Consider the following 72,089-nt stretch of genomic DNA (forward strand, 5'->3'; position numbering starts at 1 on the left):
GAGGTTAGGAACAGGAAGGTGTCAATAACTTTACTGGGTGTTTTTTATAGGCCGCTCAATAGTAACAGGGATATCAAGGAGCAGATAGGGAAACAGATCCTGGAAAGGTGTAATAATAACAGAGTTGTCGTGATGGGAGATTTTATTTTCCCAAATATCGATAGGCATCCCCCTAGAGCAAGGGGTTTAGATGGGTGGAGTTTGTTAGGTGTGTTCAGGAAGGTTCCTTGACACAACATGTAGATAAGCCTACAAGAGGGGAGACTGTACTTGCTTTGGTATTGGGAAATGAACCTGGTCAGGCATCAGATCTCTCAGTGGGAGAGCATTTTGGAGATAGTGATCACAATTCTATCTCCTTTACAATAGTGTTGGAGAGAGATAGGAACAGACAAGTCAGAAAAGCATTTAATTGGAGTAAGGGGAATTATGAGGCTATCAGTCAGGAAATTAGAAGTTTAAATTGGAAACAGCTGTCCTCAGGGAAAAGTACGGAAGAAATGTGGCAAATGTTCAGGGGATATTTGTGTAGAGTTCTGCATAGGTACGCTCCAATGAGACAGGGAAGTTATGGTAGTGTACAGGAACTGTGGTGTACAAAGGCTGTAATAAATCTAGTCAAGAAGAAAAGAAAAGCTTACAAAAGATTCTGAGAGCTAGGTAATGTTAGACATCTAGAAGATTATAAGGCTAACAGGAAGGAGCTTAAGAAGGAAATTAGGAGAGCCAGAAGGGGCCAAGAGAATGCCTTGGCGGGCAGAATTAAAGAAAACCCCAAGGCATTCTACAAGTATGTGAAGAGCAAGAGGATAAGACATGTAAGAATAGGACCTATCAAGTGTGACAGTGTGAAAGTGTATGGAACCAGAGGAAATAGCAGAGGTACTTAATGAATACTTTACTTCAGTATTCACTATGGAAAAGGATCTTGGTGATTGTAGTGATGACTTGCAGCAGACTGAAATGCTTGAACATGTAGATATTAAGAAAGAGGATGTGCTAGAGCTTTTGGAAAGCATCAAGTTGGATAAGTCACCAGGACCGGATGAGATGTACCCCAGGCTACTGTGGGAGGCAAGGGAGGAGATTGCTGAGCCTCTGGCGATGATCTTTGCATCACCAGTGGAGACGGGAGAGGTTCCAGAGGATTGGAGGGTTACAGATGTTGTTCCTTTATTCAAGAAAGGGAGTAGAGATAGCCCAGGAAATTATAGACCAGTGAGTCTTACTTCAGTGGTCGGTAAGTTGATGGAGAAGATCCTGAGAGGCAGGATTTATGAACATTTGGAAAGGTATAATATGATTAGGAATAGTCAGCATGGCTTTGTCAAGGGCAGGTCGTGCCTTACGGGCCTGATTGAATTTTTTGAGGATGTGACTAAACAAATGCATTTATGAAGGAAGAGCAGTAGATTAGTGTATATGGATTTCAGCAAGGCATTTGATAAGGTAACCCATGCAAAGCTTATTGAGAAAGTAAGGAGGCATGGGATCCAAGGGGACATTGCTTTGTGGATCTAGAACTGGCTTGTCCACAGAAGGCAAAGAGTGGTTGTAGATGGGTCATATTCTGCATGGAGGTGGGTCACCAGTGGTGTGCCTCAGGGATCTGTTCTGGGACCCTTACTCTTCGTGATTTTTATAAATGACCTGGATGAGAAAGTGATCGGATGGGTTAGTAAGTTTGCTGATGACACATAGGTTGAAGGTGTTGTGGATAGTGTGGAGGGCTGTCAAAGGTTACAGTGGGACATTGATAGGATGCAAAATTGGGCTGGGAAGTGGCAGATAGAGTTCAACCCAGGTAAGTGTGAAATGGTTCATTTTGGTAGGTTAAATATGATGGCAGAATATAGTATTAATGGTAAGACTCTTGGCAGTGTGGAGGATCAGAGGGATCTTGGGGTCCGAGTCCATAGGACGCTCAAAGCAGCAGTGTAGGCTGACTCTGTGGCTAAGAAGGCGTATGGTGTATTGGCCTTCATCAATCGTGGAATTGGATTTTGGAACCTAGAGGTAATGTTGCTGCTATATAGGACCCTGGTCAGACCACACTTGGAGTACTGTGCTCAGTTCTGGTCACCTCACTACAGGAAGGATGTGGAAACCATAGAAAGGGTGCAGGGGAGATTTACAAGGATGTTTCCTGGATTGGGGAGTGTGCCTCATGAGAATAGGTTGAGTGAACTCGGCCTTTTCTCTTTGGAGCGACAGAGGATGAGAGGTGACCTGATAGAGGTGTATAAGATGATGAGAGGCATTGGTCATGTGGATAGTCAGAGGCTTTTTCCCAGGGCTGAAATGGTTGCCACAAGAAGACACAGGTTTAAGGTGCTGGGGAGTAGGTTCAGTGGAGATGTCGGGGGTGAGTTTTTTAACTCAGAGAGTGGTGAGTGCATGGAATAGGTTGCCGGCAACTGTGGTGGAGGTGGATACGATAGGGTCTTTTAAAAGACTTTTGGATAGGTACATGGAGCTTAGAAAAATAGAGGGCTAGATGTAAGCCTAGTAATTTTAAGGTAGGGACATATTCAGCACATCTTTGTGAGACAAAGGGCCTGTATTGTGCTGTAGGTTTTCTATGTTTCTATGTTTCTGGCTTTTGCATCTTCTACTTGAGAGGAGAGAAGGAAGAATTTCCAGCATATGTGGGGTTTTTGATTACGTTTGCTGATTTACTGAGGCAGCAAGAGATATAGCCAGAGTCCATGGAGGGGAGAACGGTTTCTCTGATGAGCTGAGTTCTGTCTACAACTTTCTTTTGTTTAGAGTTCCTTGTGTTTTCCTCGAGTGACTCTGTCTTTGTAATGCAGTCTCCTGGTGCTATCTACATAAACATTTAAAACTTATTTTGATAGGCTTGAGGATTCTGTGTTACTTGTATTATTTAAGCGGACGTGTGATTAGTGCTAATCGTGCGGTCCTAGTATTGAGAATGTTATGTCTTGCAGTGTCACTCGCCATGCCACTGATGTTCCATTGGAATTATTATGAATAAACTTTGGTTACTGTCTCTACATTAGAATCTGTCTCTCCTCCACACCTGGTTTCCGACATTGCCAGCTCACATTGTGACACCATGATGCTTCCTGATAGGATGTTTTCTAAGGGCCATCAATAAAAATTGATGAGTGTCAAAGGGAACATGCTGAACTTCTTTAGACTCCTGATGAAGTTGAGGCAATTACATCTACACGGTTGAACCAAGGCAGGTTATTGGTAATACTCACTCCTAGGAATTTGGAGCTTACAACCATAAACCTCAGCACCATCGATGTAATCAGGAGCATGTGCACTACCACACTTTCTGAAGTCAATAACCAGCTCCTTTGCTTTGCTGACGTTAAGTCAATGGTTGTCGACATAATCCTATGTCTCTAGGCACTCTCTCTCCTTCCTGTACTCAGACTCATTATAGGAGGAGGAGAAGATGGCGGTGTGGCGCAGCGCACACGGCCATTCCGGAATGATATCTGTATTTATTAAGTAAGGTACCGTGCACAATTCTGATTTGATGGAGACAGACGTGACAGCGCGGAGGAACGTCTGGAGAAATTTCTGAAATGCCCGCTTCGCTGCTGCTGCTACTGTGTGATCTGGAATCTCAGGAGGAGTAGGCCTCTGAGTCCTCGGCTTTGCTTGTTTTGGAGGCCGGGGCGAGGCCGAAGGCACTCGTCAGAGGATGGCACTCAGGAGGCTGTATCAGAGGGGCTGGTCGGAGGCTCGAAGTTTTCAGAACGACTCAGTCGGCTGTGGTCGGGTGCTTCCAATACATTGGCAGTTGTCAGTTGTCGGTGCCTGGAGGTTTATGGCAGGGAGTTTCTCCCTTTTTGCCGCCTGCTATTGGGAACTATAGGAGTCGATCGGGACTTGAGACTGTTTTTTACCGTGTCCATGGTCTGTTCTTTATCAAATTATGGTATTGTTTTGCACTGCTGTAACTATATGTTATAATTATGTGGTTTTGTCACTGTTAGTCTTTGATTTGTCCTGTTTTTGTGTGATATCACTCTGGAGGAACATTGTATCATTTCTTAAAGCATGCATGCATTTCTAAATGACAATAAACAAGGACAGAATGTCCTCATAATCTAATCTTATCTAATTTAAGATACAGCCCACTCCAGTGACAGTACTGGAAAAAACGCTGACTTAAGTTCATTCATGCATGCATGGACCTAGCTCTCTGTCATGGAGGCACTGAAGACCTAATAACCTGATTGCAAAGAGAAACTGATGAATTCAGCCCTTTGATTTTGCAACCATTCTATCTCCCTCAACATCAGTGTAAACGGAATACTTGGTATTTATCACATTCCTGTTTGTGGGAACTTGCTGTGCACAATATGACACATTGCTCACATTACAATAGTGCATCAAATGTATATCATTAAATTTAACGAGGACCCAAATAAGAAAAAATACAAGTTTATCTTCTGCAAATCAAAAAGCTATGGATTCCTAAATAAAAATAGAGAACACTCAATAGATCAAGCAGCATCTGTAGTTTCTAGGGAATGTCAGGGAAGAAATTACTAAAGTATTTGGCCATAATTTCCCAAACATCTGTTGAATGAGAACTGGAAAATTGCAGATGTTACACTGTTGGTCTGAAAAAAGTACAAGTATAAACCCAGTTACAGACCAATTAGTCTAACTTTGGTCCAGTGGGAAATTTCAGAAAAATAATCAGAGACAGAATTAGTAGTTACATGGATAAGTGTAGATTATTTAGAAAACACCAACATGAATTGTGAAAGGCAGATTGTATTCAACAAATTTGTTTAAGTTTTTTTTAAATAACAGGCTGTCAATGGGTTTAATGTGGGCATCCAAAAGGTATTTGATTTTCTTATTGATATCAATAGCTAGGCAACAAATAAGACTGCAGTCCCATGGCTATGCAAAAGGAAACACAGCAGTTTTTTTGGATCAGAAGAAAGAGTATAGAGTTCCTCAGGGGTCAGTACTAGGAGCATCATTTTTCCCAATGTAGTGGAATGATTTGGAATTAGGTGTAGAGAGTGTAATTTACAAACTTATGCTGAAACAAAACTTGGAGAAATAGTGAACTGTGAAAGTGACAGTAATAATCTCCAATGAGACATAGAGTAATAAATTTCAAAGAGAGAGAGATACCAAAAGTTTCTTCAATACATAATGTATAAAAGAGAGGTGACAGTGGATATTGGACGACTGGAAAATGATGCTGGAGAGTTAGTAATGGGTGACGAGGAAATGGCAGATGAGATGAATAAGTATTTTGCATCAGTTTTCACTGTAGAAGATACTACCAGTATGGTGGAAGTTCCACGTGTCAGTGGTCATGAAGTGTGTAAAGTTGCTGTAACCCTCAGGTTTGGGTGGTGGCATTAGTCCAGCGGAAGACAGTCAAACAGTCAGCCCACCAAACTTGTTCAATTCGGTTCCCACCCCCCAGAAATTCTAGTTTAAACTCTCCCCAGCAGCCGTGGCAAAACTTCCTGCCAGGATACTGGTCCCCCTCAGATTCAAGTGCAAGTCACATCTGCCCCAGAATGAAACAGAAATCTGAATCCCTGCCCCCTGCTCCAATCCCTCAGCCACGCATTTATCCTCCACCTCATTCTATTCCTATACTCACTGTCACGTGGCACAGGCAGTCATCCCAAGATTACTACCTTTGAGGTCCTGCTTCTCAATTTCTTTCCTAACTCCCTGTCATCTGTTTTCAGGATCTCCTCCCTTTTCCTACCTATGTCGCTGGTACCAATGTGTGCCACGACCTCCGGCTGTTCTCCTTCGCACTTCAAGATATCGTGGATGCGATCAGGAACATCCCGGACCCTGGCACCTGGGAGGCAAACTACCATCCATGTTTCTTTCCTGCGTCCACAGAATCACCTATCTGACCCCCTAACTATAGAGTTCCCTATCACAGCTGCCATCCTCTTCCTTTCCCTACACTTCTGAGCCACAGGGCCAGACTCTGTGCCAGAGGCATGACCACTGTTGCTTCCCCCAGGAAGGCCATCCCCCCAAACAGTACTCAAGCAGGAATACATATTGTTAAGGGGGACAGCCACTGGTGTACTATCTAGTACCTGCTTCTTGCCCTTCCCTCTCCTGACTGTTACCCACTTCTCTGTCTCCTGTGGTCCCGGGGTTACCACCTGCCTATAGCTCCTCTCTATCACCTCCTCACTCTCCCTGACCAGATGATGATTGGTCAAATCTTATCCTTACTATGAGTGGGAGTTGAGAGAAATGTGGGAAGTGCAGCAACCAGATGAGAGCCCTGTGAGCAATAACAGTTGGAAAACCACAGCTAATGGTGAAGGAAAGCATCTTAGAAACATTGGTGTGGAAGGCATCACCATCAAAACAGGTCTGACATCACCAAGGGGAATGGGGTTGTCATCAAGACATCTGTAAGAGCTTGTAGGCTTGTAATAGAAATTATTATTATTAAGAATAATAACTGATTTATAGAGCACTTTTCATACAAACAATGTAGTCCAAAGTACTTTACAATGGAATAAAGTGCAAACATAAAAATTAAAGACAAAATGATATTAGTTAAAAGCAAGACTAAATAAATAGGCATTTAAAAGCGCCAAATGATTCTGCATCCTTTATATTTTTAGGAATTGATTTCCAAAGTTTAGGGGCATAGTTTAAAAAAAAAGGTTGACCTGCCAATTTTCTTTTGAGGAAGATCATTTAGATTTAAGGAAGTAGTGGAGAAGACCGGAGTGTTTGAGCTGGATTATAAAATAAAAGTGATCCTGTGATGCACTCCTGTCCCAGACCATTGACAGTTTTAAAAACATGTTACAGAACTTTAAAATCAATCCTGAAAGATACAGGAAGCCAGTGCAGAGTAGTTAGGATGGGCGCAATATGTTCCCTCATCCTGGTTTTAGTTAAAAGTCTAGCAGCAGTGTTTTGAATGTGTTGAAATTTGTCAATAGATTGCTTTGGAAGGCCAGTAAAAGGTGCATTGTGGGTAATCTAGTCTATTCAATATATTGACTCCCAATGTCTTACTGAAATAGGGAATTTGAGAAAAGGAAGAAAGAAGTCAGGAATTAGCAGCATGGAACTAAGAACAAAGATGAAATTGGCAGCAAAAGTTTTGATAATTTTACATTCTTTGCACAACAGTACCAACACTTGTTTTATTTAATCTTTCTGAGCTTCTACATACATTCCCTTTGTTCTCTCCCTCACACTCCCTACCCCAGCTTACCTTCTCTGAAGCTAAAATGTCATATTGTCGTAAGCAATGTTACTTTGTTTTCAATTTGACGTTCACACAAAGTTAATTGGTGTTTCTTTTCAAAATATATTTTCCCAGCTCTAATATGGAGATGACTGAAAATTGGCATGCCCTGGCCATCTCTCTGCTACTAGAGAAATGTAATCTGTTAGCCAACACCAACAGGAGCTCCACAATTACTTTAAGAGGGAAGATTTCCTTTAAGAACATGATCAGGCAGGAATAGAAGTCGCCCATCCCACTGTTTGTCCAGTGTATGTACCGGATGAAATTTTGTTCCAGTATTTCATGGACATGTGCCAGAGGCTGATGTCAGAATGCTTGGCATGGAAGTTACCTTCATTCTTCTATTCCTCCACTGTTTCCATAGATCAGTTAGTATGAAATAGATCTGCTAAGACTTGTTCATTGTGGCTGCCTCACCACCAAGCACTTTATTGTGTTATGCACATAATATCCTGTGAAAACTATACTCTCCAACAAGACACAGCAGAAGCAGTCATAATAAATGAAATCACCTCCTATTCCCATGATACAAAATGAACAGGGTGGTCTCTCCATTAGATTCAAAGGTATCTAGCTCCTGTATGTTTCTCCATTTCAGATCTATTCCACTGCTTTAGCAACCATTTTGTTTTTGCAAAGAATTAGGTTTCGCATGTTATAAATGAATGAACTATACACACAATAGTAGTCTCAGGCTAAAGCCTCGGTCTGTTGTAGGCACCTTTAACTGTCTATACAACTGAAGACCATCAAGTCAACCGTACATTTAAAAGAACCCTACAATAATTTCATTTAATTATCCTGCAATTTCCATCAAGTCTCTACAGATTCTACTATACATCTAGACACAGGGGGAACCTACATATGTTTGGAATGTGTGAGGGGTACCAGAGCATCCTGAGGAAAGTCATGTGGTCAAGCAGAGAGCATGCAAACTCCACACAGAGAGCCCAAAGATAATGATTGAATCCAATTCACTGGAGCTGCATGGGCACAGGTGTACCAACTGCACCACTGCTCACGTTCCCTTTGCTTTCGGCAGTTCCTTGGGATTGAGGATAACCCCTAGTCCACTTTCATGGGTTCTAAAGTTCAAAGTTCAAAGTTTAAAAGTGAGTTTTATTATCAACATACATATATGAATCAGAATCAGGTTTATTATCACCAGCGTGTGTCGTGAAATTTGTTAACTTAGCAGCAGCAGTACATTGCAATATATGATAATAAAGAAAGAAAAATATAAATAAGTAAATCAATTACAGTAAGTATGTATATGCATATTAAGTAGTTAGATTAGAAATACTGCAAAACAGAAATAATATATATAAAAAAAGTGAGGTAATGTTTATGGGTTCAATGACCATTAGGAATCAGATGGCAGAAGGGAAGAAGCTGTTCCTGAATCACTGAGTGTGTGCCTTCAGGCTTCTGTAACAATGAGAAGAGGGCATGTCCTGGGTGTTGGGGGTCCTTAATGATGGATGTTGCTTTCTGAGGTATCACTCCTTGAAGATGTCTTGGACACTACAAAGGCTAGTACCCAAGATGGAGCTGACTAATTTTAAAACTCTCTGTATCTTCTTTCAATCCTGTGCAGTGGCAAACCTTCGCCCACCCCCCCCCCATGCTCTCCACCAAACATCTATAGACATTTTTGAGTGTTTTAGGTGACAAACCAAATATCTTCAAACTCCTAATTAACTATAGCTGCTGTCTTGATTTCTTTATAGCTGCATCGATACTTTGGGACCAGGTTAGATCCTTAGAGATCTTGCACCCAGGATCTTGAAATTGCTCACTCTGTCCATCTCTAATCCCTCTTTGAGGATTGGTTCGTGTTCCCTTGTTTTACCCTTCCTGAAGTCCTCAGTCAGCTCTTTCATCTTGCTGACACTGAGTGCCAGGTTGTTTCTGTGACACCACGCAACTAGCTGGTATATCTTGCCTCTGTATGCCCTCTCATCTCCATCTGAGATTCTAAAAACAATGGTTGTAACATCAGCAAATTTATTTATGGCATTTGAGCTATACCCTACCAGACAGCCATGGGTATAGAGAGAATAGAGCACACACCCCTGAGGTGAACCAGTGCTGATTGTCAATGAAGAGGAGACATTGTCACCAATACATACAGATTGTGATCTTCTGGTTAGGAAGTCAAGGAACCAATGTCAGAGGGAGGTACAGAGGCCCAGATTCTGTAGCTTATCAATCAGGACCATGGGAATGACGGTGTTAAATGCTGAGCTATAGTCAACAAACAGCAACCTGAAATAGGTGTTTGTATTGTCCAGGTGGTCTAAGGCCATGTGAAGAGACATTGAGATTGCATCTGCCATAGACCTGCTGTGGTGATAGACAAATTACAGTGGGCCCAGGTCCTTGCTGAGGTAAGCGTTCATTCTACCCAATGGCAATCTCTTAAAGTATTACATCACTATAGATGTGAGTGCTAATGGGCGATTGTCATTAAGGCAGCTCACACTACTCTTCATAGGCACTGGTATAATTGTTGCCCTTTTGAAGTGGGTGGGAACTTCCAACCATACCAGTGAGAGGTTGATAATGGCCTTGAATACTCCCACCACGTGGTTGGCACAAGTTTCCAGAACCTTACCAGGTACTCCATCGGGGCTTGTCACCATGCAAGGGTTCACCCTTCTTAAAGATAGCCTAACATTGGCCTCTGAGACAGAGATCACAGGATCACCAGGTGCAGCAGGGCTCTTCACAGCTGTAGTTATATCCTCCCTTTCAAAGTGGGTATAGAAGACATTGAGTTCATCTGGTAGTGAAGCGTTGCTGCCATTCATGCTATCGGGTTTCGCTTTGTAGGAAGTAATATCCAGCAAAACCAGCCTGAGTTGAGGTGCATCCGGTGTCACCTCCAGCCTCAGTTGGGATTGTTTCTTTGCTCTTGAAATAGCCTTCCACAAGTCATAGCTGATTTACTTCGATAGACCTGGGTCACCAGACTTAAATCCCGCAGATCTAGCCCTCAGTAGACAATGAACCTCCTGGTTCATCCACGGTTTTGGTTTGTGAATGTACAGCAAGTCTCTTTTTAGGCACACAGGTTTTAATGAAGTCAGGAAAAGCTGCAGCACACATCCAGATTCAAAGATGAATCGATGCTTCCCTTGTCCATACCTTCTTGGTCCTCACTACTGGTGCTGCAGTCTTCAGCCTCTGCCTATACTCAGGGAGTAGAAGTGCAGTCAAGCGATCAGACATTCTGAAGTGAGGGCGTGGAATAGCACAGTGAGCATTCTTGATAGTGGTGTAGCAGTGGTCCTGTGTGTTGTTTCCTCTGGTAGTACAAATGATTTGTTGATGTTAATTATTTAGTGACTTTATCAAGCTGGCCTGGTTTAAAGCCCCCAAAATGATGGTGAAGGCGTCAGGGTGTGCTGTTTCATGCATGTTGATCCCATTGCTCAGATAATCCAGAGCCTGTTTGACATTGGCCTGAAGTTGATTGTGCACTACTGCCAAAATGATTGCAGAAATCTCCAGTGGCAGGTAAAATAAACGACACTTAATTGCGAGATATTCCAGGTCTGGTGAGTAGAATTGGAACAACACTGATACATTTGTGCACCACGAGGAATTGACCATGAGGCATACACCTCCACCTCTGCTTTTGAGAGACTCGACAGTCCTATCCTGATAGTGTATAGTGAACCCATCAATCTGAATTGCTGCGTCCAGTACAGCAGGGGTTAACCAAGACTCCATGAAACAATGGACGTAAGCGGCCCAAATGTCCCTCTGATACAGCACCCTAGCTCTGAGATTTTCGATTTTATTTACTAGAGACTGTATGTTTCCGTGCAAGATAATCAGTATTGGGAGTCAAAATCTCCATTTTCTTAAGTGCACCTGTATCCCTGACTGCAGCCATGTTTCCTACGAGGAATTTGGCAGGAAGTACGGCCACAATTGGTATTGTTTCCATCAGTTTTAAGCAGTGATAGTTTATTCATCTGCATCAAAATATATTTATTAACTGTACAGACCATGGAAGCCGTTGTGATTCTCAGCTGTATAAGGCTGAAATGGGAATATTTAATTGCATCCATCAACCTGTGCTATATGAGATCACCATCTTCAAGGCACTCCGGAAGTGAAGTATACGTCACCATATACAACCCTGAAATTCATTTTCTTGTGGGAATACTCAGCAAATCTATTGAATAGTAACTATAACAGTATAAATGAAAGATTAACGAGAGTGCAGAAGACAATGAACTGTGCAAATGAAAATATAAATAAATAACAATAAATAATGAGAACATAAGATCATGAGATAAAGAGCCCTTTGTGAGATCATCGGTTGTGGGAACATTTCAATGATGGGGCAAGTGAATTTGAGTGTAGTTACCCCTTTAATTCAAGGGCCTGATAGCTGATGGGTAGTAGCTGTCCATGAACCTACCAGTGCGAGTTCTGAAGTGAGGTCTAAGGTGCTTGATAAGGCCAACACATTCCCTGCAACCTGATGGGGTAGAGGATAGTTGTTATGGCTGGCCAATGGATTCTTTGGGATGTTGTTCTGAGCACTCATGGCCTCCACATGCTTGAGGCTCATTGTGCTCAGCACCTTGCCAAATACTACTCCTCCATTTTGTTAGCAATTCTGAAGCATTGGTGTGGATGTCACCTTATTTTCAAGGAAACATTGGGAAATTCCTTAAGGCAGTTATCCTCCCAGAAATTTCTTGCCCTCATATAGTTTGGATCAGTGTAGGAAGAAGAACACACATGTTCTCATGTGGCCAAGAGCTGGGCTGGTGGTGGGAAAACATTGGTGAATTCCTTCAACAGTGTTTATTTGCACTGAAAGCTAAATCCATGGATGCTGAAACTATTCCATGTTTTCCCAGGTTTTGTAATAGTTCTTGATTATTGGCTCTGTGTTATGTACTGTGGGCAGGTTGATAAATAATCTTCGTGTTCCAGATATTTATGATAGGGCCCATCCTCTTATACTCTTCAATACTATAATCAATGAATGAAGGGATCGATCCCAATTCCTCTGTCTGCTGTATAATGACATGCAAGTCATGATTCCTACCAGTGAATCCAATATAGACCTAATCCCAGTGCAGAATTGTTCAAGCATATCTGTTCTATCACACTAACCCTCTCGTCAATTCTCCTCACTCTAATAATACACTTCACCCCCAAAAAGTTCCCTGCAAGGGTAATGTAAAGACATTGGATGAATGGCATACTCTCCAGACTACGTTGTACATTTCTGGTCACCTATCTACAGGAAAGATATCAATAAGCTTGAACGAGTGCAGAGAAATTTTACAATAACGTTGCTGGGACTTGAGGATCTCAGTTATAGGGACAGGTTGAATAGGTCAGTATATTATTCCCTGGAGCACAAGAGAATGAGGGGAGAACATCAAAAGATATAGTAAATCATGAAAATATTTAAGGGGAATTAGAGGAGAAACTTCTTCACTCAGAGAGTGGTGCAAGTGTGGAATGAGCTGCCAGTGGAAGTGGTAGATGTGGCTTTGATTGCATTAGTTAAGAGAAGTTTGGATAGATATGTGGATGGGGTGGATTGGCAGGGATGTAGTCTGAGTGCAGGTAGACAGGACTAGATCGATGACCAGGCTGGCATGGACTAGGTGGCCATAGGGCTTGTTTCTGTGCTGTAATACTCCATGACTGACACTATGACCATCTCAGTTCAGAACCAAGGTCACTCCATTCTTGGTCATCAGGTTACAATAAGCACATGACTTCGACACTCGAGGCTATGATCTAAATCATCACTGAATCGTACGAGAGAGCAAGTCCTGCTGCAATTATTAAATATAAACTTCTGCTAAGCAAATAGTTCTGTCTTTGTGGAACACTTTCAAACATTGCCTGTGTAGCCACGGGTTTCTACAAGTAGATTACATTGTGCCTCTTCATCTAATTTAGGCAAACTAACATCTCAGGTGAAAAAAATTCCTATAAGAGGTTAAAATTCCATATAATACTGTATTGCAGGACAAAGTTAATATTTCATCAGACTCCAGTTAAATTACTGGTTAAGTTAATAGTTTTGCTTTTGCTGAATAAAACTTTCTGGCAACCAGGACCCTTACTCAACAGAAAAGATATCAAGTATGTTTAAACAATGTTCCTCTGTAGTAGGGGGTCTGTACAAGTGCCAGTTTGGTGTCAAAATTCTGTCCTTAGTCATGATAAATATTTATTTAAGATAATTTTACAGTAACTTTTACATATATTTTCATTTGTAACAACTTTCTAACTGGTGGAACAGGAACGGTTGAAGAGTTGGTTGTTTGTATTATGGTACCTGTAACATTGTCTGTGATGGGCCCATTAGCTTTGAAGTACCTTCTGAGAATACTTGAATATTCTTAACAAACGAAATACTAAAAATACTGGCTCAGCCTAGCAGTGAATGAAAGTGTCATCACTGCTGCCAGGAAATAAGGCATTAATCTGTGTTGTGTATAGAGGTGAAAGCTGCCTATGTAGAAAATAGACTCCCTTTAATTTTGATGCAACTCTAAGTTAAGAAGGGATACCCATAAAACTATTTACAGTCTGTGGCATGCAGCACCCTCTGAATGGTCTGCAGTCATAATTAGGTAGCTGCTCATTTTACTGCAGCTCTTTAATAAGAGAACTTAGACTGTAGAATGGAGACACATGAAACCATGGATGCTTTAATCTGGAGCAACACACAAAACTCTGGAGAAATTCAGTGGGTCAAGCAGCATCTATAAAGGGAAGTGGACAGTTGATGTTGCTGACTGCCATTCAGACACTGTGTCAATCTGAAATGTCAACTGTCCACTTTCCTCTAAAAATGCTGCCTGACCTGCCAAGTTCCATAAAATGCAGACTGTTGTTTTGAATAGCAAGTATCATGCTCCTCACTTATGGAACAGGGGATATCAAACTGGAAGAAGTTCATGGTTATGATGACAGTGAATTCCACTGATTATGGTTCTCTCTCTCCTCTGGAATCTAGCTGGAATTTGTTGCATTGCACCTGCTTACTGATGCACTATCATTCCCTGCTGAGGCTTGGGTAGAAAAATTACTTCCTGACCATGTTGGAAACACTTCTACTCACCCTTTGACCACTTCCAGCAGCTTGTCCTACTGCAAGTGTCTTCCATTTGTTCTTTCTATTATGCTGCACTCCAAGGCAAGCATCTAATAATTCTTCAATGTTTGTCATGTCTTTCAGAAGCTTTAGGTCTATATATAGTTCACTAGCACCTGGCACATCACTCTTCCTGCAGACTTTATGTTAAAAAAACACCCAAGCTTAATTAAACAACAGGAATTCTGCAGATGCTGGAAATTCCAGCAACACACATCAAAGTTGCTGGTGAACACAGCAGGCCAGGCAGCATCTCTAGGAAGAGGTACAGTCGAAGTTTCAGGCCGAGACCCTTCGTCAGGACTAACTGAAGGAAGAGTTAGTAAGAGATTTGAAAGTGGGAGGGGGAGGGGGAGATCCAAAATGATAGGAGAAGACAGGAGGGGTAGGGATGGAGCCAAGAGCTGGACAGGTGATTGGCAAAGGGGATATGAGAGGATCATGGGACAGGAGACCCGGGGAGAAAGACAAGGTGGGGTGGGAATCCCAGAGGATGGGCAAGTGGTATAGTCAGAGGGACAGAGGGAGAAAAAGGAGAGAGATAGAAAGAATGTGTTTATATAAATAAATAACGAATGGGGTACGAGGGAGGGGTGGGGCATTAGCGGAAGTTTCAGAAGTCAATGTTCATGCCATCAGGTTGGAGGCTACCCAGACAGAATATAAGGTGTTGTTCCTCCAACCTGACTGTGGCTTCATCTTTACAGTAGAGGAGGCCGTGGACAGACATGTCAGAATGGGAATGGGATGTGGAATTAAAATGTGTGGCCACTGGGAGATCCTGCTTTCTCTGGCGGATAGAGCGTACGTGTTCAACAAAGCGGTCTCCCAGTCTGTGTCGGGTCTTGCCAATATATAGAAGGCCACATCGTGAGCACCGACGCAGTATATCACCCCAGCCGACTCACAGGTGAAGTGTCGCCTCACCTGGAAGGACTGTCTGGGGCCCTGAATGGTGGTAAGGGAGGAAGTGTAAGGGCATGTGTAGCACTTGTTCCGCTTACAAGGATAAGAGCCAGGAGGGAGATCAGTGGGGAGGGATGGGGGGGGGGGGGAAGTTGCCTCCAACTTTCACCCTTCCCTCAAGTTTACCTGGTCCATTTCCGACACCTCCCTCCCCTTTCTAGATCTTTCTGTCTCTATCTCTGGAGACAGCTTATCCACTGATGTCTACTATAAGCCTACTGACTCTAACAGCTATCTGGACTATTCCTCTTCTCACCCTGTCCCTTGCAAAAATGCCATCCCCTTCTCGCAATTCCTCCATCTTCGCTGCATCTGCTCTCAGGATGAGGCTTTTCATTCCAGGACGAGGGAGATGTCTTCCTTTTTTAAAGAAAGGGGCTTCCCTTCCTCCACCATCATCTCTGCTCTCAAACGCATCTCCCCCATTTCACACACATCTGCTTTCACTCCATCCTCCCGCCACACCACTAGGAATAGGGTTCCCCTGGTCCTCACCTACCACCCGACCAGCCTCCGGGTCCAACATATTATTCTCCGTAACTTCCGCCACCTCCAACGGGATCCCACCACTAAGCACATCTTTTCCTCCCCCCCCCGCCCCGCTTTCTGCAGGGATTTGCTCCCTACACGACTCCCTTGTCCATTCATCCCCCCAATCCTTCCCCACTGATCTCCTTCCCGGCACTTATCCTTGTAAGCGGAACAAGTGCTACACATGCCCTTACACTTCCTCCCTTACCACCATTCAGGGCCCCAGACAGTCCTTCCAGATGAGGTGACACTTCACCTGTGAGTCGGCTGGGGTAATATACTGCGTCCGATGCTCCCGATGTGGTCTTCTATATATTGGCGAGACCCGACGCAGACTGGGAGACCGCTTTGCTGAACACCTACGCTCTGTCCGCCAGAGAAAGCAGGATCTCCCAGTGACCACACATTTTAATTCCACATCCCATTCCCATTCTGACATGTCTATCCACGGCCTCCTCTACTGTAAAGATGAAGCCACACTCAGGCTGGAGGAACAACACCTTATATTCCGTCTCGGTAGCCTCCAACCTGATGGCATGAACATTGACTTCTGAAACTTCCGCTAATGCCCCACCCCTCCCTCGTACCCCATCCGTTATTTATTAATATAAACACATTCTTTCTATCTCTCTCCTTTTTCTCCCTCTGTCCCTCTGACTATACTCCTTGCCCATCCTCTGGGTTTCCCCCCTCCTTGTCTTTCTCCCTGGGCCTCCTGTCCCATGATCCTCTCATATCTCCTTTGCCTATCACCTGTCCAGCTCTTGGCTCCATCCCTCCCCCTCCTGTCTTCTCCTATCATTTTGGATCTCCCCCTCCCCCTCCACTTTCAAATCCCTTACTCACTCTTCCTTCAGTTAGTCCTGACGAAGGGTCTCGGCCTGAAACGTCGACTGTACCTCTTCCTAGAGATGCTGCCTGGCCTGCTGCGTTCACCAGCAACTTTGATGTGTGTTGCAAGCTTAACTTAAGTGAAGTAACAGCCAGTATGAGTCAATCAGCAACTAACATGTAAATGGTTAAAACTCCCTTTAGTGCAGGTGCTGGAACAGACACAGTGCGACACATGGCTTTGTTTTCTGAAGCTTGATCCACTGTATATGCTTAATGCATGGTGTTGATTGGAAGTGCCGGTGTCACATCAGTATTGTACCCTGCATGATGTTATTTACCTGCTATGCACACTTACAATCACTATTAATGCTGCACACGCCAACACCCTTCCTAATATAGCAGTCAGCAGCAAACACTTTATGAATGGATTCATGTACAATCTGGCGCCTTTTGGGAACCCATTCAGAGTCCCCATCCATCAGACAAGGAGTGCTACAATGTTGAATTTTATGACTCTAAATTTCTAACTCATTAGATGATCTCTGATCAATGGACTACACACTCTCTCATTAATCTGCAACACTTGCCTTTCTCTAGCCCTTTCTTTCAATGTATTCTCAATGGAGTCAGCAACAATGAGTTTAAATTTTATATTAAAGCGATTAATATTAATATTAGATTACATAGGAAACATGATGATAGGACTTAAGTATACTTCACAGGGCAAATATCTGAGCATTAGGCCCCAAACTCAATGCAATATTATCATTGTGTGTCCTTTTCAGCTGTTAATTTAAAAGAGTTTCTGAGAATAAAAAATACTCATGACATTGTGTTTATGAATCAGATTGAAAGGAAGATTTGATTAATAAGGATTGGTTTTGCATACAGTACAATATTTTAAGTGGCATCAATACATTTATTATGCTAACTGTGGTATGTCAACAGAAGGAGGAAACAATCTAATACTTTGATGAATTATTTATAACTTGCATAATTATGATTTAATTATTTAAATAGTTATGGTAATATTTTTATATTTTATTACCTTGCCTATATTTCAATGAATATATTAGAAGGGAAGAGTAATCACATATTGTATATTATTGTTTAAAATAAATGCAGGAATTAAAATACCATTAAATAAATTTATCATTAGTCGTGAGGAAACCTCCAGTCTCTAGTGAGGAACATTTCTCCTTTGATAGTTTCAAAATGCCACAATTTGCTTTCCTCTTTTATCTTTTTATTAACTTTTGCTGCAATAACAAATTCTCAACCCACTTTCTCACTTATCCTTTCAAGTTCACCTCCTGCTAGCTGTTCCCTTCATCTCAATCACTTTCCCAACCTTCAACTCCAATAGCAGATGAAGTAGAGCTTGTAATCTCTCATCAATGAAAATGATGACCTTGTGATTCCTCTCACTCTCCTACTAAACCTAGCATCTCTTTCATGGCTAATTTCCCTGTGTGCCTTCTCCTGAAGCACCCTGAACATTCACTTAAACCTGTATTTCTGACATACAGATACGGTCCTAATGAGAGCAAATGGCATTAGAGAACAAGGGCAAAACGTTTGGTTGGATGTGGTGTGCCAAAGAGCCTGATTTTGTGCTCTAAATCTCAATGATTTTCTGACTCTAAGACTATTACTCATTGAATTATCAGAAGTCTAACCCTTGTCTCCCGGTAATTTTTGCAGCTTTTCATCTGTTCAACTATGCTCCAATCTTTGAGCTATCCAAATCAGAATTAGGTTTAATATCACTGTCATATGTCATGAAATTTGTTGTTTTCAGTAGCAGTACAACTATATAAGTTACAATAATAAATATTTATGAAAAACTACAAAACTTTATATTAATTAGGTAGTGCAAAAAGAGAGCAAAAAAATCAGTTAGGTAGTGTCCATGGGTTAATTGTCCATTCAGAAATCTGTGAGCAGAGAGGAGGATGCTGTTCCTGAAGTGTTATGTGTGTGTCTTCAGGCTCTTGTACCTGCTCCTTGATGGTAGCAATGAGAAGAGGGCACATCCTGGGTGATGGGGGTCCTTACTGATGGATATCGCCTTCTTGACGCATCGCTTTTGAAGGTGTCCTCAATGGGGAGGAGACTAGTGCCCATGATGGATCTGGCTGTGTTCACAACATTCTGCAGCTTTTTCTGATCTTGCGTAATGGCTTCACCATATTAAAGCAATTGCTATCTCTCACCATGGCCAGCAACACTGCACACTTTACTCACCCACCATCTGCCAATTACCACCTGATATAGTTTCTGCTCTGTTCCCTTAAGTCTAAGGAAAGCCAACCTATAAGCATATACAGGACACCTGGTCTTGCCCCTCGTTGTCAAATCTGGTAGTATGAGCAAGCCCTGCTTTTTTTGTCAAAACTTCTCACTTTTCTAGAATCATGTAGAATGCAAAGATAATGATAATATTTATGGAGCTGTCTGGTTGATAGATGGATGAAAGTGCAAAACAGAGAGCAAAGAAAGGGATGTATTAAAACTGAAATGCAGATCAGAGCTGTTGCTGAAACCTCAGTTTCAAAGGACAATGATTGAAATGCCCACTGGGTCAGACAGTGTCTGTGGAAAGAGAAAACCTGAATTAATATTGCATATGGATAGCCTTAGAGCTGATGCTGTTCTGTTCTGACACAAATAGGAAAAATGAGTAACCTGAAATTATTGAATTACAAGCAACACACATAAAAGTTGCTGGTGAACGTATACTATAAGGTTGGTAGCAGTGGATGGGAGATCCCCTGAGCGGATAAAGTGGTGATGGTGTGGGAGACAATGGCCTGGTGCTCCTTAGTGGGGTCACGATCGAGGGGTAAATAAGAGGAGGTATCAGCGAGCTGTCACTGTGCCTCGGCAAGGTAGAGGTCAGTATGCCAGACTACAACAGCACCCCCCTTATCGGCGGGTTTTATAGTAAGGTTAGGATTGTTGCGGAGGGAGTGGAGAGCAGAGCGTTCGGAAGGAGTGAGGTTGGAATTGCAACAAGGTGCGGTGAAGTCAAGACGATTGATGTCCCGTCGGCAGTTAGCGATAAAGAGATCCAGAGCAGGCAGAAGACCAGAGCGGGGTGTCCATGAAGAAGAAGAGGGTTGAAGACGGGAGAAGGGGTCATCGGTGGGGGTGGAAGAGTCCTTGCCGAAGAAGTAGGCTCGGAGACGGAGACGGCAGAAGAAAAGTTCTGCATCATGGCGAACACGGAACTCGCTGAGGTGTGGGCGAAGGGGGACAAAGGTGAGGCCCTTACTGAGGACAGAGCGTTCTGCCTCCGACAGTTGAAGGTCGGAGGGGATGGTAAAGACCCGGCACGGATGAGAGCTGGGATCAGAGGGGGGAGGGGGGAGGCTGGGGGTGTCAATGGAGAGGGGAGGGTTGGGGTGAGAGGAAGATGGAGCCTCTGAGGGCCCAGGAGCTGACGGTGGGATCTGAGGGAGACGGGGTTGCAGAGTTGTGGTGGGGGAAGGGGAGACGGGAGTCACAGTAGCAGCACATAAACTTTTATGTGTGTTGCTTGAATTTCCAGCATCTGCAGAATTCCTGTTGTTTATTGAATTACATATTGAGTTCCCAAGGATACAACATACCCAGAAAGATAAGGTGCTATTCCGCAAGGTTACGTTGACCTGCATTGGAGCAGTGTAGGAGGTCACAAACAGATAGTTTAGAATGGGTTTGAGTGACAAACCTAATACTAGCTTCTAGAAGCCTTGCACACCTTCAGATAATAACACGTTCTAACTCTTCAAGGTATCAGTCTCCTCTGGTTCTGAACTCCCAGATATTCATGAATTTCATTGTTTCGTTATTACCTGATCTTCAGCTGCACCGTCCTAACCTTCTTATCTCTATACTCTCTATCTCTATCTTCAAGGAAGTCAAGATGTTCTCTCCCCAAATTTCTAATGGCTTGGAGCAGACAGGAATTAAAGAACCCAAATACGAGGAGTGACTGATAAGTTTGTGGCCTAAGGTAGAAGGAGTCAATTTTTTAAAACCTAGCACATTTATTTTTCAACATAGTCCCCTCCTACATTTACACACTTAGTCCAGCGGTAGTGGAGCATACGGATCTTGGACCTCCAGAAAGTGCCCACAGCAGGGGTGATTGATAAGTTCGTGGCCTAAGGTAGAAGGAGATAAGTTATACAGCTCTCCTTACATGCACATGCAGTTCATCCCTTTGAGCGATTATGCAGAAAGTTTGGTTAGTAACTCATCTCCTTCTACCTTGGGCCTCGAACTTGGATCAATCACCCCTGATGAGTTATTAACTGATGCGTTATTAACCTTAAACATTCTGCATAATCACTCAAAGAGTTGAATGCATGTTCATGTAAGGAGAGCTGTATAACTCATCTCCTTCTACCTTAGGCCACAAACTTATCAATCACCCCTGCTGTGAGGTCCAAGGTCTGTATGCTCTATGATCGCTAAACTAAGTGTGTAATTGTAGTAGGGGACTATGTTGAAAAATAAATGTGCTAGGCTTTCTAAAATTGACTCCTTCTATCTTAGGCCACAAACTTATCAATCACCCCTCATATCTCCATTTTATCACCTTAACTGCTTTGTATAAATCATTGCCACATTACAAACACACAGTGTCAACTTATTTACCTTTTCATCAAATGGAAGCCAGCTAAACAAATCAACCAAAGTAGAATGAAAGGCTGAAATTAACTTCTTCGCCCGGGCAATGAATTTACTTTTATTTCATTTGAGTCTACAGTTGATGCAGAAAACCACAGTGGTTTATTAATTAACTCATTTTATATTAATTGCCTTAATATAGAATTCTTCATTGTCTTTCCTCCTTTGTGACTGGTGTTTTCTTCAAGGAATTCTGGATGTCTTCAAAATCAGGGAAAAACAAGCATGTAAAGCTGGAGATAACGGGAATGGAAGCACAATGGACTTGAACCTTGTGAAGTTCAATCATCTGAAAGGTACACATAATTACAGTGCATCAGAAGAAAATAGTTACTATGCAATTTTCAAATATCTTTATTGATCACAAGGTCAAATATGTCAGATTTTGACCTAAGCTAATTTCAGACATGCCACTCTACAGGGAAGAAAAAACATTATGATTCTTATAAACTGTGGCCTGTGGATCTCCATGATCTGATCACAGTGCAAGGAAATTTACTTTGTCTATAGAACCTCTGCTGGAACTATCACAGACTGAAGTGATGCAGCTATTTTGTTAACTTAGGTGATGGAGCCGGGGTGAGAGAATTATCTACTCCTTGACACCAGGGTAAGCTACCTTATTTAAAAAAATATTGAAATGTTTATAATTGGTACCATGGGGGCTGCTGAAGATTCACAATGAAGCAAGGCCAATATCTGCCCAGCTTATTGGTAACCCATTTTCATTGGCTTCTTTGCATTGAATACAGAAGGGGAACCAGTTTTTGAATCGATTTAGAGCTAAACTGGCTGATTTTGCAGGTCACTTGTAGATGAAATGCATGCAACTTGTGCTTTTTTAAATTAGCCCTAAGAAGGCAATTTAATGCAGTAGGTTTTAGTAAGTAATGTGATCTCGGGGATACCATGCCCTGCATTTCAGTTCATTTCACATGACTCCCATTCTATTTGATTTACTTTTGATAGGCAAAAACACACTACATCAACAAAGTTTGTAGTTTTAGTGCTGTTTATTTTTTGGAAACAAAAGCATAAAACTGAAAATAAAGATGCACAGCACGGTTTTTGCACTTTTATTAAAAGTGCAGAGATCCTGATCTCCCTCTTGTGACCTGCTCATCCAAAAAAAATCATGATTGGTACAATTTTAAAACAACTGTAATCTCTCATTCAATACTGGATTGCTCAAAAATGTAGTCACTGTGGCAAACATCAAAAGGAAAGTTGCAGGCTAAATGCATCTCATGTGAATTCTGATATTCATGGTATTGGGAAAAAAAAGGTATGTATGAAAGAAGAATAATGTTTTTTTTTCCATACTTACTGTCCAGATGGAGTTTTAGCAGCATCAAACATTTTCTTTCTGCCTTCCATTCCAGACATTGCTTCCACATTCTTACGCCAATCACTGACTCCAACTGGACGTTCCTAGGAGTGAGATACCACACCTGTTAACAGCAATCTCTTAATTCTGAAGTTAACCTGTGAAAGGAATTTTTAACTTTCCTGTTTCACACAACCTTTCAGGATTAAAATCTTCAAAATATGGCCACAAAAGAGAAACAGGTGAATTGATTGTGGGGAGCAAGGACATGGCAGACCAATTGAATAATTACTTTGGTTCTGTCTTCACTAAGGAGGACATAAATAATTTTCCAGAAATAGTAGGGGACAGAGGGTCCAGTGAGATGGAGGAACTGAGTGAAATAGATGTTAGTAGGGAAGTGGTGTTGGGTAAATTGAAGGGATTAAAGGCAGATAAATCCCCAGGGCCAGATGGTCTGCATCCCAGAGTGCTTAAGGAAGTAGCCCAAGAAATAGTGGATGCATTAGTGATAATTTTTCAAAACTCGTTAGATTCTGGACTAGTTCCTGAGGATTGGAGGGTGGCTAATGTAACCTTACTTTTTAAAAAAGGAGGAAGAGAGAAACCGGGGAATTATAGACCGGTTAGCCTAACGTCGGTGGTGGGGAAACTGCTGGACTCAGTTATCAAAGATGTGATAACAGCACATTTGGAAAGCGGTGAAATCATTGGACAAAGTCAGCATGGATTTGTGAAAGGAAAATCATGTCTGACGAATCTCATAGAATTTTTTGAGGATGTAACTAGTAGGGTGGATAGGGGAGAACCAGTGGATGTGGTATATTTGGATTTTCAAAAGGCTTTTGACAAGGTCCCACACAGGAGATTAGTGTGCAAACTTAAAGCACATGGTATTGGGGGTAAGGTATTGATGTGGATAGAGAATTGGTTAGCAGACAGGAAGCAAAGAGTGGGAATAAACGGGACCTTTTCAGAATGGCAGGCAGTGACGAGTGGGGTACCGCAAGGCTCAGTGCTGGGACCCCAGTTGTTTACAATATATATTAATGACTTGGATGAGGGAATTAAATGCAGCATCTCCCAAGTTTGCGGATGACATGAAGCTGGGCGGCAGTGTTAGCTGTGAGGAATATGCTAAGAGGATGCAGGGTGACTTGGATAGGTTGGGTGAGTGGGCAAATTCATGGCAGATGCAATTTAATGTGGATAAATGTGAAGTTATCCACTTTGGAGGCAAAAATAGGAAAACAGATTATTATCTGAATGGTGGCCGATTAGGAAAAGGGGAGGTGCAACGAGACCTGGGTGTCATTATACACCAGTCATTGAAAGTGGGCATGCAGGTACAGCAGGCGGTGAAAAAGGCGAATGGTATGCTGGCATTTATAGCGAGAGGATTCGAGTACAGGAGCAGGGAGGTACTACTGCAGTTGTACAAGGCCTTGGTGAGACCACACCTGGAGTATTGTGTGCAGTTTTGTTCCCCTAATCTGAGGAAAGACATCCTTGCCATAGAGGGAGTACAAAGAAGGTTCACCAGATTGATTCTTGGGATGGCAGGACTTTCATATGAAGAAAGACTGGATGAACTGGGCTTGTACTCGTTGGAATTTAGAAGATTGAGGGGGGATCTGATTGAAACGTATAAAATCCTAAAGGGATTGGACAGGCTAGATGCAGGAAGATTGTTCCCGATGTTGGGGAAGTCCAGAACGAGGGGTCACAGTTTGAGGATAAAGGGGAAGCCTTTTAGGACTGAGATTAGGAAAAACTTCTTCACACAGAGAGTGGTGAATCTGTGGAATTCTCTGCCACAGGAAACAGTTGAGGCCAGTTCATGGGCTATATTTAAGAGGGAGTCAGATATGGCCCTAGTGGCTACGGGGATCAGGGGGTATGGAGGGAAGGCTGGTGCAGGGTTCTGAGTTGGATGATCAGCCATGATGATAATAAATGGCGGTGCAGGCTCAAAGGGCCGAATGGCCTACTCCTGCACCTATTTTCTATGTTTCTATAAAACCTGCAATTGTATAACACCTTTCACCAACTCAGGTCATCCAATAGCACTTTTCATCAAATGAAATGATTCTGAAGTTTGGTCCCTTGAAGGGTAAATACATTGAACTTTTTTCTAATACAGTATAGGTGAGCTCTCAGATTCATTTATATTATAAGCTGCATTTTTACTACGTTCTTAAGTTTACAGTTGCACAAAAATTAATGAACTGATTTAGTGGTATTTTACCTATACTACAATAGTATTAGTGTGATATTATGTAAACAATTATATTGATATCTTGGTTCCTTAAGGTTGTTAAAGCCGGGGGAGGTAATGGGGACAAATTCCCACTATTAATGCTCCCAATGGTGTGTGCCTCAAATAGCCTCTGACAACCAAGTCCAACTCCTGGTCTTCACTATGGCTTAGCTACTAAAGCCTGGTGGAATCATTTCTATTGACAGGCGAAGGGACAAAGGCAGGTTATTGGTGCCTTAAAACCCGTTGCATCAGGCAGATGTGGTTCATCAGCCATGGTTGGCAGCTCAGCTAAGAGAAGGAAAACTCTGATCTCAAACCTCCATTCCTTGCACTCATATGGAAGGCTTCAGGAGTAAACCCCGAGGGAAAAATTCAGACCTGGAGTCCCTAAGGCAGTCCTACATTGAGTTCAATGCTGACTGGCAACTCCTGCGATGCTGCTGGTACCAAACTGTACTGGTCTCTGCCGTTCCTCTGACTTCATCAGATGTGTAGCTGTTGCTACATGGGCAACAGCTTGCTCTTCGATGTCGTACTGCCCAGGTTTGCGTATCTAGACAGCTAGGACGCAATATCCGGTCAACTCTGACTGATGGGGGCCTCAGTTCAGCACGTTGATATTTCTTTGTTTGTCACATGTAATTATTTATTTTGTCAAATGTATCTCTAATATTTACCAGTGTACCAAAATCTACATTTAACTATAAAGGATTTGAATTTAAGTCCTGGTATTGACTCTTTAAGATTCCCCTTGTAAATGTTTTACTCAGATTGGAGCAGGGTATTGATAACAGTTATCAGTGGACAGCGTTCAGTCATAGGGAGTAATGAAAGGATAGATAAGTTACAGGTTCAATAAGCTGCTAAACTTTTTTTAAGTGGTCATACAACTTCCTGCACTGAATGGACAGAGGCAATTTTCTCTGATGATTGTTTGCTCTCATACCTTTTCTGAATCTTCCTTTTTGACCGACTTCAGGTTGGCTCTGAGGTCCATGGATACCTTGTGCTTGGACCCCAGCAAGGCCCTCAACATAGCATCAGCAGAGACACGGACCCGGCGAAGGGCAGGCCGCTTAAACTTCCCTCTGAGATCGAGAACTTTCAGAGTCAGGTCCTGAATCTTAACATTTAGAGAGATAAGTGGGACAGTTAAGCCAGTCAAAAATGCATGCTTCATGAGTCATTATCCTGGCTGGTCACAAAATAGTGATGCCACTCAGAGAATCAGGCAGCAATGATGGAGGGAAATGAGGAGACGACGTTTTGAGTTGAGACCCTTTTTCACAGATTCCTTCCAGTTTTCTGTTTGCTGCTCCATATTCCAGCATTTGCAGTCTATTGTGCCTTCATAACAAAAACCAGCATTGCCCCATGTCTGTACTTCTTGCTGCCTCAGAGAGGCAGCCTACATAATCAGAAACCACTCCCACCCTGAACGTTCTCTCTTCTCCCCCATTCCATTGCATAGAAGATAACACGCAACACCGGGCATTTGGCCAAGTGGTTAAGGCATTTGTCTAGTGATTTGAAGGTCACTAGTTCGAGCCTCAGCTGTGGCAGCGTGTTTGTGTCCTTGAGCAAGGCACTTAATCACACATTGCTCTAGTCTGTGCGAGGAGTGGCGCCCCACACAGACTTCCAATCTGCGCCTTGTAAGCCATGAAAATGCCCGATGCAGGCCTCTCATGGTCTGAGTTGAAGTTCCCCACCGGGCTCAAGGAAGGTTTCTGTCCTGCTGTTATAAGATCCTTCAGTGGATCTCTTGTACGTTAAAGCTGAATTGTTAAACTCACAATCTAACTCATTGTGACCTGTGCACCTTAGTATCTACCTGCACTGCACTTTCTCTGTAACTGTAATTATAATGCTAAACTCACATCCTGTTATAGCTTTTTCCTTGCAAAATCTCAAAAGGGAAATAATTTTTATGAATGGCTTGCAAGATTAAATTGTTCACTGTAGTTTGATACATGGAACAATAATAAACCAATAGCAATACTTGGCAATTATAACAAGAACGACAATAAAGCTTGTTATCCACCAAGACGTAAGTTTGACTAACTGGATTGACGGACTCATTAGTTATCCAGAGAGATTACTGAAAATAATCAGCGAGTTGTTTTGTTATGTCTCCCCTCTTGCTGTGAAAGGGGACACCGAATTTTTCCCTCTATTGGGGAAGAGAGAGAGACTGCATGGCATGTGAAATTGGCAGGTGAATGATTAATTATTGTTGTTCTGCAGATTATGGTCTTTATCAGGGTCCTTGCTATTGCATGCTTGACGGGTGGAGGGTGCTTATGCATCTTTGTGGAAGTGGGTGGGGGTGAGAAAGGGTTGTTGCTTTGCTGCTGCTTGTGCGTGGGGGTGAATGGGGAGACTTTGGGCTTTTATTTTAACAGTCATTAACCAACACTTTAACTGTCACTCATTCTTTGGGGCACTCTTCTGTTTTTGTGGATGTCTGCAAAGGAAAAGAATTTTCAGGATGTATATTGTATAAATTTCTCTGCTAGATATTAAAATGGAACTATTGAACTATTGATCTACTGAAAACAGAAGATCTGCTGGTGGAGCTCAACAGATCAAGCGGGATCTGAAAAGAATAAAGAGAAATATTGCACTTTGCACTTGTATCCAGTTGATAATGTGAATTAACTGGGTTAGAAGATGCGAGTAGCATCATAAGTCCATTTATTTCCTGTAGTATTTAAGAGATTTCACATTTTATCATTAGTGGTGTACATATTCTGATCTTTATTTCACACACAGTTGCCTTTATGCAGCCCTTGGGTGAGAATCTGAATGAATTCTTTGGACTGCAGCAGGGTTTAATTACTTACACCAGGGAGCTCTTCAGACTGGTTCAACAAGCTTCTCTGGAAATTGCAACTACAGATCCATCAATCACCAGACACTGTGCTCAAAAAGCCACATTAATCTTTTATCATCTATTCTATGTACATATCATACTCTCCTAAATGAGCATCTAAATATTCAATAATTATTTTCTGCAATATGAAGTGCAAAAAAATAAGCATATATGAATTGGAGTTTAAAAGACCGGGAAAGAGCTATAGAAAAGTACAGCACAGAAACAGGTCCTTCAGCTCATCTCATCCATGCCGAACCACTGAGCTGCCTACTCCCATCAATCTGCACCTGACCGTAACCCTCCATACCTCTATCCATGTACCTATCGAAACTTCTCTTAAACATTGAAATCGAGCTTGCATGCACAGCTTGCACTGGCAGCTCATTCCACACTCTCACAACCCTCTGAGTGAAGGAGTTTCCTCTCATGTTCCTCTTAAACTTTTCACCTTTCACCCTTAACCCATGACCTCCGGTTGTAGTCCCACCCAACCTGCACGAAAAAAGCCTGCTTGTATTTACCCTGTACATACCTCTCATAATTTGGTATACCTCTTTCAAGTTTCCCTGCAGTGTTCTACATTCCAAGGAATTAGATCCTAACCTTTTCAATCTTTCCTTATAAAATGTAGGTCCTCCAGTCCTGGCAACACCCTTGCAAATTTTCTCTGTACTCTTTCAATCTTATTGATATCTTTCCAGTAGGTGGGTGACTAAATCTGCACACAGTATTCCAAATTAGGCCTCACCAACATCTTCTCAACTTCAAAATTGCATCCCATCTCCTGTATTCAGTAGTTAGATTTATGAAGGCCTAAAGTTTTCTTTACAACCCTATCAACCTGTGCCACCACTTTTAATGAATTATGGACCTGTATTCCTAGATCCCTTTGTTCTACAGCACTCCTCAGTGCGCTACCATTCACCATGCAAGACCTACCCTAGTTTCTCCTACAGAAGCACAACACCTTACACTTGTCTGCATTAAATTCCATCTGCCATTTTTCAGCCTATTTTTCCAGCTGGTCCAGATCACGCTGTAAGCTTAGATAGTCTTCCTCACTGTTCACTACATCTGCAATATTAGTATCATCCACATACTTGCTGATCCAGGTAACCACATTATCAGCCAGATCATTGAAATAGTTGACCAACAACAAAGGATCCAGCACTGATCTTTGTGGCACTCTACTAGTCATGGGCTCCAGTCAGAGAGGCAACTCTCTGGCTTCCATTCTCTGGCTTCTCCCACAAAGCCAACGTCTAATCCAATTTACTACTTCATTTTGAATGTCAAGCAACTGAAACTTCCTGACCAATTTCCCATGCAGAACCTTGCTAAAGACCATGTTGACCACATCGACTGCCTTGCCTTCATCAACTTTCCTAGTAACATCCACAAAAAACTCTATAAGATTGGTTAGAAATTACCTACAACACACATACCTATCATCAGTCCCTGTCTATCCAAATAATTATATATCCAGTCTCCTAGAATACCTTCTAATAACTTTCCCACCACTGATGTCAGACTCACCAGCCTATTATTTCCTAGTTTATCTTTAGAGCCCTTCTTAAACAGCGGAAAAACAATCCTCTGGTATCTCACTTGTTGCTAAAGATGATTTAAATGTCTCTGCTAGGATCCTAGCAATTTTTGCACTTGCCTCCCTCAGGGTCAGAGGGATCACCTTGTCAGGCCCTGAGGAATTGTCCACCCTAATTTGCCTGAAGGCAGAACACCTCCTCCTCCGTAATTTGTGTAGGATCCATGACCTTGCGGCTGCTTTGCCTCACTTCTCCAGACTCTGTGTCTATCACCTGAATAAATACAGCTGGAAAATATCCATTTAAGATCTTCCCCCTCTCTTTTGGATCCACACAGAGATTGCCATTCTGATCTTTCAGAGGATGAATTCCGTTCCTTGCAATCCTTTTGCTCTTAGCACATCTTTAGAATTCCTTAGGATTCTTCTTCATCTTGTCTGATAGGACAATCTCATGCTTTTGTTTAGACTTCCTGATTTCTTTCTTAAGTGTTCTCTTGCATTTATTAGAATTCATAAGTACCTAATTTGTTCCTACCTGTCTATACCTGCCATACACCTCTTTTTTTCTTAACTAGGGCCTCACTATTTCTTGAAAACCAAGGTTCCCTAAGCCTAAACAACAGGAATTCTGCAGATGCTGGAAATTCAAGCAACACACATCAAAGTTGCTGGTGAACGCAGCAGGCCAGGCAGCATCTATAGGAAGAGGCGCAGTCGACGTTTCAGGCCGAGACCCTTCGTCAGGACTAACTGAAGGAAGAGTGAGTAAGGGATTTGAAAACTGGAGGGGGAGGGGGAGATGCAAAATGATAGGAGAAGACAGGAGGGGGAGGGATGGAGCCGAGAGCTGGACAGGTGATAGGCAGAAGGGGATACGAGAGGATCATGGGACAGGAGGTCCGGGAAGAAAGACGAGGGGGGGGGGTGACCCAGAGGATGGGCAAGAGGTATATTCAGAGGGACAGAGGGAGAAAAAGGAGAGTGAGAGAAAGAATGTGTGCATAAAAAAGAGTAACAGATGGGGTACGAGGGGGAGGTGGGGCCTAGCGGAAGTTAGAGAAGTCAATGTTCATGCCATCAGGTTGGAGGCTACCCATACGGAATATAAGGTGTTGTTCCTCCAACCTGAGTGTGACTTCATCTTTACAGTAGAGGAGGCCGTGGATAGACATGTCAGAATGGGAATGGGATGTGGAATTAAAATGTGTGGCCACTGGGAGATCCTGCTTTCTCTGGCGGACAGAGCGTAGATGTTCAGCAAAGCGGTCTCCCAGTCTGCGTCGGGTCTCACCAATATATAAAAGGCCACATCGGGAGCACCGGACGCAGTATATCACCCCAGTCGACTCACAGGTGAAGTGATGCCTCACCTGGAAGGACTGTTTGGGGCCCTGAATGGTGGTAAGGGAGGAAGTGTAAGGGCATGTGTAGCACTTGTTCCGCTTACACGGATAAGTGCCAGGAGGGAGATCAGTGGGGAGGGATGGGGGTGACGAATGGACAAGGGAGTTGTGTAGGGAGCGATCCCTGCGGAATGCAGAGAGAGGGGGGGAGGGAAAGATGTGCTTAGTGGTGGGATCCCTAAGCCTATTATCTTTACCTTTTATTCTGACAGGCACATACAAGCTTTGCATTCCTAAAATTTCACAAATTGGTGAGGAGACATAGGTGAGTAGCAGGTAAAAAGAGATAAGGGTTTTATTTTCTGTTAATCCTTGAAGTTTGATTTAGTGCAGATAAAATGGCAGTCAGGGTATTGGAATGCTCATCCTGCAAAACTCAGGAAGTCAGGGAACTTCATGGTCTCTGCATTCAGTCGCAGCTTCTGATAGACCAAATCAAAGAACTGGAAAGACTTAGGATCATCCAGCAGGCTGAGGATATCATAGGTGAGAGTCTTAGTGAGGTGGTCAAACCTAAAGTGCAGGTTACAGATAAATGGATGAGCGCCAGAAGAAATACGGGGAATAGGCTGAAAGTACAGGCTTCCGCTATGAGATTCTCTTGCCCAACACCTATACCCCTTTGGGTACAGTAGGGGGGAATAACCTTTCAGAGGCCAGCAGCAACAGCTGGGTTAGTGGCACCATGCTTGGCTCTGAGGCAAAGAGGGAAGATGAAATCAGGCAGAATGACAGTGGTAGGGGAATTAACAGTGAGGAACACAGATAGACATTTCTGTAACTGCAATCATGACTGCAGGATGGAGCACTGCCTCTTTGGTGCCAGGGTCAAGGATGTCTTGAAATGGATACAAGGTGATCTGAGAGGGGAAAGTGAGCAACCAGACTTTGTGGTCCGTATTGGTACCAATGAGATGAGGCAGAAGCAGAATGAGGTCATGCAAAGGGATTTTTAGGAAGCTAGGTTTAACTGAAGAGCGGGACTTCCAGAGTTGTCATCTCAGGAATACTAACTGCATGTGTTAGTGAGGTGAGAAACAGACAAAGTGCAGTTCAACATTTGGTGAAGGAACTGATGCAGAGTGGGAGCTTCAGCTTTATAAATCATTGGACTCTCTTCCAGGGCAGACAGGGAGTGAACAAACAGGATGGTTTGCATCTTAACTGGAGGGGAACTAATATCCTTGGATTTCTCGTACTACCTGGGAGGGGTTAAACTAGAGTGGCAGGGGGATGGGAACCACAGCAGCAGGGGAGCAGATGGTACGGGTGAGGGCAAAAATATGGGATGACAAGTAAGACTGAAAGGACGATTGCAAGGAGGAGGCTAATAAATATAGTGGGACTGATGGGTTGAAATACGTTTATTCCAATGCTCGTGGGTATCATGGATAAGGAGGATGAAATTAGAGCCTAGATCAGTACAGGGAATTATGATGTTGCCATTACAGGGACCTGGTTGCACGAGGGGCAGGACTGGCAGCTTAACATTCCTGAATTCTGTTGTTTTGGATGTGATAGAGAGGGGGTAAAATCGGAGGTGTGGTTGCACTACTAATCAGGGAGAATGTCGCAGGAGGTACTCAGAAAGGACACACTAGATGCTTGTGCACAGAGGCAGTTTGGGTGGAGCTCAGAAATAAGAAACATGCAAATCACACTGAAGGGATTATACTATAAGCCTCCCAATAGCCACTGAAAGGTGGCAGATCAGATATGTAGGCAGAATGTGGAAAGATGAAGAGGCAATTGGGTTGTCATAATGGAGGACTATGAATTCCCTTTTAAGGATGTACTTTTGAACCAACTACATAATCTGGCACTTTTGCAATCTCCTAGGGGACTTGTTGAACTAGACTCCTGAGAGTGCAGGTGTGGCTGTGGCAGCCATTGTTTGGGGCTGGACGCTGCACTGAGGCCTGAGAGTGGAAAATAAACCGAACATTGGCTTCATTACTCCACACCAGTTAAAACATTGGGCACAATTAAAATTGTCAAGGACAAGAGCTGAAAACGAACAGGTGTACAGCAATGTCTGCCTCATTTGACTGGTCTCCCTCTCTTCTTGCTGCTACAGTCAGGCAGGAGGTGCAGGAGTCTTGGGTCGCACACCACAATGTTCAGAAGCAGTTATTGCCTTGTAGCCGTCAGGCTCCTGGACAGGCGTCACTCACTTCAGCACAGAATGGGCCGGTCTCCACAACTGTGGACTCGCTTTCGAGGACTCTACAGTTCATGCTCAGTGTTTTACATTTTGTGCATTATCCTCTTTTGTCGAGTGTGCCTTTTAGTGAATTCTATTGAGTTTCTTTGATTGATCTCAAAATCAATCTCAAGGTTTTATATGGTGTGCATTCCTTGATTACAAATGTGAACTTTGAGCTTTGATTTCCCCAGTAATTTTTGGAACTTCCTTAATACAAGAGGCTTAAATGGGGCAGGATTTCTTACAGTCACAAAACAATATGTGGAGAGTACAACTAGAGCAGAGAAGGTACTGGGCCTTGTTTCGTGAATTGAGTCAGGTCACGAGGCAGACCTCATAGTGGATGAACATTTTGGGAATAATGACTATAACTCATTCTGCTTTAAGATTGTTCTGATAAAGATAAAATCAGTTCCTGCTGGAAGATACCAGATTGGGAGAGAGCAAATTATGACAGGATAAGACAGAAGCTAAAGGGTGTTGTTTGGGAGCAGCTGCTGTCGGACAAGCCCACGTCTGGCATGTAGAAATTGTTTAAAGACCAGCTGATGAGAAGGCAGGATCAACGTGTTTTGGTCAGGAGTAAGGACAAGAATGGTAACGTAAGGGAACCTTGATTGATTTGAGAGGTCTGAAATTTCGTTGGAAAGAATATGGAAGGATATGTAAGGTTTAGGAAGCTAAGATCAGACTGGTCTCTTGGAATGTATAAAGACAGCAGGTGCGCAGACAGGCAATTACAGCAACCAAAAGCGGCCATGAAATGTCCTTAGTGAACACGATCAGGGAGAATCCCAAGGCATTTTACACTTATATTAAGAAAAAGAGGATACTGTAACAAAGGATAACTAGAGAGGGTAGGTCCACTAAAGGATAAAGAAGGGAACTTGATCTTGGTATCAGAGAAAGCAGCTGAGGTAGGAAATGAGTAATTTGTGTCAGTATTTACCAAGGAGAAAGATTTGGAGGATAGTGAAAGCAAGTGGGGCATGTTACTGTGCTGAGAAATTTTATGATTGAGGAGGAGGTAGAAATGGGTCTTGTGGAAAGCAACAAGCTATATAAATCATCAAGGCATGATGGTATATATTCCAGAATATTGAAGGAAGCAACTGAGCAGATTGTTGGGACTTTGAGAAAGAATCTGTGTCCTCACTCGCAACAGGCAAAATTCTGGGGAACTTGAGAGTCGCAAATGTTGTGTCTTTCTTCAAGAAAGGAAAATGTGGATAATCCAGGTAATTATAGGCCAGAGAGTCAGTGGTAAGGAAGCCAATGGAGAGGATAGTCAGCAATAGAAATTATGCAAGTTTGGAAAGGCATTGACTGCTTAAGAACAGTCAGTGTGGCTTTGTGTACAGCTTGTCATGTTTAACAAACTGAACTTTTTGAGGAGGTGACAAAGAAGTTTGATGAAGATAAGGCAGTAGATATTATCTACATGGAATTTAGTGAGGCATTTGAATAGGTTCCTCATGATCAGTTGATTCAGAAGATAACGATGCATGGGATCTAGAGTGAATTACAAGTTTGGATTCAGAATTGGCTTGCCCATAGAAGACAGAGAGTAGGGTGGAAATCTGTTATTCTTGCTGGAGTCCCATGACTAGTGGTGTTCCACAAGGATTGGTGCTGGGACCTTTATTGTTCATGGTATAGATCACTAATTTGGTTGAAAATGTAGAAGGATGCAGTTATGGACTGTAAAGGACAATCAAAGAATACAGCAGGATATGTATCAGGTACAGATATGGGCGAAGATGTGGCAGACAGGATTTAATCCAGGCATGTGTGAGCTGTTGCACTTTGGGAAGTCAAGTGAATGGAGAAAATATATAGTTAATGGTAAACCCCTTAACAGCATTGATATATGAAGGGATATATAACCATATAACCGTATAACAATTACAGCACGGAAACAGGCCATCTTGGCCCTTCTAGTCCATGCCGAATGCTTACTCTCTCCTAGTCCCACCAACCTGCACTCAGCCCATAACCCTCCATTCCTTTCCTGTCCATATAGCTATCCAATTTTACTTTAAATGACAATATCGAACCTGCCTCTATCACTTCTGCTGGAAGCTCGATCCACACAGCTACCACTCTCTGAGTAAAGAAGTTCCCCCTCATGCTACCCCTAAACTTTTGCCCTTTAACTCTCAACTCACGTTTTCTTGTTTGAATCTCCCCCACTCTCAATGGAAAAGCCTATCCACATCAACTCTATCTATCCCTCTCATAATTTTAAATACCTCTAGCAAGTCCCCCCTCAACCTTCTATGCTCCAAAGAATAAAGACCTAACTTGTTCAACCTTCCTCTGTAACTTAGGTGCTGAAACCCAGGTAACATTCTGGTAAATCTTCTCTGTACTCTCTCTATTTTGTTGACATTTTTCCTATAATTTGGTGACCAGAACTGTACACAATACTCCAAATTTGGCCTTACCAATGCCTTGTACAATTTTAACATTACATCCCAACTCTTATACTCAATGGTCTGATTTATAAAGGCCAGCATACCAAAAATTTTCTTCACCACCCTATCCACATGAAATTCCACCTTCAGGGAACTATGCAACGTTATTCCTAGATCCCTCTGTTCCACTGCATTCTTCAATGTCCTACCATTTACCATGAATGTCCTATTTTGATTAGTCCTACCAAAATGTAGCACCACACACTTATCAGCATTAAACTCCATCTGTCATCTTTCAGCCCACCCTTCTAACTGGCCTAAATCTTTCTGCAAGCTTTGAAAGCTTACTTCATTATCCACAACACCACCTATCTTAGTATCATCTGCATAATTACTCATCCAATTTACCACCCCTTCATCCAGATCATCAATGTAAATGACAAACAACATTGGACCCAGTACAGATCCCTGAGGCACACCACTAGTCACCGGCCTCCAACCTGACAAACAGTTATCCACCACTACTCTCTGGTGTCTCCCATCCAGCCACTGTTGAATCCATTTTACTATTTCAATATTAATACCCAACGATTGAGCCTTCCTAACTAACTTTCCGTGTGGAACCTTGTCAAAGGCCTTACTGAAGTCCATATAGACAACATCCACTGCTTTACCCTCGTCAACTTTTCTAGTAACCTCTTCAAAAAATTCAATAAGATTTGTCAAGCATGACCTTCCATGCACAAATCCATGTTGACTGTTCCTAATCAGACCCTGTCTATCCAGATAATTTTATATACTATCTCTAAGAATACTATCCATTAATTTACCCACTACTGACGTCAAATTCACAGGCCGATAATTGCTAGGTTTACTCTTAGAACACTTTTTAAACAGTGGAACAACATGAGCAATACGCCAATCCTCTGGCACCTTCTCCATTTCTAATGACATTTGAAGTATTTCTGTCAGAGCCCCCGCTATTTCTACACTAACTTCCCTCAAGGTCCTAGGGAATATCCTGTCAGGACCCAGAGACTTATCCACTTTTATATTCCTTAAAAGCGTCAATACTTCCTCTTCTTTAATCATCACATTTTCCACAACTTCCCTACCTGTTTCCCTTACCTTACACAATTCAATATCCTTCTCCTTAGTGAATACCGAAGAAAAGAAATTATTCAAAATCTCCCCCATTTCTTTTGGTTCCACACATAGCTGTCCGCTCTGATTCTCTAAGGGACCAATTTTATCCCTCACTATCCTTTTGCTATTAATATAACTGTAGAAACTCTTCGGATTTATTTTCACCTTACTTGCCAAAGCAACCTCGTATCTTCTTTTAGCTTTTCTAATTTCTTTCTTAAGATTCTTTTTTCTTTCTTTATATGCCTGGAGCACCTCATTTACTCCATGCTGCCTATATTTATTGTAGATATCTCTCTTCTTCCGAACCAATTTTCCAATACCCCTTGAAAACCATGGTTCTCTCAAACTTTTAACCTTCCTTTCAACCTAACAGGAACATAAAGATTCTGTAGCCTCAAAATTTCACCTTTAAATGACCTCCATTTCTCTATTACATCCTTCCCATAAAACAAATTGTCCTAATCCACTTCTTCTAAATCTTTTCGCATCTCCTTAAAGTTAGCCTTTCTCCAATCAAAAATCTCAACTCTGGGTCCAGACCTATCCTTCTCCATAATTATATTGAAATTAATGGTATTGTGATCACTGGACCCGAAGTGCTCCCCAACACATACCTCCGTCACCTGACCTATCTCATTCCTTAACAGGAGATCCAACACTGCCCCTTCTCTAGTTGGTACCTCTATGTATTGCTGCAAAAAAACTATCCTGCACACATCTTATAAACTCCAAACCATCCAGCCTTTTTACAGTATCTGGGGTTCAGGTCCATAGTTCACTGAAAGTAGCTACATAAGTAGATAAAGTGCTAAGGAAAGCATACAATATGCTTACCTTCATTGTTCGGCATGTTGAATATAAGAGCGAGGAGGTCATGCTGCAACTAGTAAAACTTTAGTTAGACCACAGCTGGAGTACTGATGCAGTTCTGGTCACTCCCACTATAGGAAGGAGGTGGAGACTTTGCAGACAGTGCAGAAGAGGTTTACCAGGATGCTGCCTGGGTTAGAGAGTATGAACTATAAGGAAAGTTTGGACACACTGGGTTGTTCTCCATAGGGTAGAGCTTCTCAGCCTTTTTTTATGCACAGACCAATACCATTAAGCAAGTGGTACTTTGAACCCAAGTTGGGAACCCTTGTGCTGCAGAGTAGGGAGGAGACCTGACAGAGCTTTTACAATTAGGAGAAGTATAGATAGGGTAGATTGTTAGAATCTTTTCCCAGGGGTAAAAGTGTCAAACACTAGTGGATATGCTTTTAAAGCTGGGGCTGGTGGTGGGGTGGGGGTTGAATTTGAAAGGCAACTTGATGAGCAACACACACAAAATGCTGGAGGAACACAGCAGGTCAGGCAGCATCAATGGAAATGAATAAACAGTCGATGCTTCGGACTGAGACCTTTCCTCAGGACATACAGTATGATGAACAAGGTTTTATTTACATGGAGACAGGTAGGTTCTTGGAATAGCTTACTAAGCATCGTAGTGGAAGTACTTGCAGTGGTTAAAGAAGATGGCTTACCTTCTCAAGAGCTAGACAATCAAAGTTGGCCTTGTCAGTAAGATGAATTAATGAATGTAACTTCAGAATACCCTTCAATAAATATTTAGTAGCCATAAAAGTATAGCTTTAAACTTCTATGCTGGAAAAGTGGACTCCAAGTGGAGCTTGAAATAGCAAGTCAATTCCTTTCTCTTTAGTTCAACGATTTTATCACTGGCTCTCAGTTGTCCCTAAAGAGGAAGTTGCAGCAGCACATTCTGTTTGAGGGGAGGTAAAACCAACTCTCCCCAGACTACATACCTCTCTCTTGTTATGTTGCACTTTGGCTTCAATATCATATCGCTCTTCATCCACTACATGCACTTTGTCATGAAGTTCACGGCACAGTTCCTGAGTTGTTGGCGTTGTCAATATTGGTTTTGCGTCAAAATATAAAAATAAGTGAAAAATTATTAATATGTTTTCAATTTCAATTATAGGTTTCTATTTTCAGTTATAAGAGCCTCTAATTTATGAATGAATATTTTTCTATAGTATGAGCATATTGGATTTAGTCTGTGTCTTATCCCAGGAAAACTGGATATTCAAAACAACACAACAGCAACTCCAATTTTGGAGTGTTTTTAATATTTTTCATCGTGTGTATCTGCTGGTGTACAAACTAATAATTTATCTAATTTGTTAAATTATATAATAATTTCTAATAATTATCTAATAATTTACCAGTAAATACTGTGGTTTTTGAAAGTAATCCCATAACCTCACCTGGTTCATGTATTGGATGCTCTCAACAAATAACACTGATAAACTTTCAATGAAATGAACAAAAATAGAAAATGGTCAAATACTCAGTAAATTGGGCTGTTTCTCTCTCCATAAATGTTGTGGGAACTGCTGCTTATTCCCTGAATTTTCTGTGTCTTTTATATTTCAGATTTCCATCTTTTCAGGGTTCTTTGTTTCCAGGTGGACAACTCATCAAAAAAAGTATATTTCCCTGATAAATGGCCTCACTTCCAGGCAAACAACGAGCATCATGAAAGCCCTGATACTATTGCTTTCTCTTAGGCAGTTTCTCAGGATTGAGGACGGTTTACTTCTGCTCTGGTTTTGTAGCTAATAAAACCCATGTGGAGTCTGCAGATTTCTGTGGATGGGAGAGTGCAGGGCACAGGTGTATGGTTGTGAGGTAGTCAACTCCTTCTGCTTTTTATTCCAGATGCTCCTGATCTCAAGGTTCAAATTAGCATCACATATTTTCATCATTTACAATATGATTTGCCTCACCAAATAAATTTTTGGCAGTACAAACGCTATTCCTTCAGCATACCAGACCTTCCATCGAAGAATCATTTGCGATTTCTCACAGTTCAAAGTTCAAAGTACATTTATTATCAAAGTATGTATAAATTATACAACCTTTCGATTCATCTGTTTACAGGCAGCCTCAAAAAAAGAAACCCGAGAGAACCCAATTTTAAAAAAAGACCAACACCCAATACGCAGACAGAGAGAAAAAACAAATCATGCAAACAATAAAGCAAGCAATGACATTCAGAATGAAATGGAGCCCACAAACCCGAAGTCGGGAGCAGCTGGAGTGGGCCCGCAGCCTCAGACTCAGTTCATCACACAGAAGGGCAAATCGCCGAGAAGCTCACAGACACTAAGCCCGAAGCAGCCAGAGTAGTCTCTCAGCCTCAACACTGAGAAGAGCAGAGTAAACATCGCGGAGCAGAACCGGCCCCGAGCCCTGCCTCTGGTCCCAACACCCTGCCTTTTCAGTCCATCTGGCCCGGTGTTAAAAATTGTCCAAACCCTGGGTCATCTCCTACACTCGGACCTCACATCGACACACTCTGGGAGTGCCCTTTCCAAGTCGACCCAGCACCTCCATGGATCCAACCTTGCTCCCGGTTTAGGTGGACAGGCTCCAAAACTCTTCCACTCCGTCGCCCCAACTCCATTCGGATTCCAAATTTGTCTCGACAATCCCTCCATATTAGGTGAATGGACATAAATAACCCATCTTTCATCAAATTCTGCTGACATTCACCTGAAGTACTTGAATGACTATTCCCATGTTCTAGCAGACTAAGAGGCCAGCATTACTTCTATGCAGAAAATGGCACTCTACCAAATCAACAATCTAAAGTCTCTACACAAGTTGAAAACTACCACCTATTTTACATAGAATTTTATAGAGTACTGACAAAGTGCAAAGTTCAAAGCAAATTTATTATCAAAGTACATGTCTGTCACCATATATAACCCTGAGATTCATTTTCTTGTGGGCATTCACAGTAAATACAAGAAGCACAATAGAATCAGTGAAAGACCATACCCCCACAGCACAGGCAAACAATCAATGTGCAAAAGACAACAGACTATGCAAATACAAAAAGGAAGAAAAAATATTAATAATAGTAATAAGCAAATTAGCAATACATATCGAGAATGTGAGATGAAGAATCCTTGAAAGCTGTCATTAAGGAAGAAATAGCGAAATACTTAGAAAGGAGTGGGTCCATTAGACAGACGCAGCATGGATTCAGAAAGGGCAGGTCCTGTTTGACAAACTTACTGGAGTTCTTTGAGGACATAATGAGTGCAGTGGATAGAGGCGAACAGGTGGATATCGTATACTTGGATTTCCAGAAGGCGTTCGATAAGGCGCCACACGAGAGACTTATAAGTAAGATACGGATGCATGGAGTCGGAGGAAGTGTGTTGGCATGGATAGTGGATTGGTTAAACAATAGAAGGCAGAGAGTGGTATAAATGGGTGTTTCTCCAGTTGGCAGTCAGTGGTGAGTGGGGTGCCGCAGGGGTCGGTGCTGGGCCCGTAGCTGTTTACCATTTACATTGATGATTTGGAAGAAGGGACTGAGTGTAGTGTAGCAAAATTTGCTGATGACACTGAGGTGAGTGGAAAAGCAAATTGTACAGATCATGTGGGGAGTCTGCAGAGGGATATAGATTGGTTAAGTGAGTGGGCCAAGGTCTGGCAGATGGAATACAACGTTGGTAAATGCGAAATCATCCACTTTGGAAGGAATAATAGAATGGAATACAACGTTGGTAAATGCGAAATCATCCACTTTGGAAGGAATAATAGAAGTTAAGTCAAGTCAAGTCAAATTTATTTATAAAGCACATTTAAAAACAACCCATGTTGACCAAAGTGCTGTACAATCCATAACAGGTAGCTAAAATCACAAGTACAAGAAACACAGATATAAACAACAAGGCACACAGCTTATAGGCACAAAATAAACAACACATGAGCCTAAGCACAAGCCAAAAAATCAGCCACATCAGGAAGATTCAAACGTTAGTGAATAAAGGTAAGTTTTGAGCCTGGACTTAAAAGCCTCAGTGGAGATCTGATAGGGAGGGGAATGCTGTTCCACAGTCTAAGGGCTACAACAGCAAAGGCGTGGTCACCCCTGAACTTAAATTTAGATGGTGGGACAGCCAGGAGTCCCAGGTCAGCAGACCTGAGGGACCTGGAAGTAGAATAAGTGGTTAGAAGGTGTGCGATATAGGAGGGGGCCAACCCATTTAGGGCTTTATAAGCAAACAGGAGAACCTTAAAATCAATTCTAAACCTTACTGGTAGCCAGTGGAGAGAAGCCAGTATAGGAATAATATGGTCCCTCTTCCGGGCACCTGTCAGGACCCTGGCTGCAGTGTTCTGGACCAGCTGCAGGCGGGACAGGGACGACTGACTAATCCCAGTACACAGAGTTGGAGTAGTCTAAGCGGGAGGATATAAGAGTTTGTATGACTTTCTCGAGATCTTTGAAAGAGAGAAACAACTTGATTTTGGCAATAGTACGAAGCTGGAAAAAACTGACTTTTACTACTGCATTAACTTGCTTGTCAAACTTAAAGGCGGAATCAAAGGAGAAGAAGATGGCGGCGCGACGGCAACGCGTGCGGCCTCTCCGGTGAATGATATCTGTAATCTGTCGAGTAGGGGACTGTGCACAATTCTGATTTGGTGGAGATGGACGTGAGAGTACAGAAGAACATCTGGAAAACTTTTGAAATACCCTCTTCGCTGCCGCTGCTACTGTGTGGTAACCGGAATCTCCGGAGCAGAAGGCCCCGAATCCTCGACTTTGCTTGTTTCAGAGGCCGGGGAGAGGTCGAAGGCACTCGGCAGAGGATAGTGCTCGGAAGGCTGTATCCGAGGGGCTGGTCGGAGGCTCGAAGTTTTTGAACAGACGGACTCAGTGTCGGCTGTGGTCGGCTGCTTCCAAGGCATCGGCAAGTTGACGGTGCCTGGAGATTTATGGCAAGGAATTTTTCTCTTTTGCCGTCTGCTATCAGGGACTCGGGAGTCGATCGACTCGGGAACTTTGAGACTTTTCTTTACCGTGCCCATGGTTTGTTCTTCATCAAATTATGGTATTGCTTTGCACTGCTGTAACTATATGCTATAATTATGTGGTTCTGTCAGTGTTAGTCTTTGGTTTGTCCTGTTTTCTGTGATATCACTCCGGAGAAACATTGTATCATTTCTTAATGCATGTATGCATTTCTAAATGACAATAAAGGAGGACTGAGTGTTCTCATAATCTAAACAAAAATCACACCAAGGTTTTTGATGTGGGGTTTGATAAGGGTGGACAGGTTACCAAGACTGTTGGTAATCACTTTGATGGAGTCAAGGGGGCCAACTTCAGAATTGCCTTCATTCAGCTGTAGGAAGTTTTGTGCCATCCAACACTTTATGTCCTCAAGGCAGTTCATGAGGCTGACTAGATTTGATTGGTCGTTTGTTTTCAAGGGGAGATAAAGCTGTGTGTCGTCAGCATAACAATGGAAGGAAATGGCATGTTTTTGAATGATTTGGTCAAGGGGAAGCATGTATATAGAGAAAAGTATGGGACCTGGGATGGAACCTTGTGGGACCCCGCAGGAGAAACTAGCTGGAGAAGAAGATTTGCCTATGTTGACGGCGAAGCTTCTATTTTTGAGGTAAGATGTGAACCAGTTCAAGGCAGTGCCACCAGCACCAACCCCGTACTGGAGACAGTTTATTAAAATGGCATAATCCACAGTATCGAATGCTGCGCTGAGGTCAAGAAGAATTAGGATGGCAGAGTCACCTGAGTCGGTAGCGAGGAGGAAATCATAGTACACTTTCAGCAGGGCAGACTCTGTGCTATGATAAGCCTGAAAACCTTTTCTTTTTAAATCTTTTTATTAATTATTATTGAAAATCAACAACAAACAAAAATACATCAAAATAATCAAGACAACATATCCATATGTAAAATAAGAGTTAAACTATCAACCAAGCTGAACAATATATCAATAATAATCAAAAAACAAAATGTAAAAGCTTTTTTATGGAAAAAAGAAAGAAAAGAAGAACCCCTACTAACTAAAACAGAAAAAAAACCCTAATAACGAAAAAAAAAGGGGGGAAAAAACCTATTTGGAGCACAAACCCAGAGCTATACGCCATACAAGCTTCCATTAAAAAAAAAGATGTCAATCCGCCAACCAAATCCATATACCCAAGCATCAGAAAAGGACCATCTTTATTAACTCAAATCAAATGATAATAACAGGCAAAAGAGCCCCACCTTTTCTCGAAGTCAAATGTAGGATCAAAAGTTCGACTTCTAATTTTTTCCAAACTAAGACATAACATCACCTGAGAGAACCATTGTATCAAAGTGGGAGCAGAGGCACCTTTCCATTTTAATAAAATAACCCTTCTAGCCAATAATGTGACAAATGCAATTACGTATTGGTCTGATATAGAAATACCGTGAATATGTTGAGGAATTGTACCAAACAAAACTGATAGTTACCAACAGGATAACTATCCTTTACTTAAGATTAAGCAAGATTGGGAAAGAGAACTTAACATGACCTTGATAACAGAGGATTGATTGCGAATTTTGAAGTAGGTTAACTCTTCTTCGATTTGTGCCAGTCATTCTCTAATTCAGTTTAAAATTGTACATCGTTGTTATTTGACAAAGGAGAGATTGTCTAAAATATTTCCTAAGGTAAATAGTTAGTGTGATAGATGCAAAACTGAGTTAGCTACATTGACACATATGTTTTGGTCGTGTTCTGTATTGAAACAATTTTGGAAATCTATCTTTTCTACAATTTCTAAAGCTTTAAAAATCAATTTACAACCTGATAGGCCTTAAAACATTACTGAAATCTTTCCAAGATGCTGTTTTGGTGTAGGTAGGATGGCAATTGACGAAAAATAACCTTTTCAAGAACCTTTGACAGGAATGGAAGTTTAGAAATCGGTCTGTAGTTATTAGGTAAGGTAGGGTCTAAATTGGGTTTTTTCAGGAGGGGCTGGACCACGGCACGCTTGAAGCAGGTTGGAATGGTACCAGTGGCCAGGGAGCTGTTGATAATAGAGAGGATGCTGGGACCAGCTATGTCAAAGACATCCTTAAGGAGGGCAGTGAGGACAATGTCAAGGGGGCAGGTTGCAGGTTTCATGGTGGAAACAATCTTTGTAAGGAAGGGTAGCGTGATGGGTTGGAAACTGTCTGGTTTAGATGAATAGACCAGTGAGATAGTTAGGTCACGGGTGGGGGGGGGGTGGTAATGTTCATTCTAATATTTTCAACTTTGCTATTGAAGAATTTTAAAAATTCTTCGCACTTAGCAGGGGACACACCTAAACTAATACTGGGGGCGGGACAATTGACAGAATTTATAGTACTGAATAAGACTTGAGATTATGAGAGTTGTTAGAAATTAGATCAGAAAAGTATTTTGCTCTCGCAGCCTTAACTGCATCCTGATAATTGTGAAGATTGTATCTCAAAATTTCAAAGGAAATTTGAAGCTTATCATGCCTCCACTTTCATTCGGATATTCTGCACTTCCTCCTCTGGGCTCTGGTGGTGTCATTAAGCCAAGGCAGACCTTTAGGCTTAGGCTTTTTGAACTTAAGGGGAGCAACTGTATTTAGAATAGAAGAGCAGATTATTATTTAAATGGTGAAAGACTGCAGCATGCTGTTGTGCAGAGGGACTAGGGAGTGCTTGTTCATGAATTGCAAAAAGTTGGCTTGCAGGTACATCTGGTTATTAAGAAGACAAACGGAATGTTGGTCTTTATTGCTAGAGGGATTGAATTCAAGAGCAGGGCGATAATGCTGCAACTATACAGGGTACTGGTGAGGCCACACCTGGAGCACTGTCTGCAGTTTTGGTCTCCATACTTGAGGAGGCATATACTGGCTTTGGAGGCAGTGCAGAGGAGGGTCACCAGGTTGATTCCAGGGATGAAGGGGTTAACCGATGAGGAGAAATTGAGTCGCTTAGGACTATACTCTCTGGAATTCAGAAGAATGAGAGGTGATGTTATAGAAACATACAAAATTTTGAAAGGGATAGATAAGATAGAAGTAGGAAAGTTGTTTCCATTGGTAGACGAGACTAGAACTAGGGGACAAGATTTAGGATGGAGATGAAGAGAAACTGATTTTCTCAGAGTGGTGAATCTGTGGAATTCTCTGCCCAAGGAAGCAGTTGAGGCTTCCTTACTAAATATATTTAAGATATAGTTAGATCGGTTTTTACATAGTAAGGGAACTGTGTTATGGGGAAAAGGCAGGTAGATGGAGCTGAGTTTACGGACAGATCAGCCGCGATCTTATTGAATGGCGGGTCAGGCTCGATGGGCCGGATGGCTTACTCCTGCTCCTATTTCTTATGTTTTTATGTTCTTATGTAAAGTCCATTGGTTTCAGGAACACTTCAATGATGTGGTGACTGAAGTGGAGTGATGTTATGCCATTTGGTTCAAAAGCCTGTTGGCTGAGGTGTATTAACTGTTCCTGAACCTGGTAGCGTGGAGTCTGAGGCTCCTGTGGCTTCTTCCCGATGGCAGCAATGAGAAGAAAGCTAGATGAGCTAGACAGTGGGGATCCGCGACGATGGATTCTGCTACAACAGTACTTCATGTAGATGTGCTTAAAGGTGGGGAGGGGTTTACCCGTGATGGACTGGAGCTTATCTATTACTTTTTGTAGGCTTTTTTTAATGCAAGGTGATTGGTGTTTCCATACCAGGCTGTGATGCAATCAGTCAATATACTCTCCACCACACATCTATAGAAGTTTTTCAAAATATTAGATTACATTCCGAATCTCTGTAATCTTCTAAGAAATTGGAAGTCCTGCTGTACTTCCTTCATAATGGCACTTATGTGCTAGACCCAGAACAGATCCTCTGAAATGGTAACACAGTGGAGTTTAAAATTGCTGACTCCCTTCACCTCTGACCCCAATGAGGACTAGCTCATAGACATCCGCTTTCCTCCTAATTAAGTCAATAATCAGCTGCTTGATCTTGCTGACATTAAGTGAGAGGTTGTTGTTATAAACACACCAAGAAATAAACACATCATTATGCAAGAAAACACATGAATAGCCCAAGTTCCTAAGCGACGTGCAAATTGATGGTACAACTCCTGGCAATCCAGCTTGTCACTCCACTGACCGAACACTGGAGGGCGGCACTGATGGGAGAGGTCAGCTCCCAGCAGAGCACTGACTCCACACCACACTGCCTCCAGCGTCGTCTCAACTGGACTGCAGCAGCAGGCAAGCCCAAGGCTTGACGCGTAGTCCTCACAACAACCGAGGCCACGCTGCTGCCTCAGCACCATTCCAACCACCAAACAAGGGAACAAAGGCCTGCGGAATCTCACATTATCAATGTCCAACAGGGTCTTGCCATAGCAAGAGAAATGTCTGAGACAGTCACTCACGGTTACAATGTACTCTGCTTTCGCGCACCAAGTCTGATGGCCTCGAGTTAGCCACCAGCAACACGGCCTGCACCCAAGTCAGCACCTCCGCACCCTCTCCACCCCAAGCGACTGCTTCTCCTTCTCCGGGCTGAGCACCAGCTTCTCCTTCTTTGCCCCAAGTATCAGTATGGTCTTACGATAATAAAAAACACACTTTAAAAAGAAAAGTGCACCTTTGTTTGGTCCCTGATAGGCTGCTGTGTTTGAATGGACCTCCATTTTACCTGTAGTTTACCTGTAATTAACTGTACAGACCTTATCTGTAGTTTAAAATGGATTTTAATTTTCACTTACTAACTCAATGATTTGCCATTATTTTGCATCTAAACACAAAGATGTGTTCCATTACATCATAGGATTGTCCATGTTGAAACCTGTGAAGTGAGATATGAGGAAGAGTGACTAAAAATATTAGAAAGTGATATTTTAAGCTGTGATGAAAAGGAGAAGACGGAGAAGTTTAGAGAGGGAAGTGTTGTTTCTGGAGTGATCAAGGCTGAGCCAAAAATGTTGAGGCACAGAAATCTGGGAAAGTGAAATAAACTGGAATAAGAGGAACACAAGGATCCCTATACCAGAGACCTTTGTCCAGCCAGTTGAAACCAAGTTAGAGTTGAATCCACAGACTGCTGTCTGCACCCATTGATCGAATCCTCACCGTTTCACTTCAGTTAGATTATACAGAAATCATACAAAACATAAAAATCATTATATTTCAAAATGAAAGAGTAAATTTACCTGTAGTTGGCTGGAAGACAGGCCTGATATTCTTATGGGTGGGACCCGCTCTCCGAGAAATCTTTCTTTTTCTTCACCTCTTTCCATCATTTCTTGCTCTAATTCTTCTTTGGCTTTTGCCAGCAGCAAGCTCTAAAGAGCAAGTACAAGTTTGCTCATTTCCTGCCTTGCCTTGAACATTAAATTATTAATTTATTAATCAGCCATGTTGAAAAAAATGCACAAGGATTGACCAGTGACAGGAACATTACTGTAATCTCTGAGAAAAAGCACACAGTTAAAATGTTGCATTTTTTTATTGGTGAAAATGCAATACAGTTCTAAAATAAAGTACTGAAACTCGGTGTTTAAGTCAAAAACACCAGAGATATATATGGTAAATTCTGATAGATTGGCTACTGTTGTCACTGTATGTGTCACTGTTGAAGTGGGCACTTACGCAAATGTCAAGGACATTAAAGGTCATAGCTGCTATCAGAGATTTCACTATTTACAGCTGACTTGAATTACACCTGCAGGACATCATGATAAAACTATCTGAAATTTTAGCATTTTGGCTGAAATAGAGATTTTAAGGGATTCAGAAATGTAATCAAAATGTAAGCTTTACAAAAAATGAGTTGCAAATTAAAATGTATGTCCAAGAAGCATTTTGAGAAACTAGTTTTCAAGGTACGTAACTAGGATCATGTCTTTACTGCCAGATTCATGGAGAATCTACCCAGTACATGTTCTTGTTAATGAAGACCAAGCAACAGCTGAAAGGAGAGCAAATGGTAGTGCTACTTCCTTAACTGTTGCCCATCCTGAAGTGAGGCAAGATACATTGTAGAGAATATTGCTCAGTGTGCTTTAACAGTCATCTCATTGAATGAAGCTTGACTGAAAACAGGAAGCCGTTGGTGAAAATTGCTGAAATACAACAGAGGATAAATAAATCAAATGAGAAAGTTCAAACCTACACAAGCTTACCTTAAGCATGAGCTTGCGAGAAGCCGAAATCTTTGATTTTCTCTATGGAGATAGTAATAGGTCAGTTAATCTGTTTGTCAATTAACTTTTCAGTTTTCTTCCCTTATTCTTATCAGACTTACTGAAGCCCTTTCATTGTCTCCTTATAATTTCTGTGTAAAGCTAACATTTATTTACAGTACTTTACTCTTTGATTTCTGATCTTTTTCACATAACTTTCCGTTATTTTTCTTTTCCACTATTTGTCCTGCCTTTCAATACTCCATCCTTTAATTGGCGTGCTGCTTTCTTCCATCTCTTGTCCGATGAACACTCAATGAAAATGTATTTCAAGATGGAGGGAGGAAGCCTGTATGTCTTTTGAATGGTAAGTCCCAGAGTAGCATTTCTGCAAAACCTTAATATTGTACTCAAATTTACGTAAAAGAGCAGTGAGCTGGTTTTTGGAAATATCCTGTACCTCAAGGTGGTGTTGACATTGTAAAATTAGGCTGTTTTCCACAAACACAGATTTAATTTGCATACTGGGAGTCTGACTCAAGTAATAAATTCCTGGTACTTTCAGTGCTACATTTAACTCTTACTTCAGCAAAGTTGCAGCCTCCTTAGTTTGCTTCTAGCATGCAGGAGTTGGTGGGATCTACTGGAAAATAATTTGCCACTTGCTGGTATTAAACTGAGTCATTTTTACAAACTTATTTCCTGATATGTATTTCCCAATACTGAAGTAGAAAGGTGGAGTTATGCCTTATACAGCTTGCAAACTTTGCGGTTCTAATCTAACATACTGTGTCATTTAGAGTATTTACAGATGAAATGTCATTAACAGAATACAAATCTCTCTTGAGAATCACATTAAGCTTTTGTCAGCTTTTGCTTTTCATATTTTTAAGAGTAAGAAATAAAAATTAAAATTATATACTAACTTTATTTCTGATTGTTCTATTTGTATCAATCCATAGCTCACTGTAGTCAGTTCATTATTGTCTTTCAAACTATTTGTCATCATGGTTTAATTTTGTAATTGAAATAGACTGCTTGTTCTGGTACAAGTGGCATACACTGTCTTCCATCTCCAGCCATCTTTCAACCTAACTCCTACCTCACTGATTATTTCAATGTTAGGAATTATGTGATTTCTTTACAAATAAGTAACAGATAAACATCTGGTTAGATGGTAGCATGCTCGGATGCAGTGGCTTCTATGGAGCCAACCAGATGTGTTATTGTCTTTTTAAACATATTTGTTATGATCGCAAGACAGTGCTGGATATTAGGAACTTAGAGTTCAGCAGTTCTACCCCATCAATGAGTTGCTCATCGGTGGAGAAATTGAAGGAGCTGGATTCAGTGTGGATTTGGTGCCTGTGTCAGAGAGGCATCAGTGTGTGAAGGTGGTATGCAGTCTAACAGCAAGTGATTGTCTTAGTTGCTTTTTTTGTGATCATACGGCCCTGTTGAACTGGTAATGTGGAATACTGCAAGTCCAGTTCACCGGTTTATTGGGAAACAGCGGGGGAGCTTTGTGGCCTCAGACATGGCAAGAACCAGGCCTCAAACATCAGTGTCGCCTGTTTGCAGCCACCCAGGAGAGAGGCGATGGAGTCAGTGCAGCGGTAGTGTGGGGCAGCATCCATATCTAAGTTGGTGCTGCCCTCTAGTGTTCATTTGACAGAAGACAAGAGGTATTCTGTTTGATTGCAGACTGCTGCAACATTCATGGACTTGGGAACTTGGTCTATTTTTTTATGTGTGACTGTATTTTACTGCTGTCTTATATATGCTATGAGTGCCTTGAGCTGTGGATGACTGTTGATACACTGTTTCATTGGGCTATATTCATGGGTGTTCATGTATTGTTAAATGACAATTAAACTCGAACTTGAACTTGAACTAGATCAAACAAGTGAGGGTTTAAATCACAACTGAAAGAAAAGGTGTTTCATTATAACTGTTTTCTGAATAGACTTTCATTAATGGGTGAAGAAATCCACTCTATATTCAGTCTGGTTATAATACAATCAATGTTTTAGCTAGTAAGGTATTGCCTCATGAGGTAGCATGTGCTTTAAACAAAGGGCTATGCAGTTGAAAAGGTATAACATCAGAAATTATAGCAAAAAGTATAGGAGGTGACAAAATACCAGGGATAGAAGATTGGCTGATCAAATGGAAACAGAGAATGAACATACATAAGTAGGTTTCTTTCTGGTCGACAGGTCAGAACAAGGGATTTGCCACAGAGCTTGCTGAGTTCCTCTAGTACTTTGTATGTATTACACTGGATTTCCAACATCTGGAGAATCTCTTGTGTGTATAACCTGTCACAGTGATCAGTGTGGGGACTTCAACTTTTAACGATCCATGCAAAGGACCTAGATTAAGGGATTGAAGGCTTGGTTGCTAAGTTTGCTAATGATGCAAAAGACAATGAAGAAAGTAAGAGGACTTAAGGAGATGATAAAATCACGTCAAAGTGTAAAGTGAGTGGGGAAAGGGAGAAAGGTCTGTGAAATGGAACATTAATATGGAAAGATGAGATATGGTCTATTTTGGGTGGAAAATAATGCAAGAAATCTATTATTTTAAATGGTGAAATATTGAGAGCTGTGAAATGCAAAGTGATCTGGGGATCCTAGTACATGATTCGCAACAGATCACTAGAAAAGTCAGCAGAACATTATTTCTAAGGGTAATTATTACAAAGATCAAGACATTATGGATCATCTAAGCAGTTGTTTGTGAGGCCATATGCAAATCGAAGCAGCCCTGAGTAGGTTTATATGATCAGTACCTCGAATGGGTGAGTTGTCTTCTGAAAACAGATTGTGCTGGTTAGGCTTGATGTTGCGAGAGTGAGAGGTGACTGGCTTGAAATGTAGGACCTTAAGTTGTTGAGAGAATGATTCAATTTGGTGGTAAACATAAAACTAGGGACCAATGTTTCAGAATAAGATGTCACTCATTTAAGAATTCAGTGAGACTTTTCTCTTCACAGGGTCATGAGGGCTTGGAACTTCTTCGATGAACCGTGGAAGCAGATATTTTCAAAGTAGCAGTAGATAGATGTTTGATATGGAATGGAGTGAAAGATTTATACAGATAGATGGGAGTTAGAGTTGAAGTTGCAATCTGATTAACAATGATCATATTAAATGGCTAGCAAGTTTGAGGGGCAAAGTGGTTCATTTCTGCATCTAATGTCAATACATATAAGTACTAGGAAGCTCAATGATTACTGATCTGTACATCAGACAAAAATAAAACGAAAAAGTCTTTCCTCCACTCTGAGTGCTGTCATAAACAAATCTGTCACACGCATCTAAGCAGATGAGAAAATAATAATCCTGCTAAGTGTTGTAATCGCTGTAAAACAACCCCGTCTTGTAATAAAAAACTCTCATTAGAATATGTAAATTAGGCAGCAAGTTGGCTTTAATTTACATGCACATTGTCATAATATTAAATGTAAGTCATCTTCCTTTTTATTGTTATATTGTTTCTACACAATATTCACAAATTCAACATATTATACAACAAACCATACTGAAATAATCAATTTGTTTTTGTTAATGTTCATTAGAAAAATTTAATCTTCTGAATTACACACAACAGATCAATACCAAATTGTGAGTTGTGTGAAATGGCAAATTGCAGGGGAGAAGAAAGGATTAAGTGAATGAAAAGTTTCAAAAGAAACAAGCAGCCTTACCTCTCTACTGTAACAATAATAATGAAGAAAAGACACAAGCATTATTGTAAATAATAAAGATTAGAATTTCTATCAGTTTTATTGTGCTACCTTAATTATACTTACACAGCTTCAGGCATTTTGATGGAGGGGGCTGGAAGAAAGAAAGAAAGAGTTAAGACCTTGTCAGATGCAACCTCATATGTAATTGCGTGATGCACATGTTAGAATAAACACTGATAAAGGGCATTCAGCTAAAACATACACTAATATGTGATTACTTTATATGGTTTGGAACCTTACATTTTAGATAAGGACTAAATGTCACCGAAGTGGCTGCAGCATGAACACGTTAAACAGATTAAGGTACATTAAATTCTTTATTATCTCACAGACTTTTATTAGAATTTGCAACTAGAGTTTAGTATGACGATTGCCAAACAATTTGAATAAATAGTAGACTGCAGAAAATTTCAAATCTAAACAAAATCATGAGATGAAGCTTATGAAAGAGAATTTCAGATCTTGGCTGGGGCACAATTAAATCTCTTACTTAAAATTCACAAAGGAACAGAATTAATTGAAACACTTCCAGCCAAATACACTTGTGAACGATTTGATTTAGTTGAGCTCCTAATAAGTCACAGAATGTTGAGCCAAAGCAGATGTAAGGTGTTGAAGTGTAGATCAGCTGCGATCCTATTTAAAAGTAGAAGAGTCTCGAGGGATTGGAGGGCCTATTTTAGTAGCTCTTTTTCTTAAAGTGGGCAGGGGTGAATAAAGTAGTGAGAGAAAGGATAATTAGAGAAAGTGATTATATAAGAGGACATAGGAGAAATGAATGTAATAACAGACAAGGACCAGTAAAAAACAGAAAAGTACAAAAAAAGTGAGTTTTACACTGAAGGCCTATCTGAGTTTCTCTTTATTATATGTAGCTTCAAAGGAAATCCATTCATGAATAATAACTCTTTCCTACACAAAAGGTTTGGCAGACATTACTGTTGATAGAATTACTGAAGATACATAATTTTTTGAAAACACTAAATATTTATATAATTGATATCTCAAATGGAATATAGAAAGTGGAGCAATGCAAGCAAAATTAGAGATATAGAGATGTTGCAACTTAACATTAGATCATAACTTATTACACAACAACTTAAACTAGCTAAGAACAATTCATAGCATAGATCTATGGGAAATGCTGATGGTGAGAAAATAAATGTTTCTGATTTGAAAGTACGAGTATTCACATCAGTTTAATTCTCAAATTCAAATTCTTGGCACCGATATATGCAGCAAGTATAGGCTAGAAATGTCATCACCGCAGGAATGATGCAGAACCATATAATGGTATACCGCCAGCTTTACTACTTAAAAAGAGTTATCCTCAGAATATGCCAATTATTGAATTAGTGAACAGAAAGTTAGTTATTGTCTAACTGTCTAAGGGGCAATTGTATACTGAATAGTCAGGAAAGTCAGATGGTATGAGAAAAGACTGTCAGAGGAAGCCAGAGTGAAGAAATTACATTTCTGAGACTAAAAGCAACTGCAACAACTCTTCTGGGTTTCTTCAGCAATATTTCCCAAGTTTGTGATCCCTATCGCTTACAACAAGTTTAACAACAGGATGGGAGTGCTGTCATCTTCAGATTTCTCTTCTAGCCACCGTGATCCGACATGGAAACATACCACTGCTTGAATTGTGAAGCTCCATATCTAATAGCATTGTGCAAATACCATCAGCACAAAGGCAGCAACACTTCCTAAGAAGTGTCTCACCAGTTCGAAGAACAATTAGCAATGAGATGATCACTATTCCTACATCTTATTAATAAATAAAGATTCCTACAACTTTATTTTTAGTTTGACTCATAACTGTTTGCATAGAGTTTAGCTTTGTATAAGCTAAATGCGTTTTAGCAAATTCTACATTTGTGAGTACACAATGTCATTTTTGATACATGAATAGGCATATCCAGACAGAACTTACATTGTTCATTGAAAGTTAAAATTAGTCAAATTGACACAATTTTAGATTTCAGTCTACAACTCAGCTCAGATTTTTGTAAATGTTTACCTTTTTAAGGTTTACCATTGCCAATCAAATTCAACACTCTAATGAACTGCAAATCTAAAACAAAACTGGAAAATTCTGGAAACACTCCACTGGTCAGGTAGTATCTGTAGGAAGAGAAAACTGAGTCATTGCTTTAATGTTAGCTCTGTTTCTCTTTCCACAGATGCTGTTTCTAACAGACCACTCATTTACTGTGTCAAAGGGAGCACAGAATGATTTGAGTTCAGGCTTAGTGGGAATCCGTGCATCTAATTAAAAGAGAAATGTCCAGATCCCAAATGTCAAACCTTTATCTGCGTTAGACAAAAAACTAATAGTTTATAATTGATTAGGCTAAAACAGAACAGTAAGATTTTCTTTAATTTTCATTGAATATTGTCCAGTTGCTAATGATATTAATCCTTCAGTACCAGAGACAACTACATTAAAAATTCTCATCATAATGGGAAAAAGAAAAATAAACGTTGAACAAGAGGCCATGTCAATATTATGTTTTGCTAAAATTTTCCATGTATTAACAGATATGCTTCTTTAATCATTTTTAAATCTTGTGAAATATTAAAATGTAAATTGTTCTTACATTGTATCCTTTAATAAAGTCATCTTATTCCAGGCAAGCTAACAGAAAAAGAGATGTTAAAGGATGCAGTGCAAACCTGTGTGTTCAATGGAGTCATTGATCATGAATGAATAGTGTCACAAAGTGTTTTTATTCTCATCACGTTATTTAATCCTAACATTTTTAATTGACTTTCAGAGCTTAAATGTGCTTTAAGATGAAAGTATTATTTATTTTTAGTAATCCTTTTAATTTGTTATATAATTTAAAACTGACTTTAAATATAGTTGATCATCAAATAATCTCATTTAGAAGTTTGAGGTAATTGGTATGTCACAGAGCCACTTGCAAATTTCTGCAGATGTACAATGGCGAGCATTCTGATTGGTTGTATCACAATCTGTTATAGAGGCTCCATAGCACAGGTCCACAAGAGTCTGCAGAAGTCAGTTCCATCCTCCTCGCCATTTGGAGAGGACAAGAGGTGGTGCTTCAAGAAGGTAACATCCATCGTTAAGGACGCCATCCAGTACATGCCCTCTTCTCATTACTATCACAAGGATGTAGGTACAGGAGGTTGAAGACCCACAGTAAACAATTCCAAAAGAAGCTTCTTCCCCTCTGCCATCAGATTTCTGGATAGTCTGCGAACAGGACCTCATTATTCTTTTTTTATGTACAACTTATCAATTTCGTAACCTGTCATAATTCTATGTCTTCTGACTGCACTCCTACTACAAACCAATACATTTCTTATCAGAGAAGCCAGTGATAATAAACTTGATTCTGATATAGCTGATAAAGCAGTCCAAAGGTCTTTGACAACAGAAAGTTAGCAAAAAGCCAGCTTGGACATTTTGCAGACATTGTTTCAGACTTCACTGCCTGAGATCTACTTGCCGATGTGACTCACGGGATGACCATGGTCACAAAAGAAATATACTGCCATAGTGTAGTGGGATTGGAATATGCAGGCAGTAGGCGGGACTGTGTGCAATCTGACTAAATATATACCATATTGTTAGAGTGAAATGGTTCCAGTTTCCTTGTGCCTGCATAATTTAAGAGGACATTTATAGTTTTCCTAATAACATAAGGCTTGCAGTATATCAGAAGGGAGGGAATTCTCGCTGATGTAAGCCATGGCTGAGTCAGGCACCAGAGCCCTCTCCCCTCTCTCAGCCATTGTCATTATATCTCTGTATATATCAGGAGGTGCGTCAAGGCCATCAGATTATATACATGAATTAGAAGTTAAAAATGTTCAAGTTTCATATTTTGCACGAAATACTTATATGCAATTTGTAAAGATCTTTTGTATTCTACTAAGGGAAAGCTACAACTTAAGGTCACACCAAAATATTCAAAGTCTTAGGCACCCCTTAACAATATTTATTCTTTCTTTATTTTATCTCACGCTACAGCTTGGATCAGGTCCTTCTGACCTCACAAACCACACTGCCCAACAACACATCTACTTAACCTTTGCCGAATCACAGGACAATTTACAATGACCAATTAACTGCCTAACCTCCCTTTCAACAACCTAATAGTCATTTGCTTTATCTTCCAATATAGCTTAGTGCTAATGATTTTATTTGCTAAAGCTGCTGCAATGGACCATGGGATTTCATAGACATATTAAAGGTGTCATAGAATGATGGAGTGATACAGCAAGTAAACAGGTTCTTTGGTCCAACTCACCTACGTTAACGAAAATGCCCACCTGTTAGTCCCACTTGCCTGTGTATGGCTTATATCTCACTCAACCTTTCCTGTCCAAATGTATTTAAAATGTTCTTATTGTATCTGCCTCAACCACTTCCTCTGGCAGCTCATTTCACAAACACGTGTGAAAAAGATGTTCCTCAGGTCCCTTTCAAATCTTTGACCCTCATTTTAAATTATGTCCTCTAGTTTTTGAGTTTCCAAAAAAAAATTATATGCGTTCTCCCTATCTATGCCCCTCATGATCTCGTACACCTCTATAAATCACATCTCAGTCTCTTATATTGTCACTAATGCATAAGAAGCCTTCTCAAGCTTTGATTTCTACTTTTCCAGCAATGAGGAGACAGAGAAAAGCACCATCATCACGCAGTGAGGGCAATGTACCTAATGCATGTGGCTTTGTGAAATATGGAGATAAATTTCTTGTCAAGGATTTGGTAGAAAACATTTTAGAAGCAAAATTAAGTCTAAGAGGGTGGAAATCACTTCTAAAGCTTGAGTGTCCTCAGTAATATCAACGCTGGAAAAGTCCTGCCACAGTTCAAACGGCCCCAATAAGGATTGATATGCTTTCTCAGCTCTGACTGGCCTTTCTATGTCCCTAAAATCTGTCAGTGATGTTACCTTGATATTAGATAATGTCTTTCTCTATTTCATATCACTGGAGAAACTTAATTCAACCTTCCAGGCGTGAGTCACAGTTGAACCCCTGATGTGATTTCTTTTCAGAGCAGTACAAAATAGCTTGAACCAGTCTGTCGTGGAGACAAGGACCCTGAGTTACTGTAAGAGAGCCAGGTTTTGGAGTGGTATGTCTTTTACTTATATTTAATCCTTAGCACCAATCCATCTAACCACTTCCATTGTGCTTCCATACCACTGCCAAACCAGCAGCTTCAAGATCACCCAGTTTTCAGTCTCCAACCATCCAGTGTGCCATGCCACATCAATCTAAGCATTTGCTAAAATCAAAGCCACCGATTCCTTGATTACGCCACGTACAAAAAGCCCATTTTACCAAGCTCTGTTTTACCAAATTGTGTCTCCGTCACCCCACCTTCAGCATGGTGGTCTTCCCATGCCTACAGTACCCTGTCCCTATCCCTACATCCACTCCCATGACACCATTCAAATTGCTGGCTTCATGCCTTCCTAGGAGCCAATATGAAACCCCCCAACATCCGTACCATACCCACCATGGAGAGATCTAAAGATGACCTCAAAGATCATGAGAGTGTTCTGCAATTCCATTACAATTGAATAAATTACAAATGGAACTATATGAATAAAATTGCTATTTTTTACATTATTTGGAAATAAATAATAATTTCAAATAATAATAGCAGTAGGAATAATATCACCAAAACAAAATAATATGAAAACAATAAGATAATTTGGCATGCGAGAACTAGTTTGATATCAAAGTATACTAATTCCATGTAATGTAGGATTCACAGATTGCCTCACCAATTCGAATGTGTAACACAGTGTATAACTTCAATTTAGAACAGAGGAATAGTCTGAGAGTCCCAATGCTTTGAAATGTCATACTTGCATAGTTATTCCCTTATTCTCAATATTCCCTCATAATGTTATGTGACTTCACTAATTACAAACTCAGCCTCGAGTTGATGTTTAAGGAATATTCTATGCATACATGTTGCAACATTAGTTTAGCTTGCATTTATTATTAATAAGCTTTAGTGTTACATTCAGAACTGAAATCTCCAGTTTAATATTGTTATTAGTTTGATATTCTCTATGCCTTCCATTTCAAACTTACAGAAGAAAACTCTTACCTCACTGACTGCAAATGGACTTCACTGCTGGCAGCAAGAGGAGATTCAGAGAAGAATAGAAGAGCACAAGAGTTTTTAATCCTCAACAGTTTTCAGAGCTGCACTCGACTGGTCAATAAAAATAGCTCCTCCACATTTTCACTCAGCTTCCCAACAACCAATAAGAAAAATGTGAAATTCTTGACTCATTTGACCGGGCAAGGATGCCTGTTGAGAAACATCAATCGTGTTATTTTGGAGGCAGATCTGACAACCATTTGCTGCCTAGGCTTTGTGTTGACAAGAGCACTACTCTGCTTACATAGAAATCTGATCACTGGTGGCACCGGCCCTTGTATTTAAATGAGCACTCAAGCTGCCTTCTGTGCAACAGAAGAGGTATCATACCATAGAAGCCAAACTCCACAGCTGACAGTTCTACTGACAACCAATTATTTAACAGCTAAATAAGGTTTTCTCAAATTTGTAGAACATTGCCCTTGCCTAGAGTGATGCAGAAGCAGGAACCAGTAACTGTTTGGTTCACAGATCCACCACATGAAATTTTAGTTCCACTAGGGTCCATTTTATGATCAAAATGGAGCCTCAGTGTTTGCATATTGGGAGGTAGGATGGTGGTTGGCTACATGAAAGGGTGGCTGGTGGTTAGTCCTGGTGGAACAACAGAACAGCAGACATTTGGAAAAATGAGGACGCAGAAAACATGCATGGGGGAGGTGGGCACGAGGCAGATAACAGAAAGTTGGAGTGTCAGGGGGATAGAGGTTCCCAAAATGAAGGGGGTGCAAGGGAATTGGAAATTAGCATGCAATAGAATCATAGAATAGTTAAGATTTAGAAAGGGGCCATTCAGCCCAGTATGATTGTCTCAGTCAAAGAATAATTGTCCTTTATAATCCTAGTTTGTATTCTTGCATTCATGGGTCTTTGTTAAAGGAGACAAGGGTTTGTGACTCTGCTATCTCATCAAATGGCGAATTCAAGGCCCTTACTATTTTCTGTGTGAATATCTTTTCTTTCTTTTCTTCTCATCCTTATACCATTTGCAATAATTAATGATCCCCTGATTTTGAACTCTCTGGTAAATGAAGTTTCTATTATCTGTATGTGGGTCTCTCATAACTTTATATACTGTATGTTAATTAAGTAACTTTATGTTAATTAAATAACTTTATGCTCGGCTCCAGAGTTCCAAGGAAAACATCCCCAGCTTATTCAATCTTTCCTTATACTTATGATTTTCCGGTCCTGGCAATATCCTCATCAATCTGCTCTGTAATAAAATTACCCCCCTTCTTGTATTGTTGTTGATACAAGACTGGGGAAGCTTGGTAGGTGGAGATTGGCAGAATGCTCATGGCTGATACCATATCTGTTAGCAATCACTGCCAGGCAGATCTGGAAAGAGGTGCAGTGATCTTTGTCAAAGTTCATCCTGAACAGATGAGTAACACAGGACTCCACGCTCTGTGGTCTATTCCCAAGGACACACACAGAGACAAACACCATCTGTTGCTGGAAGAATTCCAGCTCAGTTAAAGAGACCCTCTACTCTCCCTGAAACTTGCCGCTCTTTCAGTGCAAGGAACTGTTCACAACTGAGTGTTGAGAGCTTACACATTCCAAGGTCCAGGATAACATACAGGGAAAAGTACTGAAGCTAGGTGCAAACACCAGTTGGGCTTTTGCTAAAGGTCCTATCACAAATGCATACTAGAAGCAGTGAGCCATGTATAAACTCTTCAGACTGTTTGCTCAAGGAATGGATATAAGGGAAATTGATATCATACTGATGCAAGGTAAATGGTATGTAGAGAGTGGTGCTATATGTGTGCATTGTGTCATATAATTACAAATTTGATGAATGAAGTAATATTTTAATAATAACTGTTACAATCATTGATATATTAAGGTTGTTCAGTTAAGGATTATGTCATGTGGCTGAAAGCTTTTTGTGTCATAACATTGTTCCTTGTAGAAACTGCCTGAAATTGTCTGTCTCTGTAGAAAGATTTATCCGGGAATGGTGTCAGAAGTGTTGGCTGATGGGATTATGAAATTATGATGCTCAAGCCAGAACACTGAACATCAGAAATCATCCCACCCAATTGAGATAACGTATAGATATGCACCAAGCGATTACAGGCTGTATAATTCAATTGAGAATACATGACGGAACAGATAAGGTGTCAGAACAAATTGATTTCAAACAAGTAATTTGTCTGAAGAAGAGGACCTGCTGCTTATTGAACTGACCATGGCAGATAAACAGAGGCAGAAGAATGTCTAGATGCTGTTGTACCTCATTTGTCACCAGCAGGCAGAAGTACAACCGGAATGCACTCAGCAAGACCCTGAGAAGAAGATCTGGCATATTACAAGCACGTTGCAACTCGCCTGCAAAATATCAACTTGACTGCTACCAATTCTCTACATGCAACCTGGAACAGGAGGAGTGATAGGATTCTTTTTCATGAGCTATAGCTGTCAGCAGTCAACTGCAATTTTGCAGATTTCATAAATGCTCATTAGAGACTGGATTATTTTTGGATTCTGGGAGTCTAGCCTGAGGGAATGCCTATTGTGTGAGGCACAGTTAACTACAGAAAAGTACAAGTCTGCAGAATGGTCCAAAAGCAGGCTTGAAATTTTGGATAGGCCAACAGCTGAAGCACATCTAATGTAGCAGGGACATATGGCCAAGTTTGTTCAGCTGTACTGGGGATGGCGAAGTGAACACTTGGAGAAAAAATGTCCTGCAAATGGAAAGAGTTGTTTGTAATGCAGGGTAGAAAATCACACCTACAAACAATGCACAATGAAGCTGACATCCGGTGTCTGTGGAATGGATAAGATGTGTTCAGCAGGGGCAGAAGGAGGATCAGAAAGAGAATATCACTAAACCTGCTACCTAGCCAAATAAGGTCAATTCTGTGTATGTCTTTTACCAAGATATTGGTTTAAATTGACTCAGAAGCAAGAAATTGCATCCTCCTAAGGCAAACTATTATGGGTCTAGACCACCTAATGTGATTGATGCTTAAATACTCCTCTGTAATGGAGTATTGGGGATGGGTAAAACTGCTTGGGTTTGCAAGTGAAGACCAGATCGTGAAAAATTAATTTTAATGAAGTGCTGTGTAGAGATTAATGTATAGGTGCACAAGAATTCTGCTTCTAATAACAAAGGGTGCTCAAATTAGAAGTGAAAATCCATGTAGAAGGTATCAAGGGGAGCCAAAAGACGACAGGCACATCTACAACAGAGGTGGCAGAGACACGTCACCAGTAACAGTCAGAGACACAGTGAGGATGAAGCTCAAAACAACACTGAATTGGGAAGAAAGCTGCATTAAGCTGGCTGATGTCATGCCCTGGATCATGTGAAGATGAGATGGGAAAGTGTTTATATCAGCAGGAGTGAGAACTCTCTCAGGAAGACCATAAGAAAAGCTTGCTATCTAGAAGCAGATATGACAATATCAGAGGATGTACTATTAAACTCTAGAGCCTGAACAGCGCAGGCCAACAACAAAAACCAAGAGATCCAGATTTGGGAAGGTTCTCCATTGACCTAGGTGTCAGGAAAACTTAGTGTGAATGTTCAAATTTCGAAGTCAAGTAAATTTATAATCAAAGTGCATACATGTCACCATATACAATCTTGAGAAAATTTTTCTTGCAGGCGTACTCAGTAAATCTATAATAGAATAATAACCATAATAGAGTCAATGAAAAACTGCACCAACTTGGGTTGAATTTCAGAGACAACGGACAGTTATTTTTAGGGTTTTTTTTATTGGTTTAAAGCTGTGTTATACCACCAACAGCTTTCTGTGTTGTAAAATTGCACAGTGCAGAACACACCAGCGTCTGTCTCATTCTGCGATGAAAGCTATTGTAAAGAATACTGACACTGTGAGCTTTATGATTTATTTAATAATCCCAAGTAGAAATTGCCAATTATCTGCTGTTGAAATTGATATTTTCTATATTCCATATCACCAGAACACACTCAAACAGTCCCTCCTCTCGGCCCTCCTGGACAAAAATAAATTTGATCCAGGAAAGACCATACTATGAGGAGGATCTAATCAAGTAGATCATTTCCTACATGCAGTTACATCTACATTATCATTCCTAATGTCTACCTACAAGACTCTAAGCAGAGATTGTTCCAGAAATATAACCACAGTTTTTTAAAATGCAGCTTTGTCATTCATATGCCTGTTGTCTCCCTCCCTGCTGACAAATTGCAGTTTAATCACATTCTTTATCTTCACCCCTTCATTCTCTGATAGCTAAAATTCAACAGTGGCTATCGGTGATTAGTCACTGGTCAGGGGTGCCAGCAAGGTAACTATCAGTTTCACAGGCAATAATTCACACTCCATGCCATGACAAGATTGTCAGGATCTGACAACTAATCTCTTAGACCCTTTCATCCTGTACAGGATGGGTTGGGATGGTCCTTATATGAATGGTTGCAACGACCTCACCCCAGTGGCACCCCCTTCTGGACTGTCCATTCAATTACTGAACCAACAACTGAAAGAGCCCAGTTCATTTGTATTCACTCCCATTCAGGCTGGGGGTGACTGCCTTCAGATGCCGTGTGTCATTTCTTCTCTCTCTCAGTCTGCCGTGACATCAAAATTGTGGAACCTAATGTCTCTGTTGTAACTCGGATCCCTTCTCATCTATCTGATCTACACAACTGATCATCTACCTTTGGGAACCAGCTTCCATTACAGAATATAGTTCATGTTATACTTTAACATGCTGTTCACAACTTGCTGCCACACTGTCTTGGTGCCTCTGCGTTTGCATTTGTTGTGGGTCTACTTCCATCAGGTATGGTCAGAACTGATGCAGCCTGTTGATGTTCAGGAACAGCTTCTTCCCCTCTGCCATACAATTCCTAAATGGACATTGAATCCATGAAAACCACATCGCCTTTTTTATATACTTTTTCATTTTGCACTATTTTTGATCTAACAGGTTAATATACATATTATATACTCACTCTAATTGATTTGCTTATTTTTTTCTTTCTATATTAGCATGTATTGTATTGAACTGCCACTGCTAAGTTAACAAATTTCACGACACATGCCATTGATAATAAACTTGATTCTGAGTCATCACCTAGGTTATCTGCAATGACAGTGTTCGGGGTACACTTGATCTCTCGCTCTGTCTGTGGGGGCAGCAAGAAGGTGAGTCATACGGATTAACTTGAGTCTAGTGTTTCCACTGGCTGCCTCACCGGGACTATACACTAACAGAGGCATCATTCATCTGGAGCACCATCTGTGCTCCATACCTCCTGGGAGTGAAACCTGTCTTTACAGCCAGCTCCCTTACCATGACTTGGTCACCATGCTGTGGGAGGACTATCTTCTCTCCCTCTGGCTCTCTCTGATCAGTAATGTGTTTCTGCTACTTTGCTTGATCCCTCAATGTGTTACCATAGTTACAGTGGTCCTTCTCACCTCCATGTAATCTTACTAACTGGTATTTGTTGTTTCCTCTTGTACACTTGTAATTTCTGTTGCTTCTTGTTCTTCTGCTGCCCTCCTCACATTGATGTCTGCCCACTCGTCCCTTTCTGCTCCTTACTATCCCCTTTCTGGTAAGCCTTTACTTTAATCACTGCTCCCTCCTCAGGCAGCTGCACAACTTCTGACAGCTCCTGACTGTGCTTGGCCCCAAACCTTGGGACCTTCTGACATAATTCCCACACATTGCTCAGTGTGCCCTCGCTGCTTGGGGCTACTGCCTCTCTATGGGCTATGTTGGCTGCTCTGTGGGTCACACACGTTCGCTGTTCTTGTCTTGTCCATGTCATTTCTCCTTTTCCTGAGTCTATGTGAAGCACCTTCAATAACTCCAAAAGACTTAGGTTTGGTAAAATACTGAAAGGCTTTTATTCGCTGTACAACATGACCTCCACAACCTCCACGGTGAGTGTCTGCCCCCGGACTGAGGGGGAGGGACAAGGCGAAACACCTTCATACAGGATTCTGTGGGAGGAGCCACAGGAGCAGTCAGTAGAGGGGCGTGTCCAGACAGTTAACCCAGTCGCAACACATATATATGGTTTACCCCACTATGATAGCACCTGCCTGATTCAGTGTGTCTATCCCCAGGATAGTACCTTCATTGTTTGGACACACCCAAAAATCTATAGGAAGCTGCACACCCTCAATCTCAAGTACCTGGAGCTGACTTATCTCCACCTTCATTGTTTCACCTCCTGCATTGGTAATGTACAGTAAATTGTCTCTCCATTCGTGGGAATGGGTAGATCAGTTATCAATGCTGACGACTCCGTGTCCACTGACATTTCACATTGCTGGCTCCCTCTTGTGCACATCTGTGTATGACCACCACTGGCAATAGAGGCTCCTACCATTAGTTTGTGTGACCTTGATGCTGACCTCACCAGACCTATAATCTGGTAAGCAGTTAAATCAGAAATGAAAGGTGCTGCTATGGATTCTGCCTGCCTTGGTGAGTGGTATTCACACCTTCCTCTGTTTTTCGGACACTGCCTCCAACCATGACCTGAGAAGCCACAACTGTAACAAATCATCTCCTTTACCCTCTCACATCTATTCCAGCAGTGCCTTGCTATGTGCCCCAGTTGCTGTCACACAAAGCAAGTACTCTGTGACAACCCAGCAGCTACATTCACTACAGCCACTTTACCAACTCTCTTCCCCCTCCTCTGGCTATCACCCCGCCCATGATATTATCTCCTGGCTTATGGTTTCAAAGCAAGTTGATTATAAATAAAAAACTGAAGATCCAAAAGAAAGCTGTTCTTCAGAAAGACTCACGTTGCTACTCCCACTACAATAGCTCTATTAATATTAATTTCAATAAAACTGATTTGAATACATTCTTCTCAGCTAGGTAACATTGAAAATATTAGGAGAAAACAAAAAAAGAGTGCTATTAAAGTTTGAAAGCAAGGCAATTAAGTGCAGTTCATTAAGGGTGCTGTTAAATGCTTCTTGTGTTGGCATGTGGCCAAGTGGTTAAGGCGTCAGTCTAGTTCAAGCCTCAACTGAGGCAGCGTGTTGTGTCCTTGAGCAAGATATTTAGCCACACATTGCTCTGCGACGACACTGGTGCCAAGCACTATCGGCCCTAGTGCCCTTCCCTTGGACAACATCGGTGGCATGGAGAGGGGAGACTTGCAACATGAGCAACAGCCGGTTTTCCATACAACCTTGCCCAGGCCTACGCCCTGGAAACCTTCCAAGGTGCAAATCCATGGTCTCACGAGACTAGTGGATGCCTATAATAAATGCTTCTTGTTACTTACGTTCTCAGGGTGGAGAGGTTGAGATATCCTTCTGGCCAAATTCCATGAGAGCTGAATTTATACATAATATACGTAAGAAGGTAATTGAGTAGATAGAATATGTAAATATTCGGTCATGTTTGAGCAGACTGTCAGCAGCGTAGACTATAAAGTCATAAGACATAGGAGCAAAATTGGGCCATTCGACCCATCAAGTCAGCTCTACCATTCAATTATGGCTGATTTATCTTCCCTCTCAATCCCATTATTCTGCCTTCTCCCATAACCTCTAATGCCCTTACCCATCAAGAAGCTATCAAACTCTATTTTAAATATACAGCATGAACTGACCTCCACAGATGTCTGTGGCAATGAATTCCATAGATTCACCAAACTCTGGCTAAAGGAATTTGTTGTGTATTTAATTTTTCAGTAAAATTTAAGAAATATTGTAAATATATTGTTTGAGTAAGCATTCCTTGTTGTTTACATAATTCATTGTGTGTTATCTGTAAAAAGACATAAATGGCATAGCGTCATCACACTACCACGTGGTAAGTCCACACCTCGCTTAAAGTAAAAAAGCAAACTAAGACTTGCATCTCTTGGGCTCCCATATTTTTATTGCAATTAGTTTAATGTTTTGGTATTACAAAACATAACAGTGGTGACAAAGTATTTTTAAAACAAACCTGAGACAACTGCCTACCTGTTGAAACATAACATGGCTTTCAAAATTTAAAAAGCACAGTGAGAAGTGACCGAGTTTAAAAAAGGTGCAACACATTTTTTTCTTCAGAGCATCACATTTTCTCTGCAAAAGGGAAGGTAATCGAGTAAAAACAAATCAGAAAACCAAAGAATTCTTGAGTTCATAAACTGTGTCTACCAGGTGATAATAATAAATTTTTTAAAAAGCAAAAATGGCTGGCTATAAAAGAAAGATAGACCCATTCAGTTGCACAACGGAAAACTGGCTCATGTATACTGAGCTAACTGAACAATATTTTAAAGGAAGTGGAATAGCCAATGAGAAAAGAACATAGAAACACAGAAAACCTACAGCACAATACAAGCCCTTCGGCCTACCTTAGAAATTACCTAGGGTTACCCATAGCCCTCTATTTTTCTAAGCTCCATGTACCTATCCAAGAGACTCTTAAAGACCCTGATGTACCCACCTCCACCACCATTACCAGCTGCCCATTCCACGCACTCACCACTCTCTGCATAAATAACTTACCCCTGACATTTCCTCTGTACCTACTTCCAATCACCTTAAAACTATGCCCTTGTGTGCTAGCCATTTCAGCTCTGGGAAAAAAAACCTCTGACTATCCACAAGATCAATGCCCCTCATCATCTTATACACCTCTATCAGGTCACCTCTCATCCTCTGTCACTCCAAGGAAAAAAGGCCAAGTTCACTCAGCCTATTCTCATAAGGCATGCTCCCCAATCCAGGCAACATCCTTGTACGTCTCCTCTGCACCCTCGTTATGGTTTCCACATCCTTCCTATAGTGAGGCAACCAGAATTGAGCACAGTACACCAAGTGGGGTCTGACCAGTGTCCTATATAGCTGTAACATTACCTTATGGCTCTTGTACTCAATCCCACGATTGATGAAGGCCAATGCACCGTATGCCTTCTTAACTACACAGAAAACCTGCGCGGCAGTTTTGAATGTCCTATGGACTTGGACCCCAAGATCCCTCTGATCCTCCACACTGCCAAGAGTCTTACCATTAATACTATATTCTGCCATTATATTTGAGCTACCAAAATGAACCACCTTACACTTATCTGGGTTGAACTCCGTCTGCCCCTTCTCAGCCCAGTTTTGCATCCTATCGATGTCCCACTGTAACCTCGAACAGCCCTGCACACTATCCACAACACCTCCAACCTTTCTGTCATCAGCAAATTTACTAACCCATCCTCCACTTCCACATCAACGTCATTTATGAAAATCACAAAGTGAAGGGGTCCTAGAACAGATCCCTGAGACACACCACTAGACACTGACCTCCATGCAGAATATGACCCATCAACAACGATTCTTTGTCTTCCGTGGGCAAGCCATTTCTGGATCTACAAAACAATGTCCCCTTGGATCCCATGCCTGCTTACTTTCTCAATAACCTTTGCATGAGGTACCTTATCAAATACATTGCTAAAATCCATAGACACAACATCTACAGCTCTACCTTCATCAATGTGTTTAGTGACATCCTCAAAAAATTCAGTCAGGCTTATAAGGTATGACCTGCCTTTCACAAAGCCATGCTGACTATTCCTAATCATATTATGCCTCTCCAAATGTTCATAAATCCTGCCTCTCAGGATCTTCTCCATCAACTTACCAACAACTGACGTAAGATTCACTGGTCTATAATTTCCTGGGCTATCTCTATTCCCTTTCTTGAATAATGGAACAACATCCACAACCCTCCAATCCTCCAGAACCTCCCTTGTCCCCATTGATGATGAAAAGATAATTGCCAGAGACTCAGCAATCTCCTCCCTCATGTCCCACGGTAGCCTGGGGTACATCTCGTCCAGTCCCGGTGACTTATCCAACTTGATGTTTTCCAAAAGCTCCAGCACATCCTTTTTCTTAATATCTACATGCTCAATCTTTTCAGTCCACTGTAAGTCATCCCTACAATTGCCAAGATCCTTTTCCGTAGTGAAGCAAAGCATTCATTAACTACCTCTTCCAGTTCTATACACACTTGTCCACTGTCACACTTGATTGGTTCTATTCTCTCACGTCTCATCCTCTTGCTTTTCACAAACTTGTAGAATGCCTTGGGGTTTTCCTTAATCCTGCTCACCAAGGCCTTCTCATGCCCCCTTCGGTTCTTGTAATTTAATTCTTAAGCTCCTTCCTGCTATTTTCTAGATCTCTATCATTACTTAGTTTTTTGAACCTTTTGTAAGTTTTTCTCTTCCCCTTGACCAAATTTTCAACAGCCTTTGTACACCATGTTTCCTGTACCCTACCATCCTTTTCCTGTCTCTATACAGAATGCCACACAAATATCCCCTGAACACTTGCCACATTTCTGCCATACATTTCCCTGAGAAGTTCTGCTCCCAATTTCTGCTTCCACGTTCCTGCCTGATAGCTTCATATTTCCCTTACTCCAATTAAACATTTTCCTAACTTGTCTGCTCCTATCCCTCTCCAATGCTATGGTAAAGGAGATAGAATTGTGTTCACCATCTCCAAAACGCTCTCCCACTGAGAGACCTGACACCTGACCAGGTTCATTTCCCAATACCAGATCAAGTACAGCCTTTCCTCTTGTACACTTTTTTACATATTGTGTCAGGAAACCTTTCTGAACACACCTAACAAACTCCACCCCATCTCAAACCCTTGCTCTAGGGAGATGCCAATTGATATTGGGGAAATTAATATCTCCCACCACAACAACCCTGTTAACCTAGAATCTGTCTCCCTATCTGCTCCTTGACATCCCTGTTACTATTGGGTGGTCTATAAAAACACCCAGTAGAGTTATTGACCCCTTCCTTTTTCAAATTTCCACCCACAGAGACTGTAGACAATCCCTCCATGACTTTCTCCTTTTCTGCAGCCATGAAACTATCTCTGATCAGTAGTGCCATGCCCCCACCTCTTTTGCCTCCCTCCCTGTCCTTTCTGAAACATCTAAAGCCTGGCACTTGAAGTAGCCATTCCTGCCCCTGTGCCATCAAAATCACTGTAATGGCCACAACATCATAGCTCCAAGTACATCTAAGCTCATCTGCTTTATTTCGCTTTGTTCATGAAAGCCGATGCACTCCACCAGGGGCTGTGTGGCACGGCATCCAGGTTAGAATTGGTGCTGCCCCCCACTCCCCTCAGTTTATGTTTGGCAGAGGACAAGCTGTATTGTGGTCAACTGCAGATTTCAGTGGCATTTATGGATTCAGGGGCTGGACTATTTTTTTGCATGGCATTATTTTATTGATATCTGACATGTGTGTATTATCTTGATGTGCTATGTGTGTTTTGTGCTGTGTGACTGTTGGTAATGTGTTTGCACCTTGCCCTGGTGTAATGCCATCTCATTTGTCTGTATTCATGGGTATTCATGTATGGTTGAATGACAATTAAACTTGAACTGATTTGAATTTTGCTGACTGTATTGGGTGGATAAGCATACAGTAGACTAGGAATTTCACTGCTCCAACCAAAGCAGTCGAAATTAGCTTTGCTGATCTCGTGAAAGTAATGCAGGAACATTTAGAACTGAAACCATTGTTGATTGCAAAACACTTTAGGTTTCATATGCAGAATCAAAAGGAAGGACAGTCAGTTTCAGTGGCTAAATTGAAGAAGTTGCCTGAGCATTAGAAAAGATAACTCCTGTGGAATGACATTCGTAACAGTGAAATACATCAATCAACAATCCACATTGGGCTTGTATGTGGTAAAAAGTAACGTTGCATCTCTATTCCTTACAAGCAACTCATCCTGCAGTTTATCCTTTAGGGAAACCTGCACTGAGAATTACAAGTCCCTTTGCTCCTCTAATTTCTGAATTCACTCCATGTTAAGTAAAATAGACTACACCACTTTTTTGCCCATTCTTCTAATGTCCAAATTTTTCTGCAGACTCCCTGCTTCCTCAGCACTAACTATAGTACCTCTCCACCTATCTCTGTATTGTCCACAAACTTGGCTACAAAGTCATCAAATCCATCATCCATATCATGAGCATATAACATGAAAGGTAGTAGATCCAACACTGACTCCTGCAGAACAACAATAGGCTCCAATAGCCAAACAGACAAGGCTCCCTTTATTCCCACTCTTTGCCAGCCAGCCAATCTTCTGTCCATGTTATTTCTTTCCTGTATTACCAAGTGCCCTTACCTTGTTAAGCAACCTCATATGAGGTACCTTGTCAAAAGCCTTCTGAAAATTTTAGTGAACACATACGCTGACTCTCCTTTGTCTATTCTGCCTGCTATATCTTCATAGAACTCCAGTAGGTTTACCATGCTAACTGCAACCTATTTTAACATGTGCTTCCAAGTACCCTGAAACCTCATCCTTAATAATGTACTCTAATTTCTTTCCAATATTTTGTTCTTGCCTTGCTTTCTTCTTAAAGAGTGAAATGACATTTGCAATTCTTCAGTCCTCTGGAGCCTTTCCAGAATCTAGTGATTCCTGGAGGATCATTGCTAATGCCTCCGCAATCTCTTCAGCTACCTCTGTCAGAACCCTGGGGTGTAGTCCTTCTGGTCCAGATGACTTATCTAAACTTAGACCTTTAAACATCCTAAACTTCTTCACCATGGTAATAATGACTACACTATCTTCTGCCCCCTGAAACTTGAATTATTGGCATCTGCTTTTGTCTTCCACAGTGAAGACTGATGCAAAATACATAAGTTTACTTGCCATTTCTTTGTCCCTATTACTACTTGTCCAGCACATTTTCCAGCAGCCTTGACTTTTTTTTTAATTCTTTATATATCTGAAAATAACATTTGGTATCCTCCTTTATATTTGTGCCTAGTTTATCTTGTGTTTCATGTTTTCATTTCTTATTGCTTTTTTAGTTGCCTTCTGTTGGTTTTTAAAATTTCCCAATCCACTAACTTCCCACTTATTTTTGCTATATTGCATGCCCTCCCTTTGGCTTTTGTGCTGTCTTTGACTGCCTTTGTCAGCCATGGTTGCCTGATCTTCCCTTTAGAATATTTTTTCTTTTTTCGAATGTATCTATCCTACATCTTCTGAATTGCTGCCGGAAATTCCATATAACCATATAACAATTACAGCACGGAAACGGGCCATCTTGGCCCTTCTAGTCCATTACGAACTCTTACTCTCACCTAGTCCCACCGACCTGCACTCGGCCCATAACCCTCCATTCCTTTCCTGTCCATATATTTATCCAATTTAACTTTAAACGACAACATCGAACCTGCCTCAACCACTTCTGCTGGAAGCTCATTCCACACAGCTACCACTCTCTGAGTAAAGAAGTTCCCCCTCATGTTACCCCTAAACTTTTGCCTTTTAACTCTCAACTCATGTCCTTTTGTTTGAATCTCCCCCATTCTCAGTGGAAAAAGCCTATCCACGTCAACTCTATCAATCCCCCTCATAACTTTAAACACCTCTATCAAGTCCCCCCTCAACCTTCTATGCTCCAAATAATAAAGACCCAACTTGTTCAACCTTTCTCTGTAACTTAGGAGATGAAACCCAGGCAAC

The 72,089-nt window shown here is 41.3% G+C and overlaps 1 protein-coding gene across 1 annotated transcript; it reads right to left on the bottom strand.

Moving 5' to 3' along the window:
- Positions 1-21,473: 21,473 nt before the first annotated feature.
- On the bottom strand, positions 21,474-48,700 carry LOC134355548 (troponin I, slow skeletal muscle-like). The gene is made up of 6 exons (XM_063065564.1): positions 48,659-48,700; positions 47,687-47,818; positions 38,429-38,518; positions 25,968-26,144; positions 22,759-22,862; positions 21,474-21,720 (listed from the first exon to the last, which is right to left on the bottom strand). Exons 1-6 carry the CDS (start codon positions 48,665-48,667, stop codon positions 21,717-21,719), a joined length of 516 nt encoding a protein of 171 aa, XP_062921634.1. The 5' UTR covers positions 48,668-48,700; the 3' UTR covers positions 21,474-21,716.
- Positions 48,701-72,089: the final 23,389 nt, after the last annotated feature.

Source organism: Mobula hypostoma, chromosome 13, assembly GCF_963921235.1.
Source record: "Mobula hypostoma chromosome 13, sMobHyp1.1, whole genome shotgun sequence".
Lineage (NCBI taxonomy): Eukaryota > Metazoa > Chordata > Chondrichthyes > Myliobatiformes > Myliobatidae > Mobula > Mobula hypostoma.

Bases quoted from the DNA above. Each gene is read 5' to 3' on its own strand.
- LOC134355548 (XM_063065564.1), bottom strand. The intron at 38,519-47,686 runs GTAAATTTACTC...CCAACAACTCAG, and splicing joins TGTCTTCCAGCCAACTACAG to GAACTGTGCCGTGAACTTCA. The intron at 22,863-25,967 runs GTATGAGAGCAA...TCTCACTCCTAG, and splicing joins AAAAGGAAGATTCAGAAAAG to GAACGTCCAGTTGGAGTCAG.